Raw genomic sequence first — 72,089 nt, forward strand, 5'->3', positions numbered from 1 at the left:
CAGAATGTTCATTTTTCTTGTTTTCTAGGTAGTGCGGATGCTGATCGTGATTGTCGGGGTGTTCGCCACACTATGGCTGCCATACCGAGCTATGGTAGTATACAACTCATTTTCAAGACATAAATATCTTGATACTTGGTTTCTTCTCTTCTGTCGAGTCATGATCTACATCAACAGTGCCATAAACCCGATCCTCTACAACGCCATGTCTGTCAAGTTTCGACGGGCCTTCCAGAAAGTGCTTTGTTGTGGTAAGAGATCATGTAATTTAAACAGCGCCCTCTGTTGGCTTTTATTGTAGTTCATGATACCATTAAGCATGATGTTATTAATTTCTTGTCTGTATCTTGACGTGAATCGGCGAAATATACAATGTATGTAATGAGTTACTGTTTTAAAGACGATTTTTTGGTCTTGTTCATCTGAAACAGTGTGTTTTCTTTTGCATCAAACTCTTTAATCTACATTACAGTCAAAGACTTTGAACAGGTTCTGATTTATTTTACTCTTCACAATTGTTGATTCAAGCTTTCATTTTATTTTATTTTTTTTGCTAAATTCCTTGTTAACTTTAATATGTACATTTTGAATGTGCTTCAAAGAACCAATATCCACTAAGAGTGATGCATTTGAATTGGAGGTAATATAATGTTTTGTATCGAATTTGTTATTATGTTCCTTTTGTTTTTATAGGCATACGTCATATGAAACATCAAAATGAGATATACAGTGATGGAGTATGCTATGAACGGACAACTCTTGCAGCGAACAGGAGTCATCACCAAGAAAACACATACCTAATGCTGCCTCACAAGGCCCTTTCGAAATCCTCGGAGTCCGTCAATGACACTCGAGGCTCAGCAGTGAAAATAACGCTATAGCATGCTGCTCATTTATCATCTGATGTACCAAGTGTCAACTCTCAGGATGTATGTGTATTGAAGTTTTTATCTAGACATGCCATTCTCAGCATAGCTATACATACTTGTATATTGTTAGCATTAAGCTACTTGCTACATTGAAACAAATACATTTCTCCCTTCTGAACCACTTCATAAATGGATATAATATCACGTGATGATTATCAAGATGCATGTTACAATCTAGTTGTACTTACACCTGTACACATCAGGCACGAATCCACAGCATTGTCAGCATAAAAATCAACACCGTGTTGAAGTAACAAATGCACAAGGTCATCAATCACCTGACTAATGGACGTAGTAATAAGCAACACCCGGTTGTAAGGAAGCCTGACATTGACAGAATGAAATATCAACATCCGGTTGCAATTGAATGTGTAAACAGTCAACGTCAATATCCACATCTGCTTGACGTTCCAAATGTACGTTATAAGCATACATGATATCTTGTACGAATACGTGAATAAAGGTCAGCATCCGGTTGTACTAATGCTTGAAGATTGTCTGCATAAATGTCAACATCCAGATGTTTTAACATATATACACTGCAATATCCGGTTATTATGACATGTGGACACTGTCTTCAGCAATATCGACATCTGGCTAGGGTATTTCTTATGGGCTTATTCTCTCTCGTATATATCTGAATATCTGATTGTTTCCACACGTTTACATTCATGTTAAACAACTAAACGTTAACATCAGGTTGTGTGAATATTCAGGAAAAAATCCATATATACGATTATAAAGTCTTATTAATTATGCAGTTCGTTCAATCTTGACTGCTGTGAGAGGCTCTCGTCGCCATGCAAACAATACATAAAGACTGACTACATCAATATCCGACAAGTGTATCACACCATATATACGGGGTATACGTAACTCAAACAGTCAGTTGCTTGTCCATTATTTTGGAACATAATAATATATAAAACAAAACAAAAACACTTCTTGATATTTTAAATTGTATGTTATATTGAGGCAATGAATTATATATTGCACTTAGTTGTTCCTTTGTTTTATTTTCCTGACGAATTCCATTGACATGATTATTAAACAAGTATCCATTTAACACTATTATTGGGATATTTCCGCAACAGTCTAATTTTGTCCTTTTTTGCTCTACTGAATGAAGTAAAATAAGTATGTGGGAAGGGCGAATTTAAAACAGGGCTACTATAGATGGATGTTATCGGCGAAGGGCGAATATTTGAAAGATGAATCTTCTCCGGTTAACAGTATGTATTTATCAAGAAATAGTTACAAAGACAATCCGGTCGTAGAAGTTGAATATTTATACTGCTGATTGTACATGTACAAATTAACTATATTGCTTATTTATTCTGCAAAACATAATTTGTATACGGTTAACACTCTTGTGACCTAGCTCCAAAAGCAATCCATTATATTATCTGCATGGTACACCAGATCATTATGTATCGTACTGTTTACATATATATACCGGGAAGTTTCACCGCAACCAAATTTTCGATTTTTTGCCCTGCGGCACGAGGGCGAATTTATCATGAAAGCGAATACTAGTACACCACATACCATATATACTATTTACAATTGAAAGGCGATATTAAAATCGATAAAGAAGAGTTATTGTTAAGTAGAGGATTCAAAAGAAAATCCACGATTTTGCAAGGGGTTCCCACACAAGGAGCGTCTTACGAATCGTGTATGACGTGACAATAGTTATATATTCATTTCTAAATTCCCCACTTGCATAGGGTGAATAGTCAAAGAAAATCATCAACATTAAATATGGTCTTATAAACGCCGCTGTAAATATATTACAGGAGTGATTAGCTACAATCCGGGATGTCAGGAGACTGTATTAAATGGGGCCTTCTTTACGTTTATCGGAGCGGTCGTCGCTAAATAATACATACATGTAGCTCTCAAAGCGATTCTTCGCATTTGTTGCTAGTTAGAACGTTTCCAGATGATGCTTTCAGTTAGATCGATCAATTAACGAGAATGTACAATCGTCTTCATTCGTAACGAAATGTGATAAATCTACTTAAATAAGAGATACGTGTTCAAATCACACACAATGTTTCGATGCAAAATCGAGAATTCTACCGAAATGGATGTGTCGCCTGCCTCAACTTATGTGGAATGATGGCTGATTGCAATGAAACTTTGGGAGTAAGTATATACTAATCGAACTTTATCACAATCTGGTAATTTCTTCCACATATATAATCATATCAGTTTATAATCTACGATTGCTACTGGCAGATATATTGGATCCACGTTCAAATGAAAAAGGATCGAAATCAAATAGGAGTTATTAATTGACTATTAGTACATCTATGTGTAGAATGTTCCATAAAAAATAAAGCCTTTCTTTCAAAATTTACGTACCAGACGGAAACTTTAATACTTATTGCAAATTCAGATTCTACGATAAGTGTAGATAGCTTCATAAAATCAAACAAATCTGTCTAGAGTGATCGCACAAAAACCGTGTGACTGTAAAACTAACCAAGATGGACGCTGGCGGTCATGATCATTTTAGGACTTTGAAGGTACTGTATATATAGCACGAAGAACATTTTAGCGACTGACGAAGTGACCTATATACGTCAGCTTTGCGTCGCAGGATAATAGATGTGATCTATCTAGATTGTTCTACACCCAAAATTGTCTCCTGTTGGCATCCTCGTGATTCTTCCTGTCTTTGTCATCAAAAATATATGCAATTTCTACAAGGACTATTTAAACTTATAAAGCTTTAACGTTGAAAGGGTGACTGCTCCTCTGCTCCCATACATATCTTGTCCGTTCAGGCTTGATCCGCTTGAGAAAACTGAACTCAATATTCTCTGAAGTGAAACATGTTAAAATATGTGTGCAGTTCTTATTGTTTTCATTGTGTTGTCATTGAAATCCTTACAGTCACTTTTGGTTTAATCTTTCAAAATTTCTCTAATGCAATTAATAATAATTGTGGTGTCATTAAGTAAATTAGGTATCTAGGGAACAAGGGCCTGTTTTATTTGCACAGAAATCGGAAATGTTATTTCAGAAGGTGCGTTTAGTTAAGCAGATTACTATTCAGCAGGGAGAGGGAATTTAGTATGTTGGTTTGTATTTGTCATGTAAGACCATTTCAATTCTACAAACGGCTAAATCAGTGATTTCTTTTTGTGTGATAACATGTGGTACAGTCTTATAAACGCTGAAATAGTTCTTGATATCTTCTTACATGTATGCATATATACGGAAAGATAAAATAACCCTTACCTTAACCCTTCACTCTAATCTTAAAACCTTAATCCTTATCTTAATATCTAAAAAAAAAGGAATTATCATTACCCCATCTTAAAGTACAACCCTAACTCCTCATACTGTATGATGGAATTACCTTTTCCTTGTATTCGGCTTGACTCTTGAATGCAACTTTTACAACGTATATCAATTAACACTTAAAATTTACATATTATATGATAGGTAAACAAGTATTGTGAAAAGTTTAATGCAAATATTCTCGTTGGATAATGATGTTTATTCAGCCTTGTTAGTATTTCTCCACAATTTCCACAACTCTTGAACACAAATGCGAAAAGTGTTGTTTAACTGCGGAATTCACGCTCTGTGATCGATGAAAAATCCCTCCGTTCATCGTAATACGTGAACAACCTACGTCTTCAGAAGCACGTTATGACAGTTTAGGGAATTCCTACAGCAGCTTTGGATAACAAAAGGTCGCGTGACGTCCCCTGGAAAGGTTCATGCCTAGGCTGTCACGTACATATTTACATCAATAAATAGTAACGAAGGGTAATAGTTTCCGCGACGTCCAGTGACGTACATTAGTAATACTCACCACCGCGTTGATGTTTTATAAGACAAATAAGCAAACCGCCTGTGCCATGGTTAGCAAGTTGCAAATACGTGCAATTACCAATTCATGTTGAATTACCTTGTTAATGGGTAAATTTTAACTAGATGGACAACAACGTAACAGTGACGTTAAAGTAAGCTAAATTGGCGAACCACAAAATTCATTTAAAGGCGACAAGAATGCCTACTAAGCTTAATTTGCGTTAAAAAAAATGCCTGCAATTACATAAGCGTCCTGATCACATCGGAATGCAAACACTGCAGGTTATCGAATAACTTTATAAAGGTGTTTATTATACAATCGTTTCCTGTTACTTCAGCTATCGCTACTATAAAGTCGGCATCAGTTCCGCGCTATTACAAGAAGACAAACACGAACATATCGCAGCCTCCCAAAATACATACACATACACTACACGCATGCATCTTGCACACAGGGGAGGCCGTCCTTAAATGACCTTAGCTGTTAATAGGACGTTAAACAAAATCAAACAAACAAACAAACAAATAATTCGTGTGATACAGTAACCAGTCAAAAGTGGGTTTTTTTTACAAATAGTCAAATTAATCCAGTTGTCTCACGATCTAGTCCCTCCTCATCCGCGCTCAGCCTATGTTATTTCTGTAGTATTTTTGTGTTGGTCAATGGTTTAGAACAAAAACCGTTATTGTCGTTCAGTTATACAGTTTATTGTTACAATTTCATCCGAAATATTTCAGGAGTATTATCATATTTCACTATGATTTGGCGTTCCTTCCTTATCCTCTCTACTTCACAGTAAAACTAATTGGTAGGGGGCCGAAATAAGTTTCTGTTTACGATACGTTCACGGGAAGAATCGAGTGTTTTCTACGAAAACGCCATTGAAGGGACCAAGACTGATCTGCTGACCCCCTTGCAACACTTTATCGTTTCCTATCTTTTCTTTCTTCGTTCTTTTCAATCTACTTTTTCTTCCTGGCGGTGTTCCCCTGTATATATATGACCCTGTCTGTTGCGAGGACGTTAAATCATAAAGTCCCCTAGGTACCCCTTATTTATTCATTTTATTACTGCTATTTGTTATATCCATGGTAGTTTTGTATCATTTGGTGCCCCTCCTGCAATAGACCTTTCCCATACCTTTCCTGGCAATATTTTGCTTCTGGCTTTTATGTTGAGCATTTGCCCAGATGAGAAAGGCAATGGGTTCTGTCCCCAGGCCAGGACATACCAACGTCCTTAAAAATGGGGAATATAGCAACAACTGGTTCACCCGTTGTCAGTATAATGTGGCCGGGTGGAATACTGTGCTGGGTGCCTTCGACATGGTATTTCAGTGAAAAAGCACTATACAGTCGACAACAGAACCGCGCTATCACAAGTAGGCAAGTACGCCAACATACCCTGTCTCCTGCACACACATGCACACATGTACGCATGCACAACACACATGGAGGCACGTCTTCAAATGACCTTAGCTGTTTATAGAACGTTCAAAAAATGAAATCAGAACCAAACCTTAACTTTCCATGCCCGGGCACTGTTTTCTATTTCTTAGTACTCAAGTGGCTATAACGTACTTAGGTATTATTTCACTCATTTGTAAACCTGCTGTGTTACAGTACTGCTCGCCCTTAGTTTGGTTTCGTTTTGATTTAGCTTCTTTAACGTCCATTTACAGCTAAGGCGAGGCTAGGACGAGCCTCCATCTGTGTATGCGTACTTGTGTGTATGTGTGCAGGAGGCAGAATATGTTGATATAGTTTCCAACTGCTCGCCTTTGGAACCCCTGCATTACAACGTTAATGTTCCATTCTTTGTTAGGCCTACATCGCTAAGAAATGTGTATGTGTACATGAATTAAATGCCTTGAAAATTACTAATTAATGCCTTCGAGCTCAATATCTGTGCTTTAGTTCATCTTGTTGATTAACATGTTGAAACAGCTTATCTTGTTTCATATTAGAACGAATTTTCCATTTGATTAAACACTCAATGTCGCTAATGCATTACATTGGAAGCATTGGAAGATATTCTTTCAGTCTATCACAATTGTCATTCATTTGTGCAATGAACCATAACATCCAACACACATAACACAGAATGTGCTTAAAAATTTAATGGGAAGATGATCGCTTTTTCCCCTGTTGAATGATGAAATCCTTAGACAGAAGTAAATTCTAATCGGTACCAATTAGCTGGAAAATGTTAGTACCAGAAGGAAAAGTTTATCTGGGGACCAGCAACGTTGCTACCAAATTAATGTTTATGTTATATTTGTCTCGTTGGACCGTACGAAAGTGTTTATGATTGTACAGTATTCTTTCAGCCAATTAACAACTTTACAAGGATACTAAAAACTACGGAGAGTGTGCGGTTGTCATAGCGACTTTTCTATTGTTAGTTTTCACTATTTTATATGGTCGAACACTTGTTTGTTTAGTATGTCTTATGTACCGGAAGTTGAGATTTACGTTTTATGTTATATTTGTTTTTAATTATCAACTACTTTTGTCGTATGCTTTTCTATTTAGTGAACATCATGATCAGAATGAACATTTTAACCTTTAACAAGAGAGTTCATGGGTCATAGTTCAGTAACTACACGTCTGGCACTTGGTGTAGATTATATTGGTTCAGGTTAAAAGATGTGTTGATTAAGTTATGATGTTTACCTTGTATGGAAAAGGGCGCTTGGTATTCTCAACATTGTTTATGGTGAAATAATTGGTTACATATTTAGACCAATTTATGTCCTGGATTTTTTATTCATCTCTTGGGTAGTTTGGGGTTGTTGGCGCTTTTACAAAGCTGTTTTTTGACCTTTTAAGAACGGGCTTGCTTAATTCACTTCCTCATCTCTTATTTCTTAATAATACGTCATACGGGTTGATAATGCTAAAGTTATTGGCCGCAAGTCGGTGTTTTTTCTCAATGTACTCCGGTTTTCCTCTACAACCAAATGTTAATAGGACGTAAACCACAATCAAACCAGATATCATAAGTTTAAATAAACCTATCTTGTCTTAGATTTCTTAAAATCAACCATCACTCAGATTTGATTCATTGTGAAAAATCCAAACAAATATGGTTTTTTTTAACTGTTTCGGGGTCAATTAAATATGGCCAGGAAACAGTAAAATCAGAATGTACGTTTAAACTGGTAATGATATGGGAATGGTATGGGAAACTTTTAGGTATATAGGTGAATAAGGGTATGCCTAGGGCCCATTTTCGGGTTGTATATGGTGACGACATCGTATTATTTGGCATGGCAAACTCCGATCTGGACAATTCGATTCAGTTTATTTCAAAAGCAGTAGAGCGTATAAGAGATTTACAATGCAATAACGACAATATCTAAGAAAAGTGTGAAACTGTGTCAAACCTTTTATAATATCAGAAATGAAAATGTGCAGTTGATAGCATAAATTAAGAAAGTAATCGTATCAACGTGAAAACGGGAAAGACACCTGGTAAACCCCATCCTTTAGGTGCGTTAAAAGACCATTTGTAGGTTGCATGCTGAATAGAGCGGTCTCGCCCTACTCGCTCGACAGTTCCATTTAGCATGGTACAGTACCTACATTGACCAATAGCCTTATAGCTCTGACCGAGGAGGTCCCTAGAGTACATCCATCTGTTTTATATATTCCATCACAGAAGTGACGTCACAGATGTACAAGAGATATATAATGGCTTGGTAGGTAATATTGATGTATGTAATGCACTGACACTGTTGCTGCAGCGTAAATACAAACTACAGTTTAACAAAATATTATAGCGGGTTTAAATTTTCACGGTTTTGATCAAAAATTAGAAAAATCAATTTACACAGATGATCATTTCTTGATTGAGACATGTGGAGGAACTTTTCGCTGTGATTTAGCACAGAGATGGAATATTCGGCATATAAAATGTCAAATGAATACACTTTTATTACAGAATTTGGAGCAGCAACAAGAGGTCAGTGTATTTTGTTAAACAAATCATCAATGAAACTATCAAATGTTTGATAAAAACATGTTTTTTAAACAGCTTGTATTTTTTCTTGATATAAATGAATCGTTGCAGCCACATCGGCGCTATTTCAGGACGACAATAAGGTTAAGAAGCTTATTGTCGCCGCCCAGTTTTACTCTTGTCATATTATTTTGCGGATCATTTTTCGCGATCACGTTATTGACCAGCAAAATCACGGAAATGTCAACCCCGCTGAAATATTATGTTTACTTTACGGTATGCTATTTCTTTGAAAGCATAAATATATGTCGAACACAAACTTACACCGTTTATTGCTAACATTTCACATTAATATAATATACTTCCAAATGATACATAATTGTACTTCACCAATGTACAACTAGTTAAACATGATATCGCCTATGCTATTTATATATAATGAATGAAGGAGTACACTGTTTCTAGTTGTTGATTCGGCAATATCAATCTCAAAGACGCATCCAATCCGATTATTTAAAAAAATTCTATTAGGAAATCGGCTTTGATGCCACAACAACTAAAGCGGGGCGCTCATGGCCAGTGGGTGTTTAGATAAGTAATTACCACATTTTACACAAATAACAAGATTTGTAAGCTAATATAAAAAAAAATACACATTACACCATTTCAAAGAAATTTTACTTCACCGTTTGTTTTCCCCGCATCAAATGGTTTTCCTTTATCTTTTATAGGTCATGGAGTAAGTAGTTATATGATGGAAGCATTATCAATGAATAAGACTCACTTTGTCGATGGGCTGTTAAACAGAATCAAAACGAATATGATATCAACCCGTGTTGTCTCCCTTTAGCCTTTACATGTACATGTAGTTGTAAGCAAAACGTGCATCAACATTGCGATACATGTGTCCATTTAATGCTTCAAACTTGCCCTACTGTGTTGACCTTAATAATACTTGCTCTGTATGTGTCTTACCACTTTGGTATATTATTTGCATTTGTGTTGACGCTAAGATAAAAAGGAATGACCTTTGGTGTGTACACTTTCATAAATTATTTTGTCCGTTTACACTCTTACCTACTTGGTAAATAATGTACAGTTGTTCTGATATTCTGGCCTTTATACTTACATATATATATATATATATAGATCTTGTGTGTTAACACTGCGTTTTTTTGGCTTTGTATCATAATATTGTTGTATATTTTGCCTTTTTTTCGTGTTAAATCCTTGCTTGTGATGTAAATTGTCTTAGTGTACTGACATGGTATTTATTTCGCCCCTGTGTGTTGACATTGGTATCAATAGTTTTCACTTTTTGGCAGGTTTTTGACATACATTACAGACATCATGTCGAGCTGTACTATACAGTTGTTGTTGAAACATTACCTCTACTTGCGATGGAACCTGACATGGCTTTCCTACAATTTATGGAATCATGAATTATTGTAGAAAATGGATAGAACACAGATTTAGAGTGATCAATACGAGTTACCTCCCATCCGCAACGAACGCGATTTTAACCATGAATCTCATGCCTGTCCGGTTTCTTTTTAGGTTTTATAAGTAGAAACAGTGACATGTCTTTAATTTCGTTTTGGAAATAACTTTGGCAAAGTTTGGCCAGGACACTTCCGTTGAACGATTAGCTCAGTCGGTTACAGCGATAGTAGAACAACCGAAGGTCCAGGGTTCGAATCTCTGTCTAGCATCGCTCAACTTTTTACAGGCAAATCACAGCTTTTGATTATATTTTTTTTTCTTTCATCGTTCAGATTTTTATAATAAGTCCTGCAAAATCACAGTTTTTGATTATATTGTTTTTTCTTTCATCGTTAAGATTTTTATAATAAGTCCCGCAAAATATGTTTTTTATTTTAACTTGATTTATCAAAGGTATAATCATGCCAGAAAGCACAGTTACGAGTTTCCTCCAGTTGTACGATCACCACTGAATACATTGTCAACGGTATAAAAGGTAGTTCTGCGTTGCAACAAACAGCTGAATGCGTAATAGTATTGCAATGAACGCTATCCAAGGACGTTGGAATACAGGCTGTGTTTTCAAACATATTTGTTGTAATAAAAAAATTAATATCCGATTACCTCCAAAACAACATTTCACATTTCAAGTTGACGTTTTTACCTTTTCATTTGTTTGATGTCATTTCCTTTAACTTGTTTTATTTCCAATTTATTGGCCCTTATTGACTCTTTTGTGTTGATGGGCCGTTGGGAATCCAAATAGGTAATAATAAATGTTGGCAATATCACAGACAAAAAGCTAGCCCAACCTTATAACAGTTAATATATTAACCATTCATCGTTTATCGAAAGGACAAGGAGAATAAGACCAGGTGTGCCGGAAGGGTCAACGTCTTTTCCTTAATTGATGATACCTGCGAGGTCAAATCCTAGTAATGTCACGTCCGCACATCGAGAACTCAGATAGTACCAACACAACCATTAGGCACTCTAAAACCATTAGGCACTCTAAAACCATCACGCACTCTAAAACCATTAGACCCTCTAAAACCATAAGGCACTCTAAAACCATTAGGCACTCTAAAACCATAAGGCACTCTAAAACCATTAGACACTCTAAAACAATAAGGCACTCTAAAACCATTAGGCACTCTAAAACCATAAGGCACTCTAAAACCATTAGACCCTCTAAAACCATAAGGCACTCTAAAACCATTAGACACTCTAAAATCATAAGACCCTCTAAAACCATTAGACACTCTAAAACCATATGGCACTCTAAAACCATTAGGCACTCTAAAACCATTAGACCCTCTAAAACCATAAGGCACTCTAAAATCATTAGACACTCTAAAACCAGTAGGCACTCTAAAACCATTAGACACTCTAAAACCATTAGGCACTCCAATGAGTATGATTGAAATATCGACGTTCAAACCACATAACTATATAGCATATTTCCCGCGATATCCTAGAAGCGATCAAAAATGTTGTGCATAGCCTTTATCAACCTGTATCAGTTTATCCGACAGCTTCGACATTACTGAGACATGTAAACACTCTGCGTTTGGGAAGCGGAAATGTTACTATCAAGAAAGGAAAAGTTCATGATAGGGGAGTCGAAATCGTCCAACTTATCGAACAGCTTAGAAGAAGGATATCCCGTTGGTCATTTTGCAAGTAGAAATCTAAGAAAGCGGCTGAAGTAAAAGAGTATGTAGTCTCTACTTGTTTTCAAGCTTAGAGGGTATAAACGATCGATGTCTTCAATGAATTCATCTTTTTATTTATAAACAGCACATCGTCGACATATCTGAACATGAAATTGGAGACTTAGCTTGGTTTTAATTACAATTCCTTACAAGCTCATTAATTAATTCAGCTTCAAATAAAAACAATATTTTAAAATCGGCCAGAAGAGAGGCACAGTTCGTTCCCATACGACTGCATATTTCTTTCATAAATACAACATTCAAAAGAATGATGATACAAACAATTAACTTCTGCAAAATCAAATCGAATATAATGCACACGTTTATATTACTGTTTTTTAATGAACCGGTTCATTCACTAATGCATCCATCGCCACTAAGCTCTTGATGCAAATAATCTAACATTCCCGAAAGAAAAGTTTTAAGGATGTGACGCAACATTATTTTGATGTTGCCTTAATGTAGCATAAGTAAATAATAACAATCAATAAAAGAAAATATGGCGTATCTTTATTTTAAAATAATATATAAACAGTATTCTATAGAAACACTTTTCTAGCAGGAGGAGCATTATTCTGCGACGTAGTTGGGTGGGTAGTGGAGATTGACTTCTCCGGGACAGGTCGGTGTACGGCAACACTTGCCTGCGGGAGCAGGATTCAGATGACAGGCCGAAGGAAGATTCCAGGTCACACACCTTCCAATAATAACCAATATTTTCACTCGCATGCTCCTCGATGATCAATGAATTAAACTGCCGTGTATATTTGATTAAATTGTTGACTGCACTTGCGCAATGAATGTTTTAGCAAATGTTGTTATGGTCCTATAACACACATTGCTATTACTGACAAACTTTATAAAGTTCGGCAGGGCCTTATGCAAGTTTGTCGGCAATAGTAATGTGTGTTATAGGACCATAACACTATTTACAGTAATATTCTTTTTTTTTTTAACATTTTGATAGAGAAGTTACGCTTTATTTAGTTATTTCAAACAGTTCTTTGAACAGCAAAAGAAGTCTTGACAACAATAGAGATTGATGAGATTGATGACGTTACAATATCAAATGGTGTTATAGTCTCACAACAACATTTGCCTTATCAATACATTGCAATGAAAGGATGCAGAACAAATGTAAATATATATGTTTGTTAAAACTGATTTAAGTCTATTCTTGACAAAAGAAAACACCTCGATATATTGAATAATCAAGTTCACCAGAAATATTCAGCAACGCTTACATAATATGAAGAATCACTGACGTTATCAAAGTATGGTAGGATTTGTTTGTTCTTTGAGATACTTTCATGGATTTATTTGTCTATTCAAAGTAAGATATATGAACGCTGTTTACAATTATTAATGGTTTGGTCGGTTTAACTTATCTTTCAAATGAAACTATATTGACATGCTTTTAGTAGTGTTGAGACTGCAGTAAGAACAAATGCATAGTCTATTAAAATGCGTCTTTAAAAAGTCTACAGACCTCACCCTGTGTAAATCAGATTATAGATGATTAACCAACCTGTACAAAATGTATAAGATACGTTATGGAGTATCTTATTTAATATGTAACGTTATGAGCTGTAGGTGTCTCGCATAATGTGATGGAAGACAAAGTGTAGCGTAGATGAGTGAATATTCTGAAAACTTTTGAAATGACACTTCACACAATTACTGTAAGCTGAGTGTGTAAAATTATCAGTTCAGTGTGTTCGACCCCAAGAAAGTTTCTGAAGTCCGATCTTATGGTTTGTCAGTATAATAGGATGATTACTTATACTAGCTTCTCCTATCTTGAGGGTGTGACAGAGAAACCCCAAACCCAAATTATCACCTGGACGCTTTGTTACACCATCACGATAAGGGATATTTTTTTTATTATGTTAAAAACGATAGTTTCATCAATTGTAAAATCTTTTAAGCTGAATTGCCTATGTATGGCCTCTCATGTCGAGAGTTCATTGTTACGTATATCTTATATATCCTGTGACGGCATAATACTTTTTTCTTAATGTCATATCTGTCCTACCCTAGGGAGATGACATAGAAATTATACTATATGTATTGACAGAGAAATACTATCCTAGGGGGTTAAAGAAGAATCATTACCAGGTCAAGTGAGAGATAATTCAGGAAAGTAACCCGAAACAGACATCAACCATCAGATTTGGTTTGCTTTGGTTTGATTTTGTATGACGTCATTACAATAGCTTATGTCATTTAAGGACTTCTTGATTTGTACAGTGTATTCTTGCTCGTGTGTATGTGTGCTGGAGGTAGGGTATGTTGATATACTAGATTCATTTCGATAGCGCGGATCTGATGCCAACTTTGGAGTGCCACATCACTGAACTACCATGCCGAAGGCAACAAAAACACAGTATTTCACTTCGTCACATACTTCTGACAACAGGTAAACTGAACGTTAAGCAGGGAATCACAACTGCCATTTTATGGAGTTTGGTATGTCCTGGCCTGGGGACAAAGTCCATTGACTATTTTTCTATGGACGAACGCTCAACACTAAAGCAAAAAGTAAGGTACATGGGAGCAAAGCATTAGGTAACAAAAATAAGAAATGGAGAAAATTTAAGATCCAAATGTTGCAATGGGTGCAGCAGATCAATTGAATTTTCTTCAGTAGCCCCTCAGCACAATACACCTAAGAAAATCCCCGATTCTGCAGGGGGTTGCACATTAGTCCTCTCTTACGACATGTGTATTAGGATACAGCAGACCTATTCTTTCCATAAATCTGCATGGGCTCATCTATGAGAACACATTGTATAACAATAATGGAGATACGACCAGGATGACTCAAAGTGTCACAAATTATAAATGTAGTTTACCTACATATCCCTTACATTAGAATAGTTCCAAAGAAAGTAAAAGACGCCTATGAAGAAAATAAAACTTGTTTATTTACCGTCCATGTTATCAGTGATAGCTTTATTTTACCAGTGTTAATTTGTTTAAGTGTCAGGAATAATACAAATCTAAATAACTTAAAAATAAAATTACATTCCTAAACTAATCAGAAACGAAGTAACCGTCAAAAGGATATAGAAATGAAGTTACTGTCAAAAGATTGTATGTCCACAAAATACATATTAAATAATGTATTCAAGATTGTTTATTGTACACAAGTCAGCAGATTGAGATTCGTAAAACACGACAAGTGTCATTTGGCAAAACATTCCGGAAGCACAGAAAGCATTCGCAAAGCCACACCGACCCAAACGCCTTCTTCATTTGATTTACTCGGGTGTGTAGTTAGCTGGGTAATGAAGCTGGACGTAGCTGGGACAGTTGGGCGTTCTGCAGCACTTCCCCTGGGCCGGGGGATTCATCTGACAAACGTTCGGGAGGTTATCCCATTGTACGCATCTTAAAGAAAACCAAGGCTATGCTTAGCGACAAAGGATATTTAACGGAGATATAAGCGGGATGGAATTGCTGGGATGTTAAGCAGTAACAACTATACAAAAAACAACATACAGGTTTATGTTAAAAAACGTAAATGAAATAGACATAAAAAGCACAAAAGGGGCATTTTATATTCATATCTATTACCCGAATGTATGTTAAAGCAAGTCTGCAAATTACTGACATTTGACACATAGCAAAAACTCATCAACTTTTAACATAGAAATAGACAGGTGAACGCCAATGGGGAAAGCAAAGTATTAAGCAATTTTACAACGTTGCGTTTAGTATGTTTGTGACATAATTTTCTCTCCTTCTTGTGCGTGTATGACGTAATTGTCCAAAGTAACACAGACATGTGATGAATGTCTATTTAAAACCCCATTTCACGTGTGTGACGTCAAAACAGGATAAGAAAGACGTGACGTCACAAAATGGGAAACATTCCGGTAACCCTTTGCGGAAATAGTAATTTTTCTTTCTGAGCTAAAGAAATTCTGGGGACAGGAATGAGAGAAAATATTCATGTCCAGGGGTTTAGGATAGGGCAATTGGTGCAACATCCTCAGAACCATCTGATGTTACTCAGTTTGAAAATGTCTTGCAAGGAATTTACCTATTTGCATCCCACGACATGAAAGGGTGTCATGAAGGAGTGGATATGCAACATTCATGATCATCCCATATTAAAAGTTCAAAGTATTGACCAGGCAGGACGAATAAATACAATATACTCACAGCTGTTGGCAGTTGTACCTTCCCTGTGCTCCGTCAGTGCACGTGCACCTATAATCACAGCCGTCCTTCCACGACTGATTTTGCTGATACACTTGGCCCTTATAGGCACAACCTGTAAACATATGCTTCATTACCTCCTGCACTGATGGTAGACTAAAGCGAGGATACATGAGAATTGTTTAAGTCGACACAACATTTTTTTATAACTTATACAAAGAAAAGAAAAGACTGAAGGATGCACTTCCATACATCCTAATGTTAAAAGTTGTAATGTTATACGTATGGTTAAGGAAACGATACTTTGTTTTGATAATGTCATTTATTTATTTTTATATCACCTCGTGCAATATACACAATCAAGCTGACTAAATAGAAAGAAAAAGGAAAGAAAAAGGAAGGATGAATGTTCACGCATTCGAACATTCGAGACTGTGATTTAATATTGATAACACTATCGCTTTTTACTTCGCCGAAAAAAAGCGCAAAATAAAATGTTACACTGACCGTTTGAATGTCCGGTGACAACACCCGAGGAGCCGGTGCCTGTTTGGGTCATCGAACTGCCCATGCCTGTACCTCCTGGTCCGTAATAACCACTTCCGCCGTTTGTTCCAGTCGTGATCGTACCACCTGTTTACAACATTACGTGATTAAAGTTTTTGTTTTGAAATAGAAAGATATTTTGGAGAAAAAAACGTCAATAACACGATAAGCGCGACAAACCAAAAATAAAGCAAAAATCTAGTCCAAAACAAGAAACCTTCATCCTTCGGAAGTAACAAAATATGCCGTTGTTAAACAAATAGCCCAAATAATGTATTCTAGCAAATGATCCCTTGCATTGTGGACCTTCGTATATACAGTAACCCCTTCTCGATTTGTATAGATGTAACTACAATTAATGAGCCAAGAATGCCTCTGTTAACAAGGTAACTTAGTCTGTTTGACCGATCGTATAACGGTCGTAAGTCCAGGTATCGAATCCCAGTCCAGCCCTGCTGCAGATTTGCACTCAGAACACTGTTGGTGATTTCATTTAGAATATTGCATCTTTATACTTTTTTCAATTAAAAAAGTCCTGAACAGTAGATCAATACATATTCAAGTACGGGGATTATAAAGGTTTTTTTTTTTAAATTATGATTAAAGTAGAATAATTAAACTTTGGCTATTCCCCAATGCTATACTTGTTCAAGTTATGTCGTATAAGCTAACCAAAAATAAAAATGGAAAAACACTAAAAGCGTTGACAACTTATACCACAATGTTGTTTTTTGTGCAAAAAATATTTTTGTTTTTATCAGTAAATAATATCAATGTATATGTTGTGGACCAAGAAGTGTCCTCTGTCTATTTTAGTTTAATTATAAGGGACAATCATGATCATTTGGGGGGGTTGTTCGTTATATACCGAAGACAGGGCATTTTTAGAATAGAAATGTTTTTGTTGAAACAGTGCAAAGCATTCTGTATTAAGATATTTAACACTTTTAGACATTTTGAATAACGCGAATCGTACTCACCACTGCATTTGTTACAAGTTTTAGCGCAGTTATCCTTCACCCATCCTGCGTATGTTTGGTCAGTACATACAGACTGCCCATAGGCTGCGCAGTTCTGGATTCTGTCAGCACATGCACCTACAAGTATATTAATAGGAATGACATCAGCAATTTTTATCAATGTCATTGCCTATATCGTAATGTGTAAATGGAATAAACTCTTTCATGAAATAATTTTAGAAAACGTCGGCCAGGCAGGATTTACTGGTTGTATTTCGACGTTTTTAATTATTGTTAAATATTAAATAAAAATTAGTCTGCATTTACATTCACTTCGATAATGAAACAAAATGAAAATTCAATATTCCATGTATGGAAACTGTAATGGAGATCGGCCATTGAATGGCGTCTTTGCATTTTCCTTTATTATTGTTTTAAAAAGAAGAAAAAAATTGGGGGGGGGGGGGGGGGGGGAAATAATATCAACGACACATACCTGTGTAGCTTCCAGATCCTATAAAAACAGAAAAAAAACATATAAAATGTATTCAAAGAAAAGCAGTTTAGCAAGAGCAGTGACTAATTTTAGACTAGATATACAATTATTAGGCAAGAAACCGCCTGTTGGGTTGTTATTAGTTGAAACTCACTGACTTCTTTGGACATAATCAATCCCTCTCCGTAAAAACGAAGTTAAATCGTTTGAATATTTAAAGCCCTAAAATGTCATTGTCATAAGATGAACGTAACACAGGTAATTGAACCTTTAAACTCTGGGTATAAAGTCGGTAGGCCGAAGATGAATTATATTTAATGTATATATACATAAAAAAACAAAAACATTTTTCTGAATCATCCAGCTGTTTCATCCTTCTAAGATTAATCAGTGATGCAAGGGGCTAAAAAAGTTGGAAATCAAAATTGTCTAAACTACCATTAAAAAGAGGGGTAGGTGTGTTATGCATTTAACAATTTAGAGGAGTACTCGTTAATTTTAAATTAAATAATCTAAAGTGTGTATTTTATGTTCCGTGGCACCACTCAAAAGATATAAAGCTACAGCAAAATCCTCGAGTCTAAACAATCCACCATTAGAGTCTACCACCTTGTATTTTGAAATAAAAATGTCACACACACAGAGTTGATTGCACCTTTAACATGTTGTAATAGATACAGTAGGCAAAAAATGAATTACACTGCATCATACAGCTGTTTCATCCGTCTGCGACTCATAGGTGATGCCTAGTTACCTAGAGGTTGAAAATCAAATGTTTCTATACTACCGTTGAAAAAGAGAGGCAGATGTGTAACGCCTTATTATCAATGACTTTGACTCGCAGTCATTTCTACATGATGTCTTACGGCGATAGAAAGACGATTTGTGTATTGTTTGAAGATCAATTCATAGTTTAGCAACAGTTCAGATCAAAGGGGGACAATGCTACTAGGGGGACAATGCCGCAAAGAAGGTGTAAGGAAATGAGTAACAAACGAATATAGACACCAAGTGATACAATAGGGACAGTATATCACGTTAGACTTCTTAAATGCCTTCGTAGAAGAAGACATTTTCTTGAATTTGTGTCCCTACAGGTAGGGCGTAAGAATTGTACCTGCTGCCCCCATTGCATGATCGTAAGAGGCGAATTAATTTGAGATCTTATCTTTTCTCTTCTTTCTAAACAACTTGTTGAAAGTGCCTCAATTTTGGCCTTTAGTTGAGCGTTAGCCTCTGTGAGGAAGGCTTTGGGCTCTGTCCCCTGGCCGAGACATACCAGAGTCTGTACAAATAGTAGTTTCTACTCCTGCTCAACGCAGCAATCTAGGAGTTGGACGATTGGTTCGCCCGTTATCAGTATAATGTGACCTGCTGGGTGTTTTCGGCAGTATGTTTCAGTGAGGTAGCCCTATAAAGTCGACATCAGTTCCGCGCTATCACAGGGAGACAAACACGAACATATTGCAGCCTCCCAAAACACACACGCATACGCTACACGCATGCATCTTGCACACAGGGGAAGCTGTTGATAGAAAATTAAACAATACTAAACCAAACCAAATATCTTGACTTTGTTGTTAAATTTGTAACATCACTGCTGCCTACCTAAGCATATAGTTTAAGGCTGACGATGGTATCTATTCGCTTTTCCTGTTGGTGATAAATCTCGCATGATGAGTTAATATTGGTTCAAAGTATTATGTACCTGTTCCGTTGTAAACATTTTCTGCTGTATTGATGAGGTAAGCAGGTAAAAAGGGGTAAACACTTTGACATTTCGCGTATACAATTGTTTATATTGCAAAAAACTCCCCGTATTTAACCACCCTGACAAGGATGATGCGATTGTTAAAACATCAATATTACAATCAAATGAAAAAAATAGCAGACATTCGTTCTACTTAGACTTACATTCTGCACCACTGATAATTACAAACATCAACTTATCATATGGAAACACTATTTTACTGTTACTATGTGGAGATCCAATGTTTGAAATCCATTTTCACAATTCATTGGCCGGTACCAGAGTTATCTGAGCCAGATGGTCTAGTAAATCTACCTACCAGAACCACCTGTACCAAAACCGACTCCTGATCCAGTTCCGCTTCCACCCGATCCACCTTGATACACCCCAGTTCCACCAGACCCGCCTGGGTAAGTTCCGGTTCCACTAGATCCACCTGGGTAAGTTCCAGTTCCAGTTCCACCAGTGCCGCTTGGATACGTTCCAGTTCCAGTTCCACCAGTGCCGCTTGGGTACGTTCCAGTTCCTGTTCCACCAGATCCACTTGGGTACGTTCCGGTTCCAGTTCCACCAGATCCACTTGGGTACGTTCCAGTTCCACCAGACCCGCTTGGGTACGTTCCAGTTCCAGTGCCACCAGTGCCGCTTGGGTACGTTCCAGTTCCTGTTCCACCAGTTCCGCTTGGGTCCGTTCCAGTTCCAGTTCCACCAGTCCCGCTTGGGTACGTTCCAGTTCCTGTTCCACCAGATCCACTTGGGAACGTTCCGGTTCCAGTTCCACCAGATCCGCTTGGGTACGTTCCAGTTCCAGTGCCACCAGAGCCGCTTGGGTACGTTCCAGTTCCTGTTCCACCAGATCCACTTGGGTACTTTCCGGTTCCAGTTCCACCAGATTCACTTGGGTACGTTCCAGTTCCACCAGACCCGCCTGGGTACGTTCCAGTTCCAGTGCCACCAGTGCCGCTTGGATACGTTTCAGTTCCAGTTCCACCAGTGCCGCTTGGGTACGTTCCAGTTCCTTTTGATAAAAGTCTGCTGGTTACATAATATATTTGAAATATTGTTTTTGCCAATGCGGTGCCTTTGCATAAGTTCATTAATATCAGCAAGCTTCCTGTATGCTCCGATGACACGCAGCAAAGCTGCGATATGCGTTGCTTCATTGGTTGTAAGCCAGTATGCAGATTGAAAGCAATTACCATGATATAGTGCGCCATGTGTACCCTCACCATACTGTCCCGATTTCGTGGATCAGTGTTGTCAGTGATTAATAAATCCTGTTGCAAATTGTCCTAGGTAAAGCCATTATAATTCGAAGCTCAACGCCGCTGATAAGCTGGGATTCCATGTTATTGAAAACAGCATGCAGGTGATAAATAAGAACTCCATTGTATGAAGACTTGGTGAATTTCTTTGAATTCATCTTAGGTGTTTTAACATTTCTCACAACCGATTAGTGAAAACATTTGTTTTAAAATATTTTGAACACATAAACTTACCCAGACATCGTCTCGTAGTATTCTGTTAGAAATGTATTCATACTCTAGGAAGTAAACTGTTAAACAACGCAAGGAATTAAGCAGAACACTTCAATATTATAATGAGGTGAGTGTTATATGCTACACCAAAACAATGCGATTTTTTAATTTCTCTTATAGCATGCATTACTATTAGTTCATTAAGCACAATACTCATACAAAAGCTCATTTGAAACTTCAACCACAAAAAACATAGATGTCCAGCATGTTTGTGTAAACAATATATATTCTTTTAAATAGTGAATAAACAGCTTAATTGTTAAAAAAAATCGCATTTTTAATCGAGTTCATTTTGAATTTTGTCATTCTGGTCTGTACAGTTTCAGTTATATTTTTACCTTTTTCAACACTGCAATTGCATTTTATAACTATTTTATGCATAGATAACTACTTTCAACATTGTAGCATTGACTTTCATGTTGGAACTAACTTGTATTACAATTGATACACGGCCCTGTGTGCAGATTAAAAATTCATGGCCATACGTTCAAATGACAAATACATTGGAATAAAAAAACATTATATTTTCGGAGAGTGGGAAAGATCGAACACCCAGCATAACATGCATTGCATATGAGTATTAATATTACAAAGACGAAGCAAAAGCTCATTGTGCCATCAGTCTCAAAATACGCATGCATACTCTTAAGAGTAACTGGAATTTATAGCTAATCATTGTCTGAATACATTTAAAAAAAGGTTCGTGACGTTGTACAACCAAAGCAGATGGTTCCAACCTCGCTAAAATACAAAGAGGCGACTCCTCACTTTAGAAGTTTCATTTCGTAAAGTTATTTTGCTGACTTCCCTTTGACAAGAAAAAAACGAAAACCAAGTTTATAAGAATTGAAAAAAATATATCAAAATACCTGTTCCGGTGTTGGGGTTAGTTCCGGTTCCGGTGTTTGGGTAAGTTCCGGTTCCAGTACCTGTGTTGGGGTAGGTTCCTGATCCTGTTCCGGTGTTGGGATAAGTTCCGGTTCCAGTTCCGGTGTTGGGGTAAGTTCCGGTTCCAGTTCCGGTGTTGGGGTAAGTTCCAGTTCCGGTTCCGGTTCCGGTGTTGGGGTAAGTTCCTGTTCCAGTACCTGTGTTGGGGTATGTTCCTGATCCTGTTCCGGTGTTGGGGTAAGTTCCTGTTCCAGTTCCGGTGTTAGGGTAAGTTCCGGCTCCAGTTCCGGTGTTGGGGTAAGTGCCGGTTCCAGTTCCGGTGTTGGGGTAAGTCCCGGTTCCAGTACCTGTGTTGGGGTAGGTTCCTGATCCAGTTCCGGTGTTTGGGTAAGTTCCAGTTCCGGTTCCAGTTCCGGTGTTGGGGTAAGTTCCGGTTCCAGTACCTGTGTTGGGGTAGGTTCCTGATCCAGTTCCGGTGTTGGGGTAAGTTCCGGTTCCAGTTCCGGTGTTGGGGTAAGTTCCAGTTCCAGTACCTGTGTTGGGGTAGGTGCCTGATCCAGTTCCGGTGTTGGGGTAGGTTCCTGAACCAGTACCAGTGTTGGGGTAAGTTCCAGAACCAGAGCCACCTGTATTGATAAAATATTTTGAAACGTCATTGAATACATGATTTTAAAACGAATGCATTTTTGATATGTTGAATATCGACAAATGTGTCTATCTGAATCATCAAATATGAAATATCTTTTAGTTAAGAAAAAGAAAGATTAACATACGTACATTAACATAATGTAGAAAGAAAGGGGAAGACAGTGAGAGGGGCAGATAGAAGGGGGAAACAATAAAAGTAATGAAGACACACACAAGCATAGACAACACTTATTATAAGCATAACTTGTAAAATTCGATCATGACATAAATTAAAGAAATAACCAAAATCATAATTTCAACGCAATATCGATATGAAAATAGCGAAAACAACTCGTTTTAAAGCAAAGTTAAGTTGTAACAGAACGATGCTTTATCAAATTAGATTACGTCACTTCCGTGTAAACCACCAAGTAAAACAAACTCATCCGTGGTCGTGGACAGATTTAGTAGCACAAGGAATGCGTGGCGATAAAAGACAAACCAAAATCAAAAGCTAAATGGTCATTAGAGACCTTTCTGTGACACAAGCCGATGCATGATTGTAAACAAACACCCTCTTGGAGAAGCTGATAAGTAAACAAGCTGTTGTTATGATCATAAACAACGAACAATTTATACAAGCGATGACATGGTTCCAAAAACAACCAACAAATCAGCCTTCGGGTTTAACAGCGAAAGGATGTTCAAAAACAGCGTTCGATAACACAAGCTGATCCGCTGACATAACAAAAGCAAATACGATATGTAAATTGCTGTTTAGCCAGAAACCACAACTTTTTAGGCAGTTGGTCAATGGATGATTTTTGTTTCAATTATATTTAAATATCCCATCGTTGTCCATGGGAAGTGAGTAATGACTAAGAGACTCTCTAAGTATTCCAATACTGCAGTGCAATCGATATTTCGATATGTCAACGACTGAAAGAATTAGATATGTTTACATTTTTCATAAAAGAGAAGATATCATTCCGTATTTTCTTTCAGTATCATCTTGCTCCGATGTTCATCAAAAACACCGAAGTGTCAGTTTGAACTCGAAATCGATACAAGCAGTGTAAATGTTAGCAAAGGAATATGGAGATTATTGAAAATGTACAAGGAGAATAAAGCCATATGTTATGGAAGGGGAAGCGTCTTGTGCAGTTTTGAAAAAAACTGTAAATATTTGTCAAATCCAAGAAATATCACGTCCCGAAATTTAAAGCAAGAACCGGGATAGTGAAAACGAAAAAAAACCAAGGAACACTTTTGAGCTTAATGAGAAATATCGACTTTCATATTGCTCAAGGAAATAGAATATCATAGTGGCTACTATAAAACTTGCCCCTTGTCTTCATCGACATGCTCTCTCTTAATTGTGTGCTGTTAGTTATCCGTTTTGATATAATTTATATTTGAATATAATGTGCTTCTACACCAAATAGTAAACAAACCACTTCATCGATAGTAAAAGCATGGGGGGACGAGCCAGGAGAATACAGAGACTCCAATCATATCCCTATAGACGGGAGGTGGAGAATACCAAGAATAATGGAGGGGTATACAGGGACTCCAAGCAGATCCCTATAGACGGGAGGTGGAGAACAATCCACTTGAATGCATCCTGTCAGAATATCTTATTTATATTTATATTTGTTTCAGATTCTGTATTATTTTAAACAGCGGGAATGGCCTGAAGCACCTGTAGTTACATTGCTGCAAGCGTGTACAACGGTGAAAGCAGGTACATGTGTCACCAGCAAAGCGGAAATGTTATTTTAGTTGGACATGCCTATGGAGGGTATAAGTATCGTTCCTCCAGATCCACCGGTTCCTGTTCCGGTTCCTGTTCCGGTTCCTGTTCCGGTTCCTGTTCCGGTTCCGGTCATAGTACCTGTGCTGCTACCCAGCATGCCTTAGAAATCAATTCACATGTGTTTTGACCGTCTACCAGACATTCACTAAACAATAATAGTTTCCGCAAACTGGAGTGATTTGGTCATAACATTACCACAGAACTTGATAATTTTCTTTGACGTCGACAACAGTACCTGCTGGCGAAGTTATGCAAATTTTCCGCCAATGATACCCAAACGTGTGTCGACTTCAACAGTACAGGTGAGGTGAGTTAACATATCTCATGCTTTACTATTATTTACCGCTCACACGTTAATATGTTTTGAAAAAGAAAAGTCTATCAGTTGATCAGACTAATGTACAAAACAATTATCCAGCATTCACAGAAACAATACTGTTGATATGATAAATACGTAGTCAACTCGAATAATCACCTAATAACCAGATAAAAAGAGAAAACTATAATTTAAATATTGTCACAACTGTTTCAATTAATCGTTTTTAAAACAGTTGCATATCGTACACTGTGTCTGTTCTTTTTGATATATATACTTATAGATGTTGCTTCAAACTTGGTTACATTTGCAGGTAAGTTAAAATGTTCTCACCACATTTATGACAGAAAGCTGGACAGTTTTTGAGGACCCATTGATCGTACTGCTGGTCACTACACACCGAGTTAGTGTAGGCAGCGCAGTTGCTGATAGTATCAACACAGGATGCTACAAAAGAGAAGCCAATAAATTACAATGTTTAAAATTTCAATATTTCAACATTTAAAATTCAGCATATCTTTTATTCAAAACACAGTAGCAATATGTATAAATACAAATTACAGTTACTTACATAATTCTATTTTCAATTTTATAGCCATATCATTTAAATAAATGCATGATTAGTATGTCGGTTCGATGACTAGTACGGTATGCACTCTGTCACCTTCATCAGACAAATGTTCAATTGTATTAGTCAACGAAACGTCACGTAGATAAATCTCATTGGTAAAGCTATCTCAATCTGTATCAAATATACTCTCACCAATCTGCAAATAAAGTTAAAGAAGTCTATATACAATCTACTATGAAATAAAACTATTTCAGGCAAGGAGGAGTAGGTAGGTCACACAAGATCTTCAGGTAGAACACCTTGATAGTTTATATATTCTTGACCCCTCCCAAACAAACGATGTACAAGTCCATTTTACGGAACATTTACGAACTTCTTGTGATGGGTTATTAGGGATTAGGATAGCTACAGCAGTGTCACATTTTGAAATATTATTCAATTATGCGAAGAAATTAATTCATGGTTTTATTTTCTTCTTGGATGCTTAAAAAGTTTGGCAAATAAAGTAACTTTTATTAATTTTGGTTGTATTAGCGAAACAATTTAAAGCATCCGTTTAAACAGAATTAAAAAAAAACCATTTATACCTATCTTAGATCTGTTCATAAACAAAAATAAAAAATTAACGAATGAAATAATGGAAAGGTTATTGTAAGAATGTCATAAAAGATGTAAAAAATTTCGTGGAAATTATACGTTTTCTTGAAGGCAATGTCAGTGTGATTTTTATCGATCGTTTACAAATAAAGACAGTATGTTAAAACATGTACACGAACAAAAACCTACATAACTAAAAACATGTGTTACTTACTAGACCCGCTTGATCCTCCAGCTGAAACAGGGCATGGCAAATATAACTACACGAGGTATCAATATAGTGTTATTTCTTATAACAATCCGACCAAAAACTATCTAGTAGGTAAAAAAAATTACTGCAATAACACATAGGAAGCGATTAACTACACTATTAATTCGAGACCAAAACAACCAAGCTACACTCATATTAAATCTATCTACGTTATATGAAAATAAATTTCAACATTCTGTCAATTAGCAAACATTTCAACAACCCTTTGCAACGTTATCACACAATGAAAAAGACTTTACAATTTCCAGTTGGCGCTGACATTATTCAAAATATCCCACTTGTTCGCGATACATTTAAGTATTATTCAACATATGTTTCATATATTTCATGAACTTGTAAAGAATGAATCTTGCTATGGTTCGTAGTTAACTTGAAAAGTCTCGAGGCAAACTCAATTGATGATGTGTACAGGGCAACTGGACATGTGCTGATCATTGTACAAAGACTGTTATGAATCGAACAAAACAACAACGATAAATTACAGTAGGTAGGTAGATTTCTGATGATCTGTAGTAAGAAAGGAGGGGTTCTGAAATATGTTTAAATCCCAACCATAGAACAACCCAAGGAAGAGTAGGTAGGTCACACTAGATCTCTATGTAGAACACCTTGATAGTTTATATTTTCGTGACCCCTCTCAAACAAACGATGTACAAGTCCATTATACGGAACATTTACGAACTTCTTGTGATCGGTTATTAGGGATGTATAATGATAATAGCTACAGCAGCGTCTCATTTTGAAATATCATTCAATTATGCAAAGAAATAAACTCATGGTTTTATTTTCTACTTTGATGCTTAAAAAGTTTGGCAAATAAAGAAACTTTTATTAAATTTGGTTGTATAAGCGAAACAATTTAAAGTATTCGTTTAAACAGAATTAAAAAAAAACCACATTTATACCTATCTTAGATCTGTTCATAAACAAAAATAAATAATTAACGAATGAAATAATGGAAAGGTTATTGTAAGAATGTCATAAAAGATGTGAAAATTTTCTTGGAAATTATACGTTTTCTTGAAGGCAATGTCAGTGTGATTTTTATCGATCGTTTACAAATAAAGACAGTATGTTAAAACATGTACACGAACAAAAACCTACAAAACCAAAAACATGTGTTACTTACTAGACCCGCTTGATCCTCCAGCTGAAACATGACATGGCAAATATAACTACACGAGGTATCAATATAGTGTTATTTCTTATAACAATCCGACCAAAAACTATCTAGTAGGTAAAAAAAATAACTGCAATAACACATAGGAAGCGATTAACTACACTATTAATTCGAGACCAAAACAACCAAGCTACACTCATATTAAATCTATCTACGTTATATGAAAATAAATTTCAGCTTCTGTCAATTAGCAAACATTTCAACAACCCTTTGCAACGTTATCACACAATGAAAAAGACTTTACAATTTCCGGTTGGCGCTGACATTATTCAAAATATCCCACTTGTTCGCAATACATTTAAGTATTATTAAATATATGTTTCATATATTTCATGAACTTTTAAAGAATGAATCTTGCTATGGTTTGTAGTTAACTTGAAAAGTCTCGAGGCAAACTCAATTGATGATGTGAACAGGGCAACTGGACATGTGGTGATCATTGTACAAAGACTGTTATGAATCGAACAAAACAACAACGATAAATTACAGTAGGTAGGTAGATTTCTGATGATCTATAGTAAACAGGAGGGGTTCTGAAATTGGTTTAAACCCCAACCATGGAACAACCTTTTTTAAATTTGTTATGGATCAATTGGCATTTGGTAGTTGCAACGCTGGTGTAAATAGATGAAAAGCGAAAGATATACGAAATTACAAATGTATTGCCGTTGCAACTAAACATTGTTAGGTCATTGAGCTACAGTATCTCGCATCTTCTACTGTTACGACAATCAGACGTAAGTACTTACGGGTCATAATCAAGTGAAATCCTCCGTCTAAAAAGACAAATATTAGAAAATAGAAAATATAATATAAACCAAATTTTGTCAATACTATTAATTGTTGTAAATGATACATGCTACCTTACACTGGCATGCAAGATATTGTCATCAGTGGAACCGTTCAAATACCTGAATGGTAGGAATACAATCCCGCGGTAATTTTGATCGATAGAACACTATATATTCTTTTAGCTATAGTATACAAGTATTGACATTTTCAAAGGTGAAACCAAGGTTTATCATCCTCATAATTCGGGTTATAAATTCGACGCATTAAAAGAAAGAGAAATGATAACAGGTTGATTATTATACTATTTATCCATGAAGAACACATCATGATTATTTATAAATGTTTCTGGTTTTTATCACGCCATGTAAAAGCAAATGGCGGGAGAAATTAACAAAAGATATACCGATTCATCATATCAGTTGAGCTTGATAGTTTTGTATCGTAACAATACTTCTGAAAATAACTTAAACTAAATGGAAATATTGTTCAGATACAAAACTACCATAACAGTCACGTGACTATCCAGCACGGGAGGCAAATTAGAGTGATCGAAGTTACCCTACTTTCCCCTAGACCAAATACAAAAGTCAAGCACGAGAGGAACAAAAAAAATCACGGCAAACCATGTTTCAATACAAGGAAGTCTATATTATTAACCGATAATATCATGACCATATAATATTGATATTGTGATTTTATTCATTGTTCTATGTAAAAGTATCATTCTTTTTAAATAACAAATGTTGTTGACAGAAGAGCAGCGACTACATATGATAATCTGAATGACATTGATTTAAAGAAAAGATACGAAGATATGATCCAAACATCAACGAACAGCAAATTCAGATGCAATTATGATAAAAACTCAAACAAGAGAGAATAGCAGCAGATACAAAACAGCATTAAATTACGAAAACATCAAACGTTTGTTAAAACATTGTTCATTCTGATAGACGAAATACGGTTCACAACAGGGTATACTTTTCGAAACATGCCGTTGATGTTTCACAACTGAAAGAAGGTTGGGTCAGATTCCTTTTTGAATGCCTCTTGTAAGCACAATTTCCGTTGTTGAACATTTATTACTCAGACGACCGTATCATAAATTAAGTTTGGATAACGAATAATATTGAATAAATATATTTACCACCTCCAGTGCCTCCAGTGCCTCCAGTTTGTCCTCCAGTCATTTGACCTCCACCAGTCGATCCCCCCATTGAACCTCCTAGATAAATAGCCAAGGAACTTATAGAAGTAGTTCACCGTACACAAATGTCATAAATTGAATCATTTCGCTTTCACTTTCTGCCAACCATGAATTAACTAATTGACAACACAAAAACAATGGTCAACAGTTTAGGTAAAACATTCAAACCCTTATATTGAACGATAACAATCCCAGAAATTAACCCAATATATTGAACGGTACAGCGCTGTACCAATAACAAAAAGAATTATAGATGGTGGAAATGAAAGGATTGGAATTCATTCATAAAAAATGATCACTCTAAACATGCTTTGTTATTCAAACTATAAATTCAATAGATTTGCACCACCCCCTTAATGCATTAACAAGGCCGAGACATCATGAAAATAATTGACGTTGGGATATAGTATACAGGTATTTACTCTAATTGCAATAATTATGTCAATATGTCTGGCTCTTGAGGATAAGATTAACTAATTAATGTTATTATATTATATCAAGTCTATATAATTTGCATTTGATATACCAGAAACAACACGTACCTGAGCTCATTGATGACCCACCTGTAAAGAAACCCCCAAATCAATTCCTGAAGTAAGGTAATAAACGACTGTATTTGAATTGTGATAAGGTAAACATCGAAAATTCACGTCATTGTCAATATGTTCTTTTTCCCTTATTTTTTGAATTTAAACATCCGTGCAGCTGCTCACTTATGAATATATCGTAAAAAACGGCTCTTTTGATATATTCTATAGTTTGAAACACTTCAGATATTGGTACAACCATTTACAGTCGAACACTTTATGATTGAATGCGGTGATTTTAAACAAATACGTGATAGATTGTATGATGTAACGTCTATGAAAATATTATTCGATACTGTGCAATTAATAATATGACTATTTACCCTTTATTGATCTTTATAATAAAATATGATATATTTTGCAGCCTATTCGTTTGATGTTGATTTATTTCTAAATCCTTTACATATTGTAAGATATTTAGTTTTGGTTGGATGTGTTTATTTTTATCAATGTCTCTTTCTACAGTGTTGTTTGACCCAAAATGACTCACATTGTCGACGGGCCGTTAAACAATAGAAAAACAAAACAAATAATTCTGTTGAAATTTAGTACCGCAGAATACCAAGGGGACGAAATGGCCATATGACGCTGTGATATGTTCCCACAAGGGATAAAAACAACCCATTATGCCGGTAGCGCATTCGTCGCCTCTAAGGATCATGCAATGGGATACAGTAAACGTATTATGTCCCCGAAACTGCACGGAATTCTATTTCCACAAATCCGAACCGATATAGCTTGATATACATCTTATAACATTTAAAAGCAACTTCCACATATAGATAGCATTACTTACACAAGTTGCATGTTTTTCTACAGTTGTCTTTGGCCCATGGGGTGTATTGAGGATCGCTGCACATAGCTGCGCCGTAGTCCGGGCAGTTGGATAGAGAATCCGTGCACGTGGCTACAAAGGTACAACGGTAGTTAGTTGTAAACACGTTATAAAATGGTATTGCGAGCGTCTAGACTAAAAGTATATAACTAGAATGTTTAAACTCCCTTTAATGCCGTCAAATTATATTTCACTAGGTGATACATGTATGGAAGTACTGGTTGTGATCTGTGGTATCTCAAAAGTTAACAACTTAAAAAAGATTTTTTTTTCTATGTGACCCTAATGCTCTTCCGTAGTCATTTCATTGCTTTAATCAGCTCTAGGATTAACAAAATAATAAATTATATTGATGTATATTATAACTTCTCTAAATAACTTAGCAAATGGGTCAATAATAAGGTAATTAATAAAACAAAAAGGAAAGACACATTTATGCATCGTAAAGTATGAGGTATCCATAGAGAGCAGCATTGTGGTATTAAGAAGACGTTCTGTCGGGTTCCAGAACTATGTTTAAAAGAATGTTTGGGAGATCTTGAAAAGAGGGCGAGAGAGCCTACTCCAGGATAGGGGGAAGGTCACTGACAGTCGTAGCCACAATGCATTGAACTAATAAAACACTTAAGTCCACAACGTGGTGTTCAGCGTGTTGTGTTCAATTGTAACACTTGTTTCGTGAAACTTTTGTCAGACCGTAATTAAATTCTTCATGACTCTAATGATAATCTCGTGACAATATGTACCTGTCTGTAGACTCCCAGCTCCGCCGCCATTTTGGATCACCACCGAACCACCACCTACGGAATAAAGCCAGTGATGCATTAGGTATTAGTGCCATACTGTTACTTCACGAGGTTAGATTAATTCATTTCTCTCTTTCCTACTATAGGTTTTTTTCTCACTCCTCGTTGGATAAATGTGCCGGAGTTGAAACATATTTTGGTTACCAACCGCATTATTTCATTTGTTAACTTTTGTATGTTGACACCCTTTACATTTGTATGTATATAGCGATAAACGTCTTTTCACCTGATGTAAAATGTTGATTTTTATACCTTTTTATCTTTTTTGATTAATAACTGTCACCTTAGCAATACTATTATTCATGTGCTGTAGAGTGCATCAGAGTAGTTTTACAAATTATATATATATAGGCCGCTATACAAATGTTGAATATTATTTTTTATAATATTATCTAATTTAAATAATAAACCACTATTTACCACCTCCTGTTTGAGTGCCCATTCCACCGGTGCCTCCGTCGGTAGTCTGGAAGTTGCATTGGGGTTTGGAACAGCACGAGTTTTGTATCTTCACCATAAAACAGCCCTGAGGCAGGTTGTCGTAGGTGGGACACCTGGCGGTTAGAAGATCAGGGATATCACTTGATACGTTATAATAATAGTAATAACAATTCGAGGTTTTTATATACCGCTTTATCACAACCTAGTTCGCAGGTCGTCTCAAAGCGGTTCACAGCTAGCATTCAACAGTTCTAGCACGGCCCAAGCACGTACTCATTAACAGCTGAATAGACTGAAGCAAGCGAAGTAAAGTATATTGTTCAAAGATACAACACAGTGCCATGACGTGACTCGAACCCGCAACCCTTCGGTCACGATCCCGGTGTCCTACCACTAGGCTACCTTCTGAATATACATGATATATAGTAAAATTAAGTACAGTGTATCACAGATAATTTTGTAAAAATATCTGTATTGCACTTCGCTACCAATGCTGACTTCATTTGAAAGTACTATGGAAACAGTCTGAAAGTTGCCCTTCAACATGGCGCTTACTAAACATAATAAATGTATAACAGTTATTCATTAACAAAAAAGATGCAATGTAAAATTAATTTAAGCAATAATAAGAATTTAAAAAAATCATGCTGTTGACTTTTTAAAGGATAACCATTAAAGACCATTTTGAATTAATAACCAGAAATGATGCAGAAAGGAATTAACACAGCAAGAAGCATGACATCTGGCGCAATGGCTAATTTTTATCCTTTTTAATCAACATTATCTAGGGACGGAATCCTCGTGGCGGGTTTTTATTGTGAAATATGAAGTAGTGGTTAATGTAATTCTTTCATATACCTCTCAAAATAATTTTAAAAATTCCAAGCCAGGAAAACGGCAAGCAATGTTGAACGCTTCTTTGTAGAAAATGCAAAACCAAGCGCTGGGACACTAGATCTAAATAAAAAACAGCAGAATTGCAATTTATTATAATTATTTGAAAAGTGCGTACTTACACATCCGTACACGAGTATTTGCCGGCAGTGCCATCCACGCATGAACAGTCATACTTGCATGGTACCGTCCAAGTCTGCCCTTGCTGGTAGACCTTTCCCTCGTATAGACAGCCTCCACCTAATAGCAAAACAGAAGGCAAATGCTATTGGTTATGTTATCAAATTTAGTGACTACAACACTACGTCCAGTAAAATAAGTTCTCGTTTAAAACTTAAATCAAGTCAACATCACAATATATAACTGATAATGTGGATAGAATGAAGTGGTAGTCACCAATTTCATAACATAGCAAAACCAGTCCTCACAGATCTGTTTTGACCGATTGAACTAAACGGATTTGCAGCAGATTTGGGATCTATATATTTCTATCTGTCTAATTTCTTAGTGCCTTGCTTCGCATCACTTCACTTTTGGCTTTCATGTTGAACGTTCGCCCAATGGGAGAAAGGCAGTGGGTTCTGTCCCCAGACCCAGACATTCCAAAGGCCTTAAAAATGGTAGTTTGGTATGCCCAGCTTAACGTTCAGCATGTAGTTCATCCGTTGTCAGTATAATGTGACCGGGCGATATGCTGTGCTGTGTGCCTTAGGCATGCTATTACAGTGAAGTAGCACTATACAGTCGGCATAAGATCCGCGCTATCACATGGAGGCAAGTACGCCAACACTCCCTGTCTCCGGGTGCATCTTCTTTGCAACAACCATTTTATTATCAACACTTAGAATACATATATGTGGTCGACCAAATGCAAGCATGCCCCTATTGATAGGTACAAAACATATCGTCACTCAGCCACTGGGGCTGGTGAACAGGAGAAAAAAGCCCAGCAGCTGAAATATTTTACAACTCCGTTCGATCTATAAATACGATACAATTTACACATCAATTGTCTTAAGTTGCATATTTATTCCATACCGTGATCGTATACTCCAAGTATTGTAGAATGATTGGACAAAAAATTACCGAACTTCTATTTTCTTCATTTAATTATGACTTGGTAGTAAAACAAAACCTACCGACTATATCATTTTAACAGTAACGAACAACAGCAATATATATATATATTTACATTTGGTGTGGCAAAGCCCTTCTATATACCTACTAAAGTACTGCCAAAAGCAGCTTCATCTTATGAGACTATAACTGAAGTTGGTCTTTGCACCTCCGAGCGACTTAACAGTGTCACTACCGAACTTATCGGTATCTTCTGCATACAAACTTATCATGGCGCGCTAGCGCACCATTCAATTTGTCTGTGACACATGTGGCAGTTAAACCAGTTGGTCTGCCACATCTATGTAGTTTATTGCTTAAATACATAATTTAAGGAAGTTTATTATATACCTTAAGCACTGGTTTTCAGATCGTATTCTTAATACTAGTGAAATCGATATATCATTGTTTTTCTTTTTTTCTGAATTTATTCAATGTTTACATGACGTGTTCCTAATTTTTAATATAACATGACAAATTTGAAGTGCCATGAAAACAAGAGAATACTATAATTTGAACTTGTAATCGATAAAGCAAAGGTGAAATACGAACAAAGAAACGAGTTACATGGAGACCCTTGAAAACATACACAGAGATTAAGACCGTGTGTTCCGGAAGATATAACGTCTGTTGCTTCATTGATATCACCAGCCATGTAAATAAAGGTCAAATTGAAGTAATTCCTGACCTCACATCAATAACTCGGGTGGCGACAACAAAACCAAAAGGCACACTAATACGCATATTTGAAAAAAGTCGACCTTCATATGACACAAAAAGCAATCTGTTTTACTGTAGATTTAAATGTCTTCAGAACCCGCCGAGTCACAGAAAATGTACGTTCGTGGCTATTACATGACTATCACATCGGTGTACATTGTATAGCCAAACATAATTCATAAAAATATATCGGATCATCATTTCAATATTCTGCTGTTTTGGTGTATGTTGTTGGAACTCATATCTGAACCCGTATTCAGCCAAGCAATTAGCAAGTGGGATATCAGGCCGTGAGTGAAACTTATTTGTTTTCAAGTGGCCTTGATTCATACATACATAAGTGATATGTATTCTTCAGATAGTACCAATTTTCGGGTAAGAAGATACACTTGAGTCAATGTTGCGTACAATTCACTATCGAGCAATATATTACACTGTACCTGAAACGATATTGGTATATTACGAAAAAATACATATATGTGTGTGAAAGGGTGAGTATTTGTTTGTATATTATTATTTTATTTTTTTACATATTTTTATCGAATACTTCTGTAAGGCTGTACTCTCGATATCGTTCGTGGAGATTCTATCGCCAATAATAGTCAGAAACAATATGATATAATATAAGTTCTAGCAGAATAACAATAATATCAGTCAAAGTAATGAGGAAGCGAGTTTAAATTGTATCAATCTACTTAGATAGGACTTAACTTAGAAACATAGTTTTAATGATAGTTTTCGTCCAGGTCAAATGCCATACGCACTGTACAAGTACATCACGTGATTAGGGAAAGTCAAACGGTGACTTTACAAGTTCATGTAAGTTGGGATTGAATAAGTCATGCCGTGTCAGACATCCGGTTCAGGTCACGTGCTATCTTGTGTCATGTCTAGAAAAAATGTCTGGTATCTAATACAGACATTCAATGACAGGTAATGTCCTTATCACCGAGTGTTGCGTCTCGCACAGCTGTTACAGAACTTATGTGGTCGTTCGTCAGCAATAATATCATTGTCTTCTAGATGTATAATCCATAACCTCAGAAATTCTCTTTATTATGTTTTGAAAGCTTTCATCAGGATGTAGGATAATCTCAAGTTATATTTTATCGACTAAAAAAAAACCACGTAACTACCTGCAACTTAAATAAAAAAATAAAAGTTATATTTATATGTTCTGCAATTTTTCACAAATGATCTAGGTTTTCTAACACGCCCTTGGAAAACCGAACTTGATATAGGACTAAAATGTTCATTCTTTATCATAACAAGTTTCTTTTTACACATTAGCACATGAGTACTTAAATCTTTCAACATCATTAGTCCATCTCTGATTAATAGCATACATGTTTAGCTTTATCAATGAGGTATATGCACAGCATTACAATATTTATTTAAATAAGTACATTGTATATTGGCCTTTTACATCATGCTAGTTTAATATTAATTTTAGTTTAGATACAATGTAATCATCTGGAATAAGTCATTCTTAACAGATTCGAAACAAAAATATAATATTTTGATCATACGTTAAAACTTCAAATAGAAATATATCAGCATAGGTATCTAAATATGTTTTTAAAATATATGGGCCTTCAACATAAATACTAGTTTACCCAATTTCTAGATACAATGTTATCATCTGGAATAAGTCATTCTTAACAGTTTCGAAACAAAAATATTATTTTGATCATACGTTAAAACTTCAAATTGAAATATATCAGCATAGATATCTAAATATGTTTTTAAAATATATGGACCTTTAACATATATACTAGTTTACCAAATTTCTAGATACAATGTAATCATCTGGAATAAGTCATTTTAAACATATTAAAAAAGTACAAGTTTCATATTCTGATCAGATATTAAACTTCAAATTGAAATATATCAGCGTAGGGTTCTAGATCAATCATCAACATATTGTTTCAAGTATATGGGCCTTATATATATTTTGATCAGACATTGAACTTCAAATTGAAATGTATCACCAATAATTAGTTTGGTTTGGTTTAGTATTGTTTAACGTCCTATCAACAGCTATGGTCATTTCAGGACGGCCTGAAACGGTGTATGCATGCGTGTTTTGGGAGGCTGCGATATGTTCGTGTTTGTCTCCTTGTGATAGCGCGGAACTGATGCCGACTTTATAGTGCTACCTCACTGAAACATACTGCCAAAGACACCCAGCAGGACATCCCACCCGGTCACATTATACTGAAAACGGGCAAATCAGCCGTCCCACTCCTAAATTAAAGAGCGTTAAGCAGGATCAATAACAGCATATGTAGACCAATAATCATATGCATCTCTATTCCTGAAAGCATTGCCATCACCTTTATCTTCCATCAGTATCATAACTGTTATCAACATCAACTAGACAAACTGTGAACCATATACCCGCTTTTGTGTTGACACTTGTTTCTTGAGAAGACAAGTAAAGTTTCAAGTCATAACTCCAGCAAAGTGTTATTATTGAATTGCAAGTCCCTTTCTTCATGCACACCTACGTTACTATGATGTACATTGTAGTTTCACTGCGCTAGGTTACATAAACATCTTATAAAAGGTTAAGAAGGAGATGAGCTTACAAGGTTGCTAAAGTTCCAATGGCCATGTTTCAAGAAAAAATACTTAAATTGCATATGTATTTCCTTACATGATGTAGTTTTGCTTTAACACATATTCAACCAACGGTTTAAGAGGAGTTGCGCTTACAAGGATAATGTACTGACGGACGGAGAGGGGGATATCTATATACCCCAAAACACTTTGTCATCTAAAGCTGATAATTCCATCGTTACTATTACATTTCCCTGGATTATTTAAAATCAATATTACAACAATAATAAGATCAATCATAACATTGGCTTAATACTGCCATCAATAGTATCAAATTTATCAGATGACTACCATTAATGATATCACATATATCAATACGATTCTCCAAACTTACTATGGAACATTGCATGACATAACAACAACTCTCTAAATTTAAAATATCTACTTTCAGATCATCATATAAAATCTCTATATTTAATATAAACCTTCCACCACATCATCCTAGATTTACTATAGAAAATGTCAATCCTAAAAAAATAATCTTTCAAGATTTTTCATTCTAGATATAGTGTAGAATTGTTAAGAATACCGTAGCAATTCTCCAGATTTACCTGGACAGAACACCATGTTTGTTTAACATGTTTAATGCCACATCCACTATCTAGATATAGTGTAGATGAAAAACTATTCCTTAATTTGTTTAATTATCTAGATTTAGTATGTAAAGTATATCTAAATATCATGCTCTTAAGCAATCACCATAACAATTGCCTACTGAAAGGTCTCGAAACAATTCTTTACATATAATCATTGAAGAATATCAGCAATAACATAACCATTCTATTGATATCGCACTAGATATTAGCTATTTTATACACCGAATCTTTAAAAACATATTTAATTTTACATGTAACAACTATCTAAACAAAAATATAACATTGAGAGTTATGGTTGAGCAAGTGGATAGGTCACGCGCCTTTAACCAAGACGACCAGGATTCAATTCCCCGACCGAACATTAGAACATATTGGGTCACCTGCCTGACAAAGATTGCGTGCATCATTAATACCATCTGCGCCTTTTTATCTGACCCAACAAGAGTGTTTGATAAAAGGTTATGAAATTTTAAACAAAATTAACATGTCCTTATTGCATTGTAATAAATGCTTACGTTGCTTTTTTCATGTATTTTATTGCAATTTTTAAATGTTAGAACATTGGTTATTAATAGCCAATTGAGACTTGTTCAGAAGTTACTTATACGATATTATGACAGAAATCTATATGAATTAATTATATTTAAACATTTTTTTTTATGTTTTTTTTTTAATTTATATTAAATGAATACTAATGAAAAATATACACCAGCAAAACATTACGATAACCAAGATTTATAATGAACGTCTACAGTAGTATATCAATTATGTAGGTCTGGTATGGAAGTATTTCTTCTGTATCACAATAGTTTTCAGACTTATTCTGGGAAATCTTCTTAAATAGCATAAGAATCATATCATTAATACATCTAGCATGTATTAACATTGGCGTTATTTGCAACAATACAATAACCGTCCTATAAATTAAAAAATATTTCTGCATGAGTTCCGGCAGCATTTGAATTTTTAAAATAAAACAACTGTTTTGTTCTTTTTTATATCCGGTATAACAGAAGTTATAAACTTTCCTCAAATACCGCCAGTGCCAGAAACAGATAGTTTCAAAGTTTGGGCCCTTAATAAGTAGCTACCATAACGCTTACAGTTATTTGAACCTGTGTCACTTTTAAGGCTTTTTGTGCAGCTCGATTGACTTAAGAGGGCCATGGTATGTTTGGGAGTGTTTGTATTCATATATAAGCGAAACACGATAACATCTGAGAATTTGATTTGCAGGTAAACTATTCATATTCTATACAAAGAAAGCATGTGTAGGTTAGCTTCGAGTCCGTTTGGATGGGTACCAAACTTAGCTATTAAGATAAATACCAGCATAAATGAATGTCCAAAATCTGCCTGATGCATAAAAAAAGATTGATTAGTTTCAAATTTGTATGTGGCCAGTCAAAAAGGATATCAGCGTTCATAAATCCAGATTTGGACAGATACGTTCTAAATGGCTAGAACAAGTATGCAGAATACATTCTTCTACGCCCTTAGTATGATTCCAACAACCTTTTTTTTCCAAAAAATCTATATATCCGAGTAAGAAAAACAATTATTATTAAAATCACACGAAAGGATACTTAATATTAATCCACTCACCGGAGGATGTTTGGCGTACTACTCGTGTATGGCGCCTGCTTTTCAAGGCATTTGCGCTCACCACCAAACACACCGCAAGTATTATCAGGACTCTCATGACGATCGCTCGGAGTCGTTACGATTGCTGAGCGCGGAATCGACGTATCCTCGCTTTTATCATTGGTCGTGTCCCGATAACGGGCCGTGTTGTGACGTACCAAAATGGACTTGTACTCGTTAACATGGTCTCGTGAACAGATATAACAGTGCCGGTATGTCTTTACTAAAGGGGTACAACAAGTAAACAACCACGATACCCGTCAAACACTGCTCGGGATGGATGTCACTGACGTAAGCAGTATGGCTGCAAAAGCTTAGAAAGCTTAACACATATAAAATGCACTAACGATCGAGCTGATTTATGACATACTGTTTTATTTTTTTTAATTTACTTCCATTTAATATTTATTTTGAAACATTTTGATTTATTTCGAAAGACAAGAACACCGACTTAAAGCGAGTACATCCCACAGTTACTGTTGATGACAAGAGATGGCTATAGGCTTGTAATGTCGTGATATTTTGTCTCTGGGAGTTACACTGTTTTGTCAAACGACGACAGTTGAAGCCAAGACAAATATCTATTTGATTGCGCTTCATATCAGATCTGTGACTTTCGAAAGCTATAAATGACAACAAAAACGACAAAGATTATCCCTAGATACACAAAGGTTATTCCTTGTATGAATTAGTGGGATATATTTTCTACTCGTTGTTTACCTAATATAGAAGTTCCACAACTAGTTTCTGTTACTTATCAAGTTTCTCTTATTTACATTGGTTTAATTCTATATTTGCAACCTGTTAGAGATGTTGTTTTTAGGGATATAACAAGATCAAGACAACATAATTAACACCAATTGTGAGTTGTGGAACTTTTTACACCTTGATTTTTAGTGTATGCAGAGTGAATGAAATAGCTGTTTCGCAAACTGCAACGATTCAATCCATTCGGTAAGTTGTTTGGGGTAATACATTTACAATGAAATGAATATGCAAAACTCACACAGCTATGTTGAAAGATATACGTCAAATAGTTTTATAAAGATTCCAATAGCTATTTTTCCAACTTATTTCTACCCCGTTTTACTTCACACTGTATTTCAATCATTGGCATGTTATCATATATTTGTTGTTTGATATTAAAACTTAACTGACTTTCATTCTGAAGGAAAATATAAGAATTGGTTTATCACGCCGTACAACTCCCCAATCACATATATATCACAATCTAAAGTAAAAATACAACGGCAAAACAGTAGCAAAAAGGTTAATTTATAGCTGTTATAATTGTGTCATATATTTCCTACGATATTTCATCTACTCCAACGTCGGGGAAACAAAGTCCTGATGTAACCCCCTGATTGCTTTGTATGAAGAGTTGACTTATATTCCGTCTTTGCATATTGCAGAGTTATCTGCTCTTGTGAGCAGGTATTGATTGTTAATTCATTTGTTTGTGAGAGCAACGTCATCAATTTTTGAGAAAACGACGTAATTTTCTCACTCAAACCAATGACGTAACAATCAATACCTGCTCACAAGAGAAGATAACTCTGCAATACGAAAAGACGGAATAGAGTCAATGAAAAATCGAGGACGGTCTTCTGTGTCGTCGACTTAGGGGACATCCAATAAACCAATATCGGTCTGTTACACCCAATAAACCAATATCGGTCTGTTACACCCAATAAACCAATATCGGTCTGTTACACCCAATAAACCAATATCGGTCTGTTACACCCAATAAACCAATATCGGTCTGTCTGTTACACCAAATAAATCAATATCGGTCTGTTACACCCAATAAACCAATATCGGTATGTTACACCCAATAAACCAATATCGGTATGTTACACCCATTGCAATACATGGCGGCTACACCAACAATTGCAATACCTGAAGTCTTTTTCTTTTTTTTTCACTTCTCTGTTCTAAATTTGCGGCGGCGTCTCCCTAGAAACGCGTCTTTATATGGCGTTGCCTGTTGCGAGAACGTTAACCTCCACACAAGCAAACAAACAATCCCCATATTCTACCCACTTATGGATCAGTGGGTCTGCTTGAAGTAGTGGCATTTACCCATGTGCATGGTATAACCCACCTGACACTGTACGACGGTATAGAACTTTGTTTCTAAGCCAAAATCTGCTGGCGTTCAGCAATATGTTCCGATATGTCCTCGACCAATGCATATATATGTGTGCCCTTTTTAAAGATGGTCTATAATATACTTACTCAGACACACCCACGCGTTCTTTACTAAAAAAAGGTTAATTGATTAATTTTGAAGGACAATAAGAAATGTAACACGTGCAATTGTGGTACCTCTTTACATGGTTCACGTTGTCAATACAAATATGGCGATGACGTCGTGACTTATATTACCATATACTTTTTCCTGGTAGATTAACGACAAAAGGAGAAACATTTCACGCAAGTCTGGAAAAAGTGACGTCATCCATCGATGCTATGACGTCATAATTATTTATAATCTCCAAAAGAAGTATGGTATGACACCATTTGGCAGTATGTGTGAACATTAACAAAACAACTGGAGTTATATGTATTCACCTTTAACTTTTTGCACACCGATAAAACTAAAAATAAAAAATAAAAAATAAAATTTAATATTATTTAGTCAGTGAGTCTTTTGATGTGCAGAATGTGACGTGTTTATGAAAGATATTACAAGATAGCGTACGTTCTGTGTAGCATTCAGCGACAGGTGTGTGCAATACGCCAGGCAACTTGTCACTTGGTGGATCTCTGAAACAGTCAGTGAGGGGTGTCTGTGAAACGTAATGAAAGATAAAGGGTATTTGTTTCATGTTGGAGAGCAGGTTGCATGTGTCTACAGTACGAAATGTGATATCGTCAGTATTAAGGTGTGAGGGTATATCTTCAGTTATTAAGTGTATGGTGATATCATCAGTAACTAATAGTTAGTAATATCATCAGTAACTAAGTGTATGGTGATAGCATCAGTAATTAAGTGTATGGTGATAGCATCGGTAATTAAGTGTATGGTGATAGCATCAGTAATTAAGTGTATAGTGATAGCATCAGTAATTAATTGTATGGTGATATCATCAGTAATTAAGTGTATGGTGATATCATCAGTAATTAATTGTATGGTGATAGCATCAGTATCTGGTTAGTAATATCATCAGTAATTAATAGTTTGTAATATCATCAGTAATTAAGTGTAGGGTGATCTCGTCAGTAATTAAGTGTAGGGTGATATCATCAGTAATTATTGTATGGTGATAGCATCAGTAATTAAGTGTATGGTGATAGCATCAGTAATTAATTGTATGGTGATATCATCAGTAATTAATTGTATGGTGATAGCATCAGTATTTGGTTAGTAATATCATCAGTAATTAATAGTTTGTAATATCATCCGTAATTAAGTGTAGGGTGATTTCGTCAGTAATTAAGTGTAGGGTGATATCATCAGTAATTATTGTATGGTGTAATAGTTAGTAATATCATCAGTAATTGTTTGTAGGGTGATATCATCAGTAATTATTGTATGGTGTAATAGTTTGTAATATCATCAGTAATTAAGTGCAGGGTGATCTCGTCAGTAATTAAGTGTAGGGTGATCTCGTCAGTAATTAAGTGTAGGGTGATATCATCAGTAATTATTGTATGGTGTAATAGTTTGTAATATCATCAGTAATTAAGTACAGGGTGATATCATCAGTAATTAAGTGCAGGGTGATATCTTCAGTAATTAAGTGTATGGTGATAGCATCAGTAATTCAGTGTATGGTGATATTATCAGTAATTAGGTGCAGGGTGATATCATCAGTAATCAATTGTATGGGGATATCGTCAGTAATTCCGTGTAGGGTGATAGCATCAGTAATTAAGTGTAGGGTAATATAGTCATTAATGAGGGTAACATGTGTATACAGTACATTCAGTAAGTTCTCAATTAGTGTTCTGTGAGACAGAGGGTGACATGTGTATGCAGTACATTCAGTAAGTTCTCAATTAGTGTTCTGTGAGACAGAGGGTGACATGTGTATGCAGTACATTCAGTAAGTTCTCAATTAGTGTGAGACAGAAGGTGACATGTGTATACAGTACATTCAGTAAGTTCCCAATTAGTGTTCTGTAAGACAGAATGTGACATGTGTATGCAGTACATTCAGTAAGTTCTCAATTAGTGTGAGACCGGAGGTTACATGTGTATACAGTACATTCAGTAAGTTCTCAATTAGTGTTCTGGGAGACATAAGGTGACATGTGTATACATTACATTCAGTAAGTTCTCAATTAGTGTTCTGTGAGACAGAAGGTGACATGTGTATGCAGAACATTCAGTAGGTTCCCAATTAGTGTTCTGTGAGACAGAAGGTGACATGAGTATGCAGTACATTCAGTAAGTTTCCAATTAGTGTTCTGTGAGACAGAAGGTGACATGTGTATGCAGTACCTTTAGAATGTTCTCAATTATTGATCTGTGAGACAGAAGGTGACATGTGTATACAGTACATTCAGTAAGTTTCCAATTAGTGTTCTTTGAGACAGAAGGTGACATGTGTATGCAGTACATGCAGTAAGTTTCCAATTAGTGTTCTGTGAGACAGAAGGTGGCATGTGTATGCAGAACATTCAGTAAGTTTCAAATTAGTGTTCTGTGAGACAGAAGGTGACATGTGTATACAGTACATTTAGAATGTTCTCAATCAGTGATCTGTGAGACAGAGGGTGGCATGTGTATGCAGAACATTCAGTAAGTTTCCAATTAGTGTTCTGTGAGACAGAAGGTGACATGTGAATAAAGTACATTCAGTAAGTTCCCAATTAGTGTTCTGTGAGACAGAGGGTGACATGTGTATGCAGTACCTTTAGAATGTTCTCAATCAGTGTTATGTGAGACAGCAGGTGACATGTGTATACAGTACATTTAGAATGTTCTCAATCAGTGATCTGTGAGACAGAAGGTGGCATGTGTATACAGTACCTTTAGAATGTTCTCAATCAGTGTTCTGTGAGACAGAAGGTGACATTTGTATGCAGTACCTTTAGAATGTTCTCAATCAGTGTTATGTGAGACAGCAGGTGACATGTGTATACAGTACATTCAGAAAGTTCTCAATTAGTGTTCTGTGAGACAGAAGGTGACATTTGTATGCAGTACCTTTAGAATGTTCTCAATCAGTGTTCTGTGAGACAGAAGGAGACATGTGTATACAGTACATTCAGTAAATTCTCAATTAGTGTTCTGTGAGACAGAAGGTGACATGTGTATACAGTACCTTTAGAATGTTCTCAATCAGTGTTATGTGAGACAGAAGGTGACATGTGTATACAGTACATTCAGAAAGTTCTCAATTAGTGTTCTGTGAGACAGAAGGTGACATGTGTATACAGAACATTCAGTAATTTCCCAATTAGTGATCTGTGAGACAGAGGGTGACATGTGTATGCAGTACATTCAGTAAGTTCCCAATTAGTGTTCTGTGAGACAGAGGGTGACATGTGTATACAGTACATTCAGTAAAATTTCCAACTAGTGTTCTGTGAGACGGAAGGTGACATGTGTATACAGTACATTCAGTAAGTTCTCAATTAGTGATCTGTGAGACAGAGGGTGACATGTGTATACAGTACATTCAGTAAAATTTCCAACTAGTGTTCTGTGAGACAGAAGGTGACATGTGTATACAGTACATTCAGTAAGTTCCCAATTAGTGTTCTGTGAGACAGAGGGTGACATGTGTATGCAGTACCTTTAGAATGTTCTCAATGAGTGTTCTGTGGGACAGAAGGTGACATGTGTATACAGTACATTCAGTAAGTTTCCAATTAGTGTTCTGTGAGACAGAAGGTGACATGTGTATGCAGTACCTTTAAAATGTTCTCAATGAGTGTTATGTGAGACAGAAGGTGACATGTATTAGTGTGAGACAGAAGGTGACATGTGTATACAGTACATTCAGTAAGTTCTTAATTAGTGTTCTGTGAGACAGAGGGTGACATGTGTATACAGTACATTCAGTAAGTTCTCAATAAGTGTTCTGTGAGACAGAGGTTGACATGTGTATACAGTACATTTAGTAAGTTCTCAACTAGTGTTTTGTGAGACAGAAGGTGACAGGTGTATACAGTACATTTAGTTTGTTTCCAAGGAGTAGTAAGTTTCCGTATGACAGTAGTTAGCATAAGGCCTTGGTACGTGCAAATGAATAGGCTCAAATATGTTATTTGGGGCAGTAGGTGACATTTGCTAACCATGCTTAAAGTAAGGTGGTCAGGGACATTCAGTCGGCTATATCGATAGCAGGTGTAGCTATCACCTTTCTGCTTAATGCAGCAAATCGTCTCCAGATATAGATTGCTCGTGAGAAAGGGCAGGTGCGTCACTACTATAGAAATATCTCAGTGGATCTGAGTCTGTCCAGGAAAGCGTAGGTGTCCAGGTGCACGTACCTGTATATGTTACTCCTCGTGTTGAGTATGTCAATTGTCACTACAAGTATGTGTGTGCACACGTATGCAAGCATGAAGTCACGATCGGTTTTATTTAGACGTTTTACTGACGGACCTTTCCTGTATAAAAAGGGCACACACAGGATTACATGACCAGGAAATCCACCGTTATTTGTAATTGCAGTACACATGCATATATATACATTTATTACAGATCTATATAATATGTCTGTTCACAACCGCGAAAATAAGGTACATGTATTACAGATCTATATAATATGTCTGTTCACAACCGCGAAAATAAGGTACATGTATTACAGATCTATATAATATGTCTGTTCACAACCGCGAAAATAAGGTACATGTATTACAGATCTACAGTATATAATATGTCTGTTCACAACCGCGAGAAAATAAGGTACGTGTATCTTATATAGTTTTATTGAATTTGCAAGTTGTATTGCTATTACAAGTACATGTACGTTGCTTACAGTCATAGGAAGGGCCCGTGCACAATCTTAAACGTAAAAGGAGACATTTAAATAATTCCGTATAAATTCCCCGTATCTTTCTCGATACAGTTTCTGTCGATTCGCTTGTAACGTTGATTGCATATTAGTCCATCAGTAAAAAAAAAAGAATTGTTCCAAAACTTAAAACTGAAATCACGCGAATATAAAAAAAAATGTTTTTGCCGAATATCTATTTTTTTTTTAAACAAATGTAATATAAAATTATACAAAGCTTATAGTTCCTGTTCGTCTGAATGCGTGCACATTTAGGAAAACTCAGTTAGGCTTCTTTTTCTGAGTGGTTTATTGATTTCCGTTCAATAATACCCCTAAAGTAGTCAGATTTCAACCAAAAATGTTCACATATATAAAATGGCAAGACTCGGTTTGCGGTTTTGTCGCCAATGTGACGCATACATGATTGCACAAAATTAATGAGGATATTTCATTTCAATTGATTAGATCGTGCAATAACCGTTCAAGGAAAGGTTCAATTTCACTCAAATTAGGTACGAGTATTAATGGCAAGCCTCACACTAGGTTCGATCGCCGATGCGTTGTTATTGAGGCTACTTAATTCAGATTAGTTTATTTTGATAGATGTACGTGCAATAGCTGCCCTAAAATGTTTCGATTTGTATGTGACAATGGCAGACATATTGGTAGGGTAAGCATCAGTAAAAATATTCATTTATTTTCACCATGGCACCAACTTCATTTACTACTTTAGGGTGGTCGGGTTGTGCAGTGGATAGCGCACTTGTCTTTCACCAAGACGGCCGGGGTACGATTCCCCGATTGTACGTGAAAATGTATGGGGTCACCTGCTCGACCACTTGGGTTTTCTCCGGGTACTCCGGTTTCCTCCAACACTTAGACCCCCTGAGCTCTAACATCCGGGCTAACACGAGTGATTAATATAAGTCGACATAGCTTGTTTCACAGTTGTTGTAAAAATAGATAAAAGTTGTTTTTTTTTCACTTTCTCCCGGCTTCGATCCTTGACACTCGTCGCTATTTCTGAATGTGCATTCTGTGAAATGTGAAAAAGTGACCCCGAAGGAATCCTACCCGAGAGAAACTTTTCATGGTAGAACTAAGAGAAAATGGTACTTCTATGTGTTACTTTTCAATGGCTATGGGTCATTTTTCTACGGGTTCCCGGGTAAGATTTCTACATAGATTTTGTACCCCGGATAGGTTTTCTACGCAGGTAATTTGTTCACGTTACACCCGCTACCGCTAATTAACGAATGACAACCTTGGTTGGAGATGACAACAGAAACGCTTACATTTACCTGTGTGATTTATAGACACAAACTACGACTATTCGATTTCTGTTTGGCTGATACCTGCTTTGATGAACTTTGAATAATGGCGAGTACGTAACCTCGAAATACCTGCAGGCTTTACCCTCGAATATTACGTTTTAAAATTCCGTCTTTGCGTATTGCAGAGTTATCTGCTCTTGGGAGCAGGTATTGATTGTTACGTCACTTGTTTGTGAGGGGAACGTCATCAATTTTTGAGAAAACAACGTAATTTTCTCGCACAAACCAATGACGTAACAATCAATACCTGCTCCCAAGATCTAGAGAAGATAACTCTGCAATACGCAAAGACGGAATTGGCCAGGAGTGGAGAGAAATAAACAACAAAAAATCTGCATCGGCTCCACATTCAACATTTACACGGCAAAGACTAGACGAAGCAACAGGTCATACACAGGTGCGAGAATCTGATACAAATTCAGGAATGATATGATTCACTCATATTAGAACATAAAGGAAAGTGTTGTAAGTTAAAAGTCGGGATTCAAACAGAATTTGGCAATCAACAATGGCAGAGGGCTGATACTCCCGTAACAAAATAGAAAAAAGGAAGATATGACCGTCAGAGGTCGACCTAGATGACCAAACAAATTACAAGGATATGTTGGGAGGGGGGTNGGGGGGAGGGGGCATAAAACTTCTGGACAAAGTAAAAGACACAAAATATGTTCATGTTAAAGTACAACACACTACATCAACATCAGCGTGAAACAACCAAATAAAATATGAGAGAAACTCAAAACCAGAAAGGAGAATGGAGAAAATGTAAGGATCAGAGGTGATGACATAACAGTTGTCAAATAATTCAAGGGCCAACCAGAAAAAAAAGGAAATTTAAAGCAGCTAAGAGCCTTAATATAGGCAAATACGAAATCACTAGCGACCAGTAGGAGTATCACAAGCAAGGCAGAAACAGACCAAAAAAAAAACCCAAAACACTGTCCTACTGGGCTGTTGGGTAGATATTGTAATAGGCCGAGTGAGCGAGAACGGAGACATGTTCATAGAAAAGACACAGTTATAAATGGAATTAAATTTAGCCATGATAATGAGGTCGGGCATGGATAACCAAGAAATAAACAACGACATAGAAAAGACAATGATAGTAGACCTCACTGAAAGCATCCTCTAGGAGGCACGTTTTACTAAGTAAACATCATAAACATTCGGAAGGCAGACACTATATATCAGTCATTTATACAAATGCCGATAGTTCGACCCATGAACAAGCGCAGGGAAATTGGATTAATTGTAGCGAATAAAAAAACGTCCATAATAGCCACAACTGAAGAACTAAAAAAAAACTACAGGAGACCGACAAAGTGGGGAGTTAGAAATAGATGATATGATCAATTTACTAATTCATTAAATGTAACTATATAAAGGGGGAGATGGAATCATATATGTAAAAGATTCTCAGAGCCGTAAATAAATTACTTAGTGCGAGATGAAACAGCAAAAAGCAAAAACCTATGCTAACTGAATGCATACATATTATATTTATAAGTACTGATAACTCAAATCAACTATGGGCCCTATTCAATAATATATACATGTATATATATATATAAGGAAACCATCCATCTACTGATACTGGGAGATTTCAACTTTAATATGAAATCCCAGAGGGATCTTGGCGCCCAACATCGTTGCATCTTCATTAGTTCTATATGTCAGTTCGATCTTTTCTCTTATCTGTTTGATCGAGTCATGTAAACAGCAAGTGCACCTTGAAGTAACTTCATTTTGATCTAAGCTTCATACTGCTTTTTATAAAACACGAACAACCTTTAAAATGACTTTGTCGTTTCGCATATATACTAGTACAGTATTCAGACTCAATGTGAAAGAAATATAACCGATCATTTCAATATAATATATATGTTATGTATGACTGTATGAGAAAGATTTGTTAAATACTTCCTGGGAAATATTGATAATTTATTATTCTAGATATGTCAAAATCCAAGATGACCGCCTGCGACCATCTTCTTTTTGCAATCAGTCGCATTTTAATCCATGCACACTTACAGACCGAAATTTAAGAAATATGTCAAAATCCAAGATGGCTGCCTGGTAGCCATGTTGTTTATTCAGATCAGTCTACATACGAAGCATATAGATACTTATGTTTCAATCTATTTTTTACGATCTGACTATAAGTTTTATGACTTTAAGTATTTTTTAAAAGGATATGGGTGTATGTTGAAAGGGCTATATGGTAATGAGACTAAACAAGTGCTGGAGAAATCACCCGAGGAAATTCAACCTGACCCATCATTTTGGTATTAAGAGTGGATCAATTCATTCCAGTACCCAACTTCGCGAGCCAAGGGTGTTCAATACGATACTCTAATAGGAGAGTATCGTATTGAACACCCTTGGCTCGCGAAGTTGTCCAGTACATGATTGTGTTTTTTTTTTATGTCAAACTTAAATTTACAATGCAATCTCAACCCTATTTTTATCTACACGTGATGGGAACAAACGAGTGGAATTGTTTTAAAATTTAAATCACAAGACATTTCTACACTGCTACATGTATTATAAACGATGCATCACCACAAGCTTGAACTAGCTTTCAGCGATGCCACATCAGCGATTTTAAAAGCTACTGAGAAAGCAAAGGTGTTAATAAGTTATTTGTATCGATATCTTAGAGGTCGGGCAGTTGTTAAAATGCATGGTGGTTCACTATGTTGAGACTTAGCATATCACCTATTTTTATTTTATTTGGGAGCCATTAAAACGTAAAAAGACCAACCCGACTACGTGGGTAAGCAGACGACGGGAAGATCAATCGGGGACCAATACAGGGGGCCTGTTCGTTTATGCGGAACAACCGGTTTGACCGTTTATAAATGTAACAATTTCAGGTATAAATTCTGGCGGACCTGCAAATGTGTATGCAGGCCTTGCAAGGCTTTCTCAAGGCTCGCCTGAAAGCAGCATCAGATTACTAGGTCCGACCTTGTTTAATAACCGAACAACAGTGGTCCGATCGGTTTGACCGTTTAAACGAAAACGGCCCTGGTATTTCTCGTTTACGGAAAGTGCCGACGGTTTCCGATTGCGGGAAGATGTAGAGTGTTTTTAAACCTTTTTCCTAAACAAAATGATTGTTTTGCGCTTTCGGCATGTATCTGTAATCGCTGACTTTCCAATCAATCTGTACACATTTCACGAGGTTGTTCTTAGTTTTGTATGTTATAAGCGACCGTAGCTTTTCAGTGTTGTAAGCGATGTTTATTGGCGTCTCGTGATCATTACGAAAACATAACAGAAGTTGTCATCAAACAAGATGGGCCTCCCTTTTGTAACTGTGTTCATTCTCGTTACGGCTGTTGGTGCGAAAGTCTATGAGTTTGAGTTCAACTCAAACAAAAGGGTCTCATTCAACAGAAAACCAGCTTGCCTTGATGACTCGTTCAGAAAGGGGATACTACCAGTAAGGTAAATACCAGCCAAGTCATGATCATATGATGTTATGTCACAAGTATATAAAAGTGGGCGTCACGTACAGTGACTCCTATATTCATATGTCTTCCGCCTAATAGTAAAATGGGATTTGTCCATGTTGTCCGGGGTCTGAAAAAACTAACTATGTTGAAAAATGATGCGGCGGAGAAAGCTTAAGTTGATCTCCGCTCCATGATAAACTTTTTGATTAGTGTTGGGAATAACTTGTAAATTTATACTCGGTCATCACTTCCAATAATAGTGACTGATGATATATTAATGATCGATCAAATTGAACTTAAATTCAATCATTTTTTTTTTCCGAAATCTACTTTCACTTTCGTTTCCGGGGAAAACCCGACGTTGGAGAATTTCGCTAATAACGCACAACATTCATACAAAAACAATACGTTTGTTGATAGAACTTTATATTTATTGAAAAATTGGTATTTGGAAATGAAATTGATGATGTTTGCAATGTCCATTAAATATGTTGTGACAGCTGCATCTCGTATTCAGAAATCCTGTGATGGATTGGCATTCACCTGATGACACTCCGTCAAACCACGGAATTAGATTTATTTGTAAGATAGCCCACACGTTTTATTTATATCCAGCTAAGGAGGAACAATACCTTCCAAACGTTTGATTCAGTAGCCCCTAGATGATCATAGAGTTTAATCTCCGGAATGTCCTGAGACTGAGCAATGCAGCATTTCCATTAAAACACAAGTTCTGATTGGTTGCCAGGTGGACCAGCTCGCGGTCTGTGGTAAAACCAACAACTATCCGAGTTATTTTTTTGTTATATACTTAAATTAGTCAAACTATAATCGATCATGGAAAACAAGGATTGATTAACGGATTTTCAGAAACAAACAACCAGACGTCGACTAAATCGATAAATCAGAACAACATTATTTTTGATATATCAGTTACTTCGGTCTGAATGAAACTCACACTTGATTTTGAAAATCCAGGCCCTTATCATTTCTTGGTGACCGACAACAGTTTGGGAAGTCATTGTTGTAATCATTTAATGAAGTTGAAGACAACAACAGTGATTAACTTGTTCTAAAAGTCATCAAACTGTATAGTACATGTACATTTAGCTGTGAATTGTATTCATAAATAAGGATGAATTTGAGCTGATGCTTAATTAGCAATAATTCAAAGTCTGTTTTTGTTTTACTTCTAGGACATATCCCAGACCCCATGAGTACCTAGACATGAATGACCTGCCTAAGGCCTGGGACTGGCGTAATATAAATGGCACCAACTTCTGTAGTACGACTCGTAATCAGCATATTCCTCAATGTAAGTAATTATATGTATATATCATTTCATATGATATGAGCAGGGGGTAACATTTGTAACAGGATGGGAAAATGTACAGCCAGGCAGAAATTTGTTGATAAGCTAGTACTATGGTTATATATAATCAGACAAATAATATGTACTATTTCATATTAATCTCTTTACTAAAGTATGTACAAAATCATATACATTGTGACTGTCCCATTGGACAAGTAAATACTATATATATGATGTTTGGTACCAGACGATGGAACATTAGCCTTGAATTGCTGTAAGCTATCTACTATAAAATGCATTAATTGATCGTCATTGGTAGATTGTGGTTCTTGCTGGGGTATGGGATCTACAAGTGCCATTGCTGATCGTATTAACATAAAACGGAAGGGAGCCTGGCCGTCCTCTTATCTCTCCGTACAACATGTTATTGACTGTGCTGGTGCTGGCTCATGTGACGGGGGTGATGACCTGCCAGTGTACGCCTACGCCAACAAGCATGGCATCCCAGATGAGACATGCAACAACTACCAAGCGAAAAATCAAGGTATGACTCATGTTTCTTCTGGACCTGACCACAGACATATAAAAAATATATATACATTTTGACAGGTAGATGTCTGGTGTGGGGCCAGAGTGCACTACTATATTAAAATTGTGGAATTTTGGTGTCGGAGCCGGAGGAAACTCTAGCTAAACTCATGTCATATACTATATGACTTTTCACATTTATACATTTAGGATAAAATGTCCCACCCCATTGTACAGAATTTGGTGTAAAAGCCAGAGGCTTGTCAAAATTATTAACACAAACTGTGCATGTGTACCCAAGTCAGTGTTGAGGCTTTATGGCCTTCTGGCGCAGAGAGAATTAAGAGTGTACCCAAGTATATAGGATACATTGCTTTATTACAAGATTACATTGTACCTATGATTGATTTCTTTCATTGCTTAATAGTTTGTTTGACCAACTTGTGTAGCGACAATTTTGTGGCAAAGTATCAACTGTTTTAATACTGAAGAGTTATCTTTACCAATCGAAAGAGCGCATGTCAACATAGATTCTTCGAAAAAGATTAAAATGACGTCAAATGTGATGCTGCATGACATCATGATTGACATCATCCCATTGTCTTTGCATTGTGATGTCATGCCCATGGTAGATAGTTCTATTTTACACGGCTTTCCATTATAGGATAACTATATCTTACAAGGCTGAAGAATTGTAAGATTACAAGCAAGCTTAAGGCTGGCTTTGAAAGAATGTATTCTCCAAGAGGCCCAAAACTTAGTTATGACATGTATATTAAACAATATCAACCAGTACTGTAGGCTAAAACTTAGGTATGACACATGTCACACTTATGTAATACATTTGTTGACCTTTTTGTAATATAAGTGTAACAGGAGCAGAAACATTCACGGCCAGACAGGGTTCGAACCCGCGACCCTCCAAACTCTAGACAGACATTCTATCAACTGAGCTACGTGGTCCTTGATGATCGACCCAGCTCAGTTCTGCTACATTCCTCCCTCCTTTAACAACGTCTTCTACCCCGAAGACACACAAGACCCTATACTACCTTCTGTGGGTATTTTTTGTTGGGTGCCAAATGTAACAGGAGTGATAAAATTCATGGCCAGACCGAGGTTTGAACCCAGAACCCTCAGAACTCCAGAGGTACTTTCTTCTAATTAATCTAGTTTTGCTACATAAGGAAACATGCTTGATTCCTGGTGTTTCCCCGAGCTGAAGTGAAACATGATTAGTTTCACCTTTTTTATCTTTCCTTATAAAAAAGGGCAATAAAGATTTCATAATACTGAAATGGAAAAAATAAGACAACAGAGTAAAGATGATTAGATTGATGCACCATTGTTGTCGTCTGCTTCAGTCACTTAGAACTCAGGTGTGATGCCTCTTGCCCATTTTTTTAGAGGCTACAAATAAGGGAGAAGATATATATATGACTGGGAAAACTTAAGTGCATTATAGGGCAATGCAATATTATTTTTCCATGTCATGTGATCAATATCATCCAATTAGACAAACTATTACATAGATACTAAGCTATAATTTAATATGTATACAATATTGACAAACAAGAGAAAAAATAGTATGATGCATATTACACAATATAGACAACAAAAAACTTATTGAATTTGCTCATGGCCCATCAAAAGTCTTGCAGGGTCATAAGCAAATTCCATATATATAATTTTGTTTATACCAACTCAACTGAAGAACAAATAATTACAGAGAGCTTGCATTGATGTGGATTGCCTTTGAGAAGTGAAAAGGAATCCTTGTTTATTTTCATTTATTTGATGTATTTGTTTGTTTTTGTATATTTAAAGAATGTAATACATTCAATGCCTGCGGGACATGCACAACCTTTGGACAATGTAGTCAGCTAAAGAACTACACTCTATGGAGAGTGGGGGACTATGGTTCTGTTATAGGCAGGGACAAAATGATGGCAGAGATTTACCAAAATGGACCCATAAGGTAAGTATATACCTTGTATGTACTTGTAAGCATAATACTGAAACACAAATTATGAGGTAAGCAAATTATGATACAGTTAAACTTCCATATCTCTTGATGTGTCAAACTTACAGCAAAGTCCAAATTTCCCCCCTTGTATATGACACTTCTGATATTCCTTCTATCAACCCAGACTGTTATAAGTCTTATTTCTCTCTGTTTTAAATTGTAATCAAGGTCCAATCATTATGAAAATGAAAGCATTGAAAATTTCATCTAATAAATTGAAGTAAAACAATTACCAAGGTATGGGAAGATTGAAATGGCCTGCGGTAACAATAGCACATTTAACATGGAAACTACAGAGAATAAATACATGTAAAAAATATTTGTCTGATTGTTTAGATCCAATGTTTTTCAATTTCATATTAAATTTCTTGCTTCGTGTTCCCTCTCTTCACAATCACATTCGGTCTTATGCAGTTTATACAGGATCTCAAAGGTGTTAAAAGTTTAAAATTTGTGAGCAGAAGTCTCCAATATATTACTTTAATGGTTAGTTTGCTACTGATTTGATTACTTTTACACTGGAAGTATAAAAGTGACTGAGAGAGAGAGAAGAAAGTGACTGAGAGAGAGAAGAGAGTGACTGAGAGAGAGAAGAAAGTGACTGAGAGAGAGAAGAGAAGAGAGTGACTGAGAAAGAGAAGAGAGTGACTGAGAGAGAGAGAAGAAAGTGACTGAGAAAGAGAAGAAAGTGACTGAGAGAGAGAGAAGAGAGTGACAGAGAGAGAGAGAGAAGAGAGTGACTGAGAGAGAGAGAGAGAAGAAAGTGACTGAGAGAGAGAGAAGAGAGTGAGAGAGAGAGAGAGAGAGAGAAGAGAGTGACAGAGAGAGAGAGAGAGAGAGAAGAAAGTCACTAAGAGAGAAAAGAAAGTGACTGAGAGAAAAGAAAGTGACTGAGAGAGAGAGAAGAAAGTGACTGAGAAAGAGAGAAGAAAGTGACTGAGAGAAAGAAGAGAATGACTGAGAAGGAGAGAAGAAAGTGACTGAGAGAGAGAAGAGAGTGACTGAGAGAGAGAAGAAAGTGACTAAGAGGAAGAGAAGAAAGTGACAGAGAGAGAAGAGAGTGACTGAGAGAGAGAAGAAAGTGACTGAGAGAGAGAGAAGAAAGTGACAGAGAGAGAAGAGAGTGATTGAGAGAGAGAAGAGAGTGACTGAGAGAGAGAGAAGAAAGTGACAGAGAGAAGAGAGTGACTGAGAGAAAGAAGAAAGTGACTGAGAGAGAGAAGAGAGTGACAGAGAGAGAGAGAAGAAAGTGACAGAGAGAGAAGAAAGTGACTGAGAGAGAAAAGAAAGTGACTGAGAGAAAATAAAGTGACTGAGAGGAAGAGAAGAAAGTGACTGAGAAAGAGAGAAGAAAGTGACTGAGAGAGAGAGAAGAGAGTGACTGAGAGAGAGAGAAGAAAGTGACTGAGAGAGAGAAGAGAGTGACTGAGAGAGAGCAGAAAGTGACTGAGAGAGAGAAGAGAGTGACAGAGAGAGAGAGAGAAGAAAGTGACTGAGAGAGAGAAGAAAGTGACTGAGAGAGAGAGAAGAAAGACAGACAGATACATAGTTTATTAATGTAGTGTACAGTAGTTATATAATGGACAGACAGACAGACAGACAGACAGATCATTGTTCGGAGAACGCAGAGAGATACAGACAGAGGGGGACACAGATATATAGGTTATATAATTGTAAATTATGAGACAGCTGAGGGATAAAGAATTTATGAAATGTACATGTAAGTTATGAGACAGAGGGATAAAGAATTTATAAAATGTACATGTAGGTAATGACACAGAGGGATATAGTATTTATAAAATGTACATGTAAGTTATGAACTGAACTGAGAAACTGATTTCCTTGAAATAGAGACTTATACAGCTAATTTTGTCTATAGACGATGATGAAATTAATATCCTGAACAAGAGAGTGTTATACAATATAATGTTATGCCTTTGCTCTGTTTCAGCTGTGGTGTTATGGCAACTGATACCTTAGAGGCCTACACAGGTGGTATTTTCAAGGAAAAGCATTTATTGCCAATGGTGAGTGTAAGAGTTTTTTCTGCAGCCATTTTGGGGCTGAAATTTTGCCCAATTCTCAAGGGAAAATAATGCTATCATTTCCAAAAACCTCCAAAAATTCCAAATCTCACAAAAAATACCAAAAAAAAATTGTTTTCAGATGATAATGCAACAGGAACACCTAAAATAGAATAATCTTTCATAAATAAGGATGTTTTAGTCTTTTAAATGGTACGTTGCAGACAAAATCATAATAGTCTTTTAAATGGTACTTTGCAGACAAAATCATAATTTGATGAAATTCTGAATGTTTTCAATTTTTAGCTCGCATGGCTTGAAGGACCATGCTGAGCGTATGTCATACTGTGGTGTCCGTTATATGTCTGTCATCAACACTTTATTTCTTCAATCATACTTTTTCTGAAATGTGGGTTGGAAATTAACCAACATTGACTAGTCAGAAGCATTCTTAGGTGTAGTGGAGATCCCAAATTGTACAAATTGAGAAAAATGTCTTCAAGTGCTGGTGGGGAATTAAAAGCTGTTCCTTAATTGAAGCCTTAGGGCTCATCTGTAGGGCTGAGGGGTGAGACCAAAAATGAGTTTATAACTTGGAAATGGTTGAGATCCCCACCCTATAACCACATATACTATTGCTGAGTATAAAGACTTGAATACTCATATGCTACCAGGTTAGCTCAGGGGTCTGGCCCCACCCCTGAAGATATAGTCCCTGGGTCATACCTTGAAATGATTGATATTCCCTTATCATAACTATATATGCATTAGGAGACGAAAACAATCATGACATTTGAATTTACCCTTTTTGATGAACCCCCACGCCTTACTTCCTTGGTCAATATTTGAGAACCCCCCACTATAAACATGTATGCAATTGATGAGTACAAAGAGATAAATAAAGTTATGTTCCAAAGATGGTCCCAGAGTCTTTCTTCATCCTTAGCTTGAAGACATATAGTCCATGGGACACAACTTGTATATGGTTGTGATCCCTGTCCCTAAACCATTTAACCCTTTCTGGGCATAGAGAGACAAACAAAACCATATTAGAATTGACCCTAGGGACTAAGCCCCAGGGTCATAGCATGGAAACCATTTAAATCCCCGCCCTATGCCTATTTAGTTAAAAGTTGAGCATAAAGAGACAAATACACCAGGATTGACCCCACAGTTGGTGAACAATATTTTGAACCAGCTGAGATCCAACGCCTTTATCAAATAATTATACAATTGCTGGGCGTGAACAATCTTATACAGATAACAGATATGCTAACAGAATTGACTTCTGGGTCAGCCCCACCCCTGGAAACTTAAATCCCTGGGTCAAAACAGGGAAATGGTTAAGAACCGCTCCCCATAATCAGACATATGGCATTGCTGGACATGAACGTGAAGAGATTAACACAGTCATGCTACCAGAAGTAGCCATGGGGACTTGCAAATAGTCCCAGCTGGGTTAAAGAATGGAAACATTTAAGATCCCCCTCCTATAAGAAACAATATAGGATTTGGATACAGATACATGCTACCATAATTGGCTCTGAGGACTGGTTCTAACCCTGAGATTATATTTGTTATTCATACTGGTTAATAGAGTATTGACATATTTCTGTGATCCACTATGGATGCAGACACAAGGGTGAGGACCATTTAATCCCTGATGAATGCCAGCTGACTAGGCCTGAAAGCTTGGACATCGAGTGACTGTTGCTGTTTATTTTGTAATGTTCCCCGTTAGAATTTTGTGATGGACTTTTATAGGATTGTTGAATTTTTGGCCATAATCGCTTAACTCATTCACCCCTGAAATTTTATATTGGACTATTCCAACCTTTGCACTGGAAGAGTTAAAATGTGTCTTCAGGGGTGAATGAGTTAAGTATCCAGGTGATACACTGGACTTCTGGGCCTCTTGTCAGAGTTAGTGGTGCATATGGTAAACATCTATACAAAAAAGGTGTTAATTTCTGATAAATATCCTCAGATTAATTTGATTGATACCCACCAGTTCTTTGCTGTAGTGTGTTATGAGTAAGTGACATATTTTGACAGTGATGTTTATGTTAATACGACAGGTGAACCACATCATATCTGTAGCAGGATGGGGAGTAGACGAGGCCACCAACACCGAGTTCTGGATAGTGAGGAACTCCTGGGGGGAGCCATGGGTAAGTAGCATCTCATCTAGCCAAACTCTCTAAACTAGTAGAGATAGACATGGACGAATGAAGCATCTGACTTAGCCAAACTCTCTAAACTAGTAGAGATTAGTCTTTGATGTATGTGTCTTATTACTTAGCTATAAATACATCTCCAAACATGTAGCGATTAGACATTATGCACATATTGCATCAATTAGCCACACTTTCTCTAAATATGTATAGATCAAATGTTGATGTATGTGGCATTTTACTTAGCAACACTTCTACACTTGTAGGAATTACACATGCATATACAATGTGTTTAACTTTAGCCACAATTCCTCGTCATAATCATAAACATGTAGAGATTAAACATTGATGTACATAGCATATCACTTAGCCACACTTCCTTAACACATTAAGAGATAAAAAATCCATCAATTATTGCTTCAATTAGCCATCTTTAATTTCCTCTAACTGTAAGCATGTAGAGGTTAGATGTTAATGTATTTGGTATGTTATTTAGCCAAACTTCCTATAAACATGTAAAAATTATACATGATGTACATATCTTATTTAGCCACACTTCCTTTAAACATGTAAAAATTATACATGATGTACATATCTCACTTAGCCACACTTGCTCTTCCCATGTAGAGATTTGATGTGGATGTACACCGTGTATCACTTAGCAATACTTCCTGTAAGCATATCACTGAAAAGGTTCATCGAGTCTTTTTTATATGCTTTGTAAAAACGATGTTCTCATCCAGACAGTTTCTCTGACATTCTGCCAGCTTTAATTGGTCACTGTCTAATAAGAACATTGTTTTACATAGCAGTGACTCGATGAAATTTGCACATATACCTGTAAGCATGCAGGAATGGGGCTTGGATATACACTGAGTAATTTAGCTTCTTAATTTACAGGGACTAGATATGAATAAATGTAGTATAGATCTCATTTAGCCATACCTTCTCTGTCTTGCTATTCATTGTGTTTCATTGGTACAGCTAGCTACCTACATATGAGAATGTTTGACAATAAATTTAAATGCTAGCACAGAATAATTCTCTTCATTAAAAACAAATGGATAAATAAAAACAAAATGTGTTTTTCTTGCAGGGGGAGCATGGCTGGTTCCGTATTGTCACCAGTAGATACATGAACGGCAAAGGGGACGAATACAACCTGGCTATAGAGTCACGCTGTAGCTTTGGTGATGTCATTGTCCCAAAAAGCTACTTACCATAATGATGAAAGCGAAACTTCAAACAAACACCCATTATATTAAACCTGATTACACCTTGTGTATGAAGCTTCAAAGACAATAAAAAAACTGAAGTCTGCAATTTAAACCTTTGTGTACATATAACAAAATGCTGGCTTAAGTATTCCTGCATATTTTTTAACGTAATGCCAACTTATTTTTATTGTTACACTAAATTTGTAATTGAATGTAAGAAAGCAAGCCACAGCAGGCATCTATGCAAACTATTTGTATTTTAATTTCTAGCTGTTTGTAGCAAATCTTGCATAATGTTTGATGCAGTCATTGTTAAAGATATATATTAAGGGGTCTGGATGAGATAAAGAGATCTGTGATTTTTTGTAGTCATTCCAATTTGTATTGCATTTACATGTATACTGTAATCTGTTGCAATATTGAAGGTGCTCATTACTGAGCAACGCTATGTGATATGTGTGCAGTTTAGTAAATAGTATACATGAAGAGTGGGTGATATCATGTTTAAATGAATAACGGTCAATGTCAGTTACGTTATAAAATTATTATTGAAAGGAATTTTTCCTTACCTTGTAGATTAATAGAATCTTCCCCTACCTTGAGGGTGTGACAGGGAAATCTCCAACCCGAAGGGTAATGTTTTTTGGTTGTCTTGCCTCGAGTTAGACAACCAAAAAAATCACCCCAGGGGTTGGTGATTACTCTGTTACACCCTCAAGGTAGGGGATGATTATTGTTCTCCCATCCTATTATTTCAGTCACAACTCCACCGACAGCAGTCTGCCATGTTTGTAAACAAAAACACATGTGGGGTATGCATATCGTCATCCTCTTTTGATGACGTCACAATTACCGATGACACATTTTAATGACGTCACAATTGAACACATGCTGATTGACACGAGGCTATCTCCCCCTAGGGGGTGACAAGCTGATCTTTCCTGGCTAAAACGGGAGACACACCTGTGAAGGGTTGAAGAAATGATAAACTTTGATCAGTTTCTGCTGTCAGAAATGTTTCATAAATTCACTGTGTATTTTGACTCCTACAGGTAGGCTATATTTTTGAGATATTAACGAAACAGTTTCTACAAAATTCAAATTTGGTTTTAGATATATAACAGCAAGCCATTTGATATGTGCAAATCAATAAGGTGTCTGGCTTCTTAATGGCTTTGTGTACATCCCTTGTTTCACATCAAATCAACATTTCCATACATATCATAAACTGCAATGGATATTTGAAGTTGCGACAAGAATAAGACAGATATCACATACGTTCTTCTCTCGTTACTTGATAAAACAGCATACTACACAAACTACATGTATGGAGGAAAGAGATGAGTTATCTCCCCTTGAACACTGATCGGCATGGTTTCTATACACCATTAAGTCCTGGAAGATCACTCACGACCCCTTGGAACATCCTTTCAATCTACCCATGCTATCTATTTGTTGAGATAGCTATAGGGAGACAGCTTTTTCAGATAGTAATACTCACCTTTTTTCATCTTGTAAATCCCATGCAACAAAATAAGGGGGAAGAGTATGCTAGAATTGGGTTGTAACGTGTATTGTAATTGTGCAACTTGATGTCAACCTACTCTACAAACACTGACTATAGTGTTATTTGTTTTTTTACGTACAATGTATCGGGAAACATTCCTGACCATACAAAGACTACTCGACTGTGTAAGATCAATTAAATCTGTAATCGTCCATTATAGTTATGATTAAATAGAAACTTCATGAATTTTGCAAGGATTATATAATAAGTTGTCTAACTTATGTTACCCTTGTTGGCCTTGATGTAAGCATTTGGGGGGGTCTTAATGTGGGAGGAAACCAGAGTACCCAGAAAAAAACCCACATGGTCAAGCAGGTGACCCCATACCTTTTTACATCCGATCTGGGAATCGAACCTCGGCCACCTTGGTGAAAGGCAAGTGTTACCACAGACCACCCAATAATAGCACAACTGTTATACATGTATACAAATATTGCCATACATAATGGCTATTTGGCTGTAGTTTCAACATAATAATTACTGTGTGTATAATATATCTGGTCTCTATGATTGGATACCGTCTCCATTTGATATGACTATAATGATTGGATACCGTCTCCATTTGATATGGCTATAGTGATTGGGTACCGTCTCCATTTGAAATGACTATAATTATTGGATACCGTCTCCATTTGATATGCCTATCATGATTGGATACCGTCTCCATTTGATATGCCTATCATGATTGGATACCGTCTCCATTTGACATGACTATAATGATTGGATACCGTCTCAATTTGATATGACTATAATGATTGGATACGGTCTCCATTTGATATGACTATAATGATTAGATACCGTCTCCATTTGATATGACTATAGTGATTGGGTACCGTCTCCATTTGATATGTCTATAATGATTGGATACCGTCTCCATTTGATATGACTATAATGATTGGCATACTCTGTTACCAACTTTTGAATGTTATTTTTCATATGCCCTGTCCTCAGCTAAAATAAATCAAAGAATTTTTGTTGAAATTACTATAAATGTATATATTTGAGCAGTTTTCTTAGTACATGTATATTTGTTTTCACGCTTTAACCCACTGCACTATTTTTATGATTGCACTAATTGAAATTTTTGTTTGGAATTTTTCTAATGCGCTTATTTTGAGTGCGCATCAATGTGCTTATCTATTCAAATTTAATTATATTCTAAAATGTGTGTCCACTAAACGAAGGAATCTTGCAGTATGTTAATGCAGTAAATTTCATTCATAAGAAAGGTTTACCTGCCATTTGATATGCTAATACTGGTTTGCTTGTTCCATTACTTTTGACTGATACTTTACATTACCTGTCCTCAACTGAAATACAATAGAGCATATTTTGATGAAATTTAATATAAATTTGTAGTAAATCTCAATATTAACAAGAAAGGACTATGTTTCGTGTTACTATATTTGATATTTCTGATGGTTATCCAGAGTATACAGCCTGTCCTCAGTTAAAATAAATTAAAGTAAAAAAAAATCAATTTGATATAAATATGTAGTAAATCTCATTTATAAGAAAGCCGGGCTATGTTTTGTGCTGCTATGATTGATACTTCTGATGGGTATCCAAAATATACAGCCTGTTCTGAGTTAAAATACATCAAAGTATTTTTTGTTGGAATTTATATTTATGAAGGAGTCAAATCTCATTGATGAAAAAAGCACTACCTCTCATGTTATCATATTTGAACTAAATACATTTTTACTTTTGATACATTTAAGACGAATTACATTATTTTAAAGTGTTTAGATCTGTCTCTTAACCAGTTTGATATGTTTATTTGTTTGTTTATTATTATTCTTTCAACACAGAAAGGTCACATTGGGCCTGTAGTGTCAAAAATAATCGCAAAAGACTTGACACATATCAAAATCATCTAAGAGGTTGACATAAATAAAATGTTAAAATCAATGTGTTCGAGAAGTGTCAACACCATATTACGTTTGTGTAGAGATATATTTCCTATGTATGCTTGATAATAATTTTCACTGAGACTTGTTCAAAAGTGATTTCATGATTTTGTACATTGTAATATTTATATTCCAAACTTGTTTTAGATCCTTACACGTTACTGTGCTATGTTCAACAGAGAATGCAGTATCACAAGCAAAAAGCATCAAGTCAGTCTTCACCCTTAAATGTATGACTCATTCTATTTCAGACTAAAACTATATGTAGATTTTGTGCATGTCGCTGAGAAAATAAATGATCTACATATTTAAATAATTCGTTGAAATATCTGTTTTGAAATGCTATTTTTGTGCCTTCTACTCGGGGAAGCAGTAGTAAATATGCTGCACCCCATTAAACATTGGGATCTTCATATACTTTCTCTCTTATTCCATAAATTCTGGGGCTGATCTGGAAAACCATGCAAGATGGCCAACAGGCGGACATCTTTAATGTTGAGAGTCTGTAAGGAGGCTGCAGCCATCCTGAATTTTGACAGTTCAGTTTTGTTATCACTCTTCTCAAGAAGTACATGCATGACTCAATCCAACAGATAAGTGAAAGGAAGAGAAAATAATCAGTCTTACATAAAACAAATGAAGATAATACGATGGTAGGTGCCAAGATCCTTCTGGGATCTCTTATGTTTTCTATCTGATTTTTCATGAATCGACATTATCATCTATTTATGCCATGCAGTTCCATACATTACAAACACTACCTAGTTACATGTCTTAAGAACTGGGTCCGGCTCTCCAAACAGGGAGAAGAAGGTACAATTTAATGAGCCACTATGAGTTTTGCCTGGCTTGTAAATTAATCTGGGGTTCAACTAATAAGTGATCAAATATTCTAGGGTAGACAGGAAAATCTACAAGATACAAGAAACTTTATTTAACGTCGCATACAGGTAAACAAGGAACATTAGCTCTTGAGAGCTATTATTGGGACAAACATATTTAAAATAACAATAACATATTATATTACAAGTAAAGGGAGATAATCACATATATTAATAAAAAACAGTTATAATCATCACAGAAAAGGAAGTATACATATCCCAGGTTTCTAAGTGATTGGGAGTCCCCTACCTACAAAGGCCCCGGGATATATATATATATAAATAGTGTTAATGTATGAAAAGCATTAAATGTGATCACAGATAAGTAGTATTCAGAATAAGTAAATAAACGACATAGTTAATAGTGAATGAATACTTGTATATCACACAAGAATTACTTACATGTAGGACTTAGGATTAAAACACAATGAAATGGAATATGCATACAATGCTAATATAGCAAAGAATAAAAATTGACAGAATATACACTATTATAGTGTGAATTAAAAATGATACCGAAATCAATTAACAAAATTTATCAAGTTTTGTAAAACAGAATATTTTAGAATATATGGAATTAAAATACAAATAAGATGCTGCAAAAATATAGAACAGAATTAAAACATATAAGAAATGAAATAAGACAATAAAAGTATCACACAATCCAAAATGTCAGGTGGCAGAGGTAACCAGGGCACAGTATGAAGTATCACTCTTTGCAGGAATGGACCAGCCTCCTGAATTCTTTGAAGTTTTCAACTTTTCGGAAGTCATTTGGGAGACTGTTCCACACCCGGTCGATGTAGTGTAGGTGCTACTAGATCAACGCTAGTACAATCGAACGTGGGATTCTGACGATAGTGTAGGTGTCAATATACCCGACTCACACTCGATGATTTGTATCCTGATGCAATTTCAGCACAATTATTTAGTCATTCACAAGAAAACATAAACACCAACATACATAGAAACACGTCCTTTATTGACCTTAGCTGTTAGTAGGACGCTTAATCAATAAAACAAAATTAAAACCAGAACTACTAAAAGCAAATGTTACTATAAGGAAACACACCCGTGCAGGTTCTGAGAATTATTACGACTGCTGTATCCCAATGCAATGTATTCCTAGACACCGTTAATATACCCCTGGTTGTTGCGAAGACGTGAGTCCCGATTGAAATAAAAGTGAACATTATAATGATACTTAGGAAAAAGAATATAAACAGTACTGTTTTTTGTAATATTCCTACGCCGATCTGAGAGTCAAGTACTCCAGAAATAAGGGAAGATCATGTACATAGAATACAATAATTTTTTCCCGTGTCACTTATATCTTTCGTATCGTTTCAGAGTGTCTGATTATCACGTATGCGATATTTAGAGATAGGGACAAAAACATATCCAGCACTCCCTGCTGAGAACGAGGAAGATGTTTTTGTCATGGCTACCACTACAAAGCATTATTCAACATCCGCATAGATATTAAACATATTAAATCATGGCGAAATATGCTAGGCCCCAAGGCCAATCCTTGTAGCATATCTGTATTAGATTTTTCATGCCCATCAATTTTATGTATGGTTATGGGGTGGGGATCTCAACTGTTTCCAAGCTTTGACTCAGAAACTTAGGTCCCTAGGGTTGTGGCCAGACCCCAGGATCAATTCTAATATCGTGACTGCATTTGTCTCTTTTTGCCCAGAATTTGTATATATAGTTTTGGGGTGGGGATCTTAACCCAGGGGTTATAAGTCTGCAAGGGTGGAGGCAGACCCTGAGGTCAATTCTAATATCATGACTGCAGTCGTCTCTTTATGCCCAACAATTGTATATATAGTTTTGGGGTGGGGATCTTAACCATTTCGAAGTTATGACCCAGGGGTTAAGTCTCCAAGAGTGGGGCAGTCCCCAAGGCCATACTGGAGGCATATGTGCAATCATCTCTTTGTACACAGCAATTGTATATACGGTTTTAGGGTGGGGCTCTCAACTGTTTCCAAGCTGTGACTAAGAAACTAGGTCCCTAGGGGTTCGGTCAGACCCCAGTGTCTATTCTGATATCATGACTACATTCGTCTCTTTATGCCCAGCATTTGCATATATAGTTTTGGGGTGGGGATCTCAACAGTTTTAAAGTTATGGCCCAGGGACAATATATCCAAGGGTGGGGCCAGACCATAGGCCATCCTGGAAACAAATGTGCATTCTTCTCTTTATACTCAGCAATTGTATACCATGGTTATATGGTGGGGATCTCAATCATTCCCAAGTAATACACTTTTTTTGGCCCCACCCCTTAGCCCAGGGGGTCAGCCCCACCATTTGTAAAAGTTTGAATGCCTGCCTCCCATGAATGCTTCCGACCAAATATGATCAATATCCATGGCACAGTTCTACAGAATAAGTCGTTTATAGCAATATAGCGAAATTGCCCTCTTTTGGCCCCGCCCTCAGTCCCCTAGGGATCAGCCCCACCATTTTTACAGTTTTGATTCCCCACCACCTAGGGATGCTTCCAGTCAAATATGGTTGATGTTCCAGAGAAGAAGTCGCTTAAAGCAATATAGCCAAATACCCTTTTTGCCCACTGCCCCTCAGCCCCCTGGGGGGTCAGCCCGACGATTTGTACAATTTTGAATCTCCACCACCTAGGGATGATTCCAGTCAAATATGGTTGATATCCATCTCTTAGTTCCAGAGAAGAAGTCGCTTAAAGCAGTATAGCCAAATTGCCCCCTTTTTGTCCTGCCCCTCAGCTATGACATATTCAATTGGTATTAAGGATAACAACATGAGTTATCTAGCTCTTAATGATACATTTTGTCATGTTTTAGTTGGCATTCATATGACTATGAATGCCAAGTAAGAGTTGTTCAATACTTCTATTTACCATTATTTTAGTATTTTCAATATCATCAGAATTCAGAAATAAGTGCAGAATGTCGTCACGTATATCTAACACTTTAAATAGCACGTCATAGTGATGTAATGTTGACTTCATCACAAGGACAATTACAATCATCGCTGATACGAATGAGATTTTAACTTGGTGGGGTTATATATATACAAAAACAAAAACAAAAAATTTCTTCTCGCAGAAAACCTATAAACCATTGTAAAATAACGTTTTAAGGTCATATTAAAGAGGATTGACTTTTGTTGATATTTTTTAGCTGGAGTCAGTAACGTGTGACGCCGATTGACAGCCCCAGGGACTTTAAACCTTTTTTGACTACACTGATTGTGTTGCTTGTCAGAACATGAAGTAAAGCCACTCAGTAGTTACAGGAGTTCTGCGAGCTAGAACGTCACATATAATCGGTTACAAACCGATGTTGGGTAATAATACACAGGCTGTCGAAAGAGAGAACAGATATAACTTTACACAGGGTGGACGTTTAAACCCAAAAATACAGGACTCGAGGTCATGATCATAACATTAAGGGAACAACAGCTATTACCCGCAGTTTAAAGGGAAATCACGTGAAGAGTCATATTTTTTTAATGAATGGATGTATTGTATGCACTTCCACTTTTGTTACCTCGCTATCCCCATATTCATAGTCCGTTCCAAATGTCCAGTTCGACCACTTGAATTGTTCGGGAAAACCCAGCTAAAAATAGCGCCGATAACGTCACCTGACTGTGTAATTAGTAAACACGATCGAGCGGTCTAGATCTGGGCGAGATGACACGGTTTCCAAAGGGGCCCCCAGAGAGGGGGGTCAGGCAACTGCAACTTAGAATTCTTACCGCACTATGGAACGTTAACCAAGTAATATGATTTTTAAGTCCGTATTAAAACTTATTGAACAGTAGAAATGCCGATGATTATCTTAGATTTACTCATTTTTATGAATCTTTTTCAGCCAAATCCGATCGTTATTTTCCATAAGGAGTCTCACTTGATATGTTTATGTAGTATTTGAAAAAAAAAAAAAATACTTCAGCGTGATACCCCTTTAACGACACTATATCATGCTGTTTTTAGTGTTGGATTCTGTAGCGTACAACAAGGTGCGGCCGGGCATTACTCTTTTCATTAAACGTGTACCCTCAGAAATGCGTTTCTAAATATATCCGATTTCTGTTATACAATATTCTTGAGACATTACAATGGGTTACCCGTGTGTATTTAACGATCTGGGGTTTGTCAACAAGTATCTTCCTGGTTCATTTTGTAAACTGTTCATCATCTGACAACTGACATAAACACGTGCCCTTGCCCCGTGGTTTACTGAAGCATGAACGCTGTTTGTTAGATGTACCTGTGGTATTTTCGTTTGTGATAAGGTATCATTTGAGTTTGAATGTTGGAAATTTGTGAAAAGTTTGTTTTTAAGAAAAATCTTCGAACCATTAAGTACAAATGCGTACAACACAATGACATGTTTATGTAAAGTTGATACATTGAAAACATTTTTTTTTAAATTACTGTCCCGACATGTATATCTATGTGTTAGTAACGACGAAGTGTATTGTTGCTTGGGGCACTATAATTACACGTTTAATTTTATAAGTGGTAACCGCGCATGCCACTTAATTATCACTGGGTATTTCCATTTAGTCGTTTTGATTCTTCTACTCGAGTTAATGGTACAAGTCAACTGGGTATGAATTTTTACGATTATCACTTATTCTTCGCGTGAACCAATAAGAGTGAAATTAGATTGTATTTACTTTCAGCCAACACGAAATAATTTCTCTAGACATATAATGAGTCTTAAATCACTTATGTGATCTGTACACGGAAGAAGTGGAATAAATGGAATGTGGATTTCGAAAAAACACAAAAGATCCTTTGATCAATCTTTATCATGCTCTTCTTAGAAATATTTTGACTTTTCGACCCCTTACACTTCCGTTCCTCATAAAAACGGGTTCGTTCTCTTGTCATAGGAGCTTTCTTTTTAAAGAAAGGCGAACGGTGATATACATTACTTTTGAGCATGTTTTATTAAAAGCACAACAAAGGCCAAAATGAAATATACAGAAGACGATATTGTGAGACTGTCTGAGTTCCTGGTTGACAGACAATACATTTATTGAGTTCGTTTCCAGCAGACTGTAGGCATTCCTATGATAGCAAACTGTGCTCTATTCTTGTCGATTTGATTTTGTTTTCACAGGAATCTTAATATGTTGATGAATTTATCAGGACTGGTTACAAAAACCTTAACACGCTGTGATTTCGTATTCAGATATATCGACGGTGTACCGTCTTCGAATAACATTAACTGTATCGACCCCGTCCATCGTATATACCATCCAGAGCTTGAAGTCAAGGGCACTAAAAAATCGCCTATTTCAACCGCTTTCCTCGATTTTGACTAACAACATGACCAACAATGATTATATACTATTAAGCTGCACGATATATAAGCAGGACGATTTCAACTTTCCGATCGTGAACCTTCCTTTTCTTGATAGTACCATCCCCGTTGCCTTCCTTAGGTGTGTTCAGGTTACAGACGATTCGGTTTTCAAAAGGTTGCTCGAAAAAACATGACTTTCGTGATAGATTTCGAATGCTGACGGACACACTTACAACATTGGGTTTCAAAAGATGTAGGTTGATGAAAACCATGGACCTGTTTTATGATCGCCATCATGATATCACAGGGAAAGCTGCGATTTCTTTTTGATAGGAAGTTCGATGTCTTTGATGATGTTTATAAGTGTGTCTTGTGGTTCTGTTGTCACTACCTGAGTTCTCGATGTGAGGACTTTGCATTAGTTGGATTATTTCATATGTTGTCCTAGTTATATCGATTTTATGTTCGAATTACGATTTATTTTAAACACTTCTGTTTTCTCTTGTCATTCTTTTGTTAAACAGTAAATATCTCTGCAGTTCTAGACTGCTTGAGAGCTGCTTGTTTGTTCCAAAAGACATAACTGAACATAGCTACTTTTAATATAGATATTGGCGTTTGTATTTAATATTTTCATTTGACTGATGTTGTTGCCTTTTAAATACTTTTGTTGACCATTTGCTGGCCTAAATGACCTCTTCTGTGTTAAATGGCCGTCGAGAATATAACATTGATTGTAATCTTTCTATTTATTGACTTGAGCAAGTCTACAGGCTCGTGACCACACTGGACGCCCTACGTCAATGGGCAAGAACATGGTCATATAGACTGAAAGCTTGGGTGTGTGTATCTTCTTGTGATAGCGTATGATGTACTTTCAATTAAGTTGGCAAAAACATAATTTACGGCGCGTGTTGAAATAAGCAAGGAACTTGCTATTTTTGCAATAGGAAACATGTTCCTTCGACATGGTATTTTCAGCGAGGAAGCACTCTTAATCGGCATCTGCTCCGCGCTGTCGCCAGGATACAAAACATACACCAATATATCGCTTTCAGTACACATTGAACACATATACGCCTTGAATGATCTTAGCACCGATGATAAGACGACGAATCCAATGGAAGCAAACCCACACAAGGATATGCTACAACTAAAGGACAAAACAGAAAGGTATGAAGACTAAAATAGAAGAACTGAAATGGCATAGCTTAATTGCATTAATTTGCATATCAGAGACCTCAGTGGCCTTATTCGGGTCGAAACATTAATTGCATGGTACATGTACTCATGGTCATTAGTAAAAAGGAAATTCCAGTTGAGATTTTATGCTAATTAGCAGGAGACATTTTACTAAGAAGAGGAATGAATAATTATAACAAGAACAGATATGGACATAATAACAAGGAAGTCCAGAGGCTAAAAGCTTAAGGAACATGGAGTCGGGTTACATATGTAACCTTGTAATTAAATGT

General features: G+C 36.3%; 3 protein-coding genes across 3 annotated transcripts in view; 2 read left to right on the forward strand and 1 right to left on the reverse strand.

Moving 5' to 3' along the window:
* The window catches only part of LOC110453412 (thyrotropin-releasing hormone receptor-like), a 34,000-nt gene extending 32,101 nt beyond the window's left edge, over positions 1-1,899 (forward strand). Inside the window, exons 2-3 of the mRNA XM_021502353.1 lie at positions 29-251; positions 694-1,899. Coding sequence (XP_021358028.1) covers positions 29-251; positions 694-881 — 411 coding nt within the window. The 3' untranslated portion in view covers positions 882-1,899. The remainder of the gene's footprint in view (positions 1-28; positions 252-693) is intronic.
* Positions 1,900-15,040: 13,141 nt separating this feature from the next.
* LOC110453398 (putative per-hexamer repeat protein 5) lies at positions 15,041-40,009 on the reverse strand. The gene is made up of 20 exons (XM_021502327.1): positions 39,868-40,009; positions 33,331-33,448; positions 32,294-32,427; positions 31,814-31,867; positions 31,029-31,139; positions 30,188-30,208; positions 29,586-29,663; positions 28,396-28,422; positions 27,596-27,616; positions 26,410-26,430; positions 25,361-25,474; positions 24,688-24,810; positions 22,456-22,894; positions 22,250-22,419; positions 20,162-20,578; positions 18,093-18,110; positions 17,618-17,734; positions 16,599-16,724; positions 16,095-16,206; positions 15,041-15,317 (listed from the first exon to the last, which is right to left on the reverse strand). Exons 1-20 carry the CDS (start codon positions 39,962-39,964, stop codon positions 15,188-15,190), a joined length of 2,448 nt encoding a protein of 815 aa, XP_021358002.1. The 5' UTR covers positions 39,965-40,009; the 3' UTR covers positions 15,041-15,187.
* Positions 40,010-51,414: 11,405 nt separating this feature from the next.
* On the forward strand, positions 51,415-61,591 carry LOC110453406 (cathepsin Z-like). Its single transcript, XM_021502334.1, has 7 exons — positions 51,415-51,652; positions 52,857-52,975; positions 53,292-53,516; positions 55,328-55,478; positions 57,478-57,553; positions 59,629-59,721; positions 60,821-61,591. The coding sequence occupies exons 1-7, from the start codon at positions 51,501-51,503 to the stop codon at positions 60,947-60,949; spliced, it is 945 nt and encodes a 314-aa protein (XP_021358009.1). The 5' UTR covers positions 51,415-51,500; the 3' UTR covers positions 60,950-61,591.
* Positions 61,592-72,089: the final 10,498 nt, after the last annotated feature.

The sequence above is a fragment of the Mizuhopecten yessoensis genome, unplaced genomic scaffold (assembly GCF_002113885.1).
Source record: "Mizuhopecten yessoensis strain PY_sf001 unplaced genomic scaffold, ASM211388v2 scaffold7283, whole genome shotgun sequence".
Lineage (NCBI taxonomy): Eukaryota > Metazoa > Mollusca > Bivalvia > Pectinida > Pectinidae > Mizuhopecten > Mizuhopecten yessoensis.

Bases quoted from the DNA above. Each gene is read 5' to 3' on its own strand.
- LOC110453398 (XM_021502327.1), bottom strand. From the start codon at position 39,964: ATGAGAGTCCTGATAATACTTGCGGTGTGTTTGGTGGTGAGCGCAAAT. The intron at 33,449-39,867 runs GTGAGTGGATTA...TTTTGCTATTAG, and splicing joins AGTACGCCAAACATCCTCCG to GTGGAGGCTGTCTATACGAG. The intron at 29,664-30,187 runs GTACGTGTTGTT...CTATTTATCTAG, and splicing joins TGGGTCATCAATGAGCTCAG to GAGGTTCAATGGGGGGATCG.
- LOC110453406 (XM_021502334.1), top strand. From the start codon at position 51,501: ATGGGCCTCCCTTTTGTAACTGTGTTCATTCTCGTTACGGCTGTTGGT. The intron at 52,976-53,291 runs GTAAGTAATTAT...CGTCATTGGTAG, and splicing joins TAATCAGCATATTCCTCAAT to ATTGTGGTTCTTGCTGGGGT. The intron at 59,722-60,820 runs GTAAGTAGCATC...TTTTTCTTGCAG, and splicing joins ACTCCTGGGGGGAGCCATGG to GGGGAGCATGGCTGGTTCCG.